This window comes from Oncorhynchus tshawytscha, linkage group LG01 (genome assembly GCF_018296145.1).
Source record: "Oncorhynchus tshawytscha isolate Ot180627B linkage group LG01, Otsh_v2.0, whole genome shotgun sequence".
NCBI lineage: Eukaryota > Metazoa > Chordata > Actinopteri > Salmoniformes > Salmonidae > Oncorhynchus > Oncorhynchus tshawytscha.
This window is the reverse complement of record NC_056429.1, coordinates 9,727,087-9,781,987: the sequence shown is the minus strand read 5'-3', so window position 1 is coordinate 9,781,987 and position 54,901 is coordinate 9,727,087. Positions and strand designations below refer to the sequence as shown.

Below are 54,901 nucleotides of genomic sequence, written 5' to 3'. Positions count from 1 at the left end.
ACCTAAGATCAGCCATCACCAGAGGCACACGGCCAACCCCAGGACAACCAATATAGATGGTGAGAATTACAGTAGATGCAATGAGAATTATTGAGCCTAATCCGACAAGAGCAGATTGCCGTACAACATCCAAGAGGATGGTACAACAGTACCGAAAAGCTTCACTGATACAATGAAAGATGGCACTACAATTGGGAGTGGCAATGGATCCCTCTTAAATCAGATGAAAACAGGCGTTGAGCATAAGAATGGTGATAATCCTCTGGTACGGCTAAGAAAGAGAAAAAAAACACTCTCAGGCTCATCGACTGTAGTCAGTGCAAGAGGGCCAACTGACAAACATGGCTGTGTAAGATGGCAGCCTGACTTTCCCACAGAAGAAACTTTGGAGGCAAAGCGTAAGAAATTGGAGCAGCTTTATTCCAGAGAAGGGCCGGCCGGAGGTGACAGAGGACAACTCTTGCAGCTCATGCAAGCAACGTTTTACTTACAGGGCAGTGCCATCAACACTAGCCCAGGCACCTAAGATAACTGAGCTGAGGAGTAAGTGTCAATACCTTTTCACACAGAAGGAACTCTACAACCACTTCAAGTTACTGACAGATGTCTCAATTATCATACAGTACTTCATCCAGAAACCAACAAATTAAGAGGTTGGGCACATCCTGTCAAGGTTTGAAAAGGGTGGAGCGACTGCAGTTGGCCCTTGTGTTGTCCTCCTGCTGACAGCCCATTTCAAAGACAGGACGGATGTACTCCTTCTACAGGCCGATGGGAGTTTTACATTCATCTGTATCTCTGCATTTCTATGTATTTCTTTGTATTGTATCTATGTATGTATTGTATCTATGTATGTATTCAAGGTATTCTATCTATGTATGTATTTCTATGTATGTATTCTATCTATGTATGTATTTCTATGTATGTATTCTATCTATGTATGTATTGTATCTATGTATGTATTCAAGGTATTCTATCTATGTATGTATTTCTATGTATGTATTCTATCTATGTATGTATTCTATCTATGTATGTATTTCTATGTATGTATTCTATCTATGTATGTATTGTATCTATGTATGTATTGTATCTATGTATGTATTCTAGGTATTCTATCTATGTATGTATTTCTATGTATGTATTCTATCTATGTATGTGTATCTATGTATTGTATCTATGTATGTATTTCTATGTATTGTATCTATGTATGAACATATTATTTGTATTGCATTTACTTGTTTTGGTAATGCAAATGTTTTAGAAGTTTACAGTAGTATTGGCATATTTTACCTGTAAATGTAATATGTTACTGTAAAGTCACATACAACCGAACTGTAGTTTTACAGCAAAAATACTGTAAAATAAAGTACAATAAGTTAACGGCAATTTGAGTTGCCAAGTAAATCCTGTTAATTTCGTAGATAAGTAATTACTGTAAAATATAAGCACAATAATATATTGTAATCAGAAAGGTGTACAGGTACTCTAAAAATACAGGAAACACTAACTGTTAAGTGTTTTTGGTTTATGTTCATTTCATTATGCTATAAATTGTTATTTTACGGTTGTTAGTGATAAAATGAACTAGAACATATTATATTTTTGTAATTCTAAGTAATTACTACTTTAGTAATACACTTTATTCAGTACTGCTGCAGTTGCTAAATAATTCCAATAGATGGCAGCATAAGACAGTTAAGATTAGTTTAGGTCAAGTACAAGAAGCCAACTAAACAAGCCCTGACAAAAGCTTGTTAAGTCAGCGGCAGCGATCACTCTGCCTTCTCCCACAAGAGAGGGGCATGTTGAGGTACATTTACTGAACGCGAGGGTTTGCATGATGTCATTTATTGGCGGGCTGGAAGATGCATCGTCTTTCTATTCCGAGGCTGTTTACTCCCAATATGACATATTAACATCAGGCTATAATGCATGTTTACTAGGGTTGTGGTTAACACATCTGACTAGTGATTATTTGACCAGGGTTCAATACCTGCTATCGTTAATGTTGTTTTGATCTCCAAAAAGCAACACAGGACTAATACGAGATATAAAGCTAACTGTAAAGTAATGAGTGACCATATAGTCTTTGGTTGCATGCTATTTTATGTCAATCATATTACTACTTGTAGCCTATAACTGATGCTTCATGGTCTTATGGTGCCATCTATTGGATATATTACATGTATCTTTCGTTAAATTTTATGAGTATTTCTGTTATCTGGCGTAGCTCTCTGTAATTACTCCGGATATTTTGGAGGCATTTCTGAACATGGCGCCAATGTAAACCGAGATTTGTGGATATAAATATGCATATTATAAAACAACAAATAAATGTATTGTGTAACATGATGTCATATGAGTGTCATCTGATGAAGATTATCAAAGGTTAGTGATTCATTTTATCTCTAATTCTGGTTTTGGATCTTTGGCTGGGAAAAATGTCTGTGTGTTTTTTGGGATTTGGTGGTGATCTAACATAAATATATGTAAATATATGTTGTGTTTTCGCTGTAAAACATTTTAAAAATCGGACACGATGGGTAGATTAACAAGATGTTTATCTTTCATTTGCTGTTTTGGACTTGTTAATGTGTGAAAGTTAAATATTTCTAAAAAATATTTTTGAATATCCCCGCTGCCTTTTCAGCGGAATGTTGGGGGGTGCGAAGTTAAGAAACAAACACTTGTCTACGAAAAGAGACACCTAGCCGAGAGCAAATGAAATGAAAACCACTTGTAAAGTTACCAAAACGAACCAACTCTAAACGGAGGCAGATTAGACACCACTACTCTTGTCGAAATCGGGCACCAACACACCCCTCACAAAAATGATACAAAAATGATACTGGTAACTAGTCAAGTAACAAGACTCACCTTTTCATCAACAAAAACCTCCTTGTTCATTCTGGATACAGAGTGTATATGTTCTGCTCCCACCTGTTCGCCGACCATGATCAGAAATTCCTCCACACCATTCTCCAGAATGCACCTGATGCAAGAGCGTTTCTTCTTCACTCGGTTGAAGCCATCACGCCGCACAAACAAACTACCCTACTCCCCCTCAACTCTAACCGATAAAGAGTGGAAACCAATAAATAAACCCTCAAGAAGAGAAAATAAAATTGGAAAATACTCTAAAAGAAAAAAGAATAGTAACCCTCCTCAGGAACCACAAAAACCTCACACGACCAACTACTTCTTCTATGATATAATAGCGGTCCGCAAATCAACGTTAAAGGTGCATGGCGCCACCTACTGTGCTGGAGTGTGTTCAATCACGGTTTACAACATTTATAAATCCTCCTACTAAACTCAGTACTTCTGAGAAAATAAAAAAGAGCCCTACTAACTTCTAATAGACCCTCCCCATCCCCTAAATCCTTTCCAAACCCCCCCAACCCCATCCAACCTCAATTACCCTACACTTCAACCTTTCCCTCTCTTCAACATCCTTACAACAATATAACAACACAAGCTCCACCGTTTCATTGACAATACCCTCCAGACACAAACCATTCACATGCAGCCAACCAGATGTAAGGACCAGTTCAATGTACAACGTCCTAAACACAATCAAGTAAACACCACCTCTTCCTTCATAATCTGACCTTTGAATCTTGGTCCACCAACCTTTCTTTGGAGGGCATATAAATGCCGTCCCTTGTGCTCAGAGCCCCATCTCTTCTGCCACACATCTATCAAACTGTCTCTGAGCTTACATTTGGCCTCACCTTCTACCTAGTGGAACATTAATATCAATGATATCTTGTTTCAAAGCTCTTTTAGCTAACTGGTGTACAATTTAATTCCCTTCCACACCTGAATGTGCTGGGACCCAACAGAATCTCACTACTACACCCATTCTCTCAATTCTCCATAATAACATTGCTACCTCCAATAGAAGGTCACTCCTATTAGATTTACCAGATGATAAACTATTCAAATACAGAGAATCTGAGCATACTATATTCCTAAAAGGCTGTACGTCCTCCACCCACTGGAGGGCAACTATTATCACCAACAGTTCAACTGAGTATACTGACAGTTCATCTGTTAGTCTTCTACATATCTGCACATCAAATTCAGGAAGGTAAACGTCTGCTCCTGTGCTCCACTATCTGGGTCCTTGGATCCATCTGTGAAAAGGGGTAAAAAAGCATAACAACTTCTACCAATGTAATTGTCAACCAGTTTCCCTTTATCACTGACTTCTGACCAATCTGTCCTTTTCTCTACCAAGGTTAGATCAACAACAGGATCTGGGAGTAACCATGGAGGAACATCCCCTATCACCACAGAAGGGCCAACCTCCAACTCCCTCAAACCACTGTCATCAGCAAGCTTTCCAACTGTCCAACCAAAACCACTGCATTGTCTACTAGTATATTCCCAACAGTCATCTAGAACAGTAGCAGTGGGATGCTCAACCTCACAGCCTTTCAACCCAATAAGCTAATGACAATTTATTACGTCGTATATCCAAAGGCATCTCACCTGCCTCCACTAGTAAGACACATACAGATGTTGATTTAAATGCACCAATACATATCCTTAAAGCCATATACTGGATTCTGTCCAGCTTCTGAAGACAAGTCTGTGCTGCTGTTCCATAAACTATACACCTGTAATCAACTGTTGTCCTGATCAGAGCTCTATAAATATCCATCAACGATTGTCTGTCAGCACCTCATTCATATCCAGAGACCCACACATCCAACTACCATGAAAGTTATGGAATGAGAGAGAGACATCGTTACAACACTGTACATAGACATAATATAATGTTTCTTCTTCTTTGGAGTTTAACGTTGGTTGGAATCCAATATGTTGCATTACCGCCCCCAACTGGATTATAATATAAATCCATGATACTTTGTGATACAAAATGGGAAATTATGACACACGTCCAACTAACCCTACAGTCATTAAAAACCCACTACCCCATTCCACTACTTTGTCCCTATCTGCTCCTGCACCATGACAACTAACCCTACAATCATTAAAAACCCACTACCCCATTCCACTACTTTGACCCTGTCTGCTCCTGCACCATGACAACTACCCCTACAGTCATTAAAACCCACTACCCCATTCCACTACTTTGACCCTGCCTGCTCCTGCACCATGACAACTAACTCTACAGTCATTAAAAACCCACTACCCCATGCCACTACTTTGACCCTGTCTGCTCCTGCACCATGACAACTAACCCTACAGTCATTAAAACCCACTACCCCATTCCACTACTTTGACCCTGTCTGCTCCTGCACCATGACAACTAACCCTACAGTCATTAAAAACCCACTACCCCATTCCACTACTTTGACCCTATCTGCTCCTGCACCATGACAACTAACCCTACAGTCATTAAAAACCCAATACCCCATTCCACTACTTTGACCCTATCTGCTCCTGCACCATGACAACTAACCCTACAGTCATTAAAAACCCACTACCCCATTCCACTACTTTGACCCTATCTGCTCCTGCACCATGACAACTAACCCTACAGTCATTAAAACCCACTACCCCATTCCACTACTTTGACCCTGTCTGCTCCTGCACCATGACAACTAACCCTACAGTCATTAAAAACCCACTACCCCATTCCACTACTTTGACCCTGTCTGCTCCTGCACCATGACAACTAACCCTACAGTCATTAAAAACCCACTACCCCATTCCACTACTTTGACCCTATCTGCTCCTGCACCATGACAACTATCCCTACAGTCATTAAAAACCCACTACCCCATTCCACTACTTTGACCCTGTCTGCTCCTGCACCATGACAACTAACCCTACACTCATTAAAAACCCACTACCCCATTCCACTACTTTGACCCTATCTGCTCCTGCACCATGACAACTAACCCTACAGTCATTAAAAACCCACTACCCCATTCCACTACTTTGACCCTATCTGCTCCTGCACCATGACAACTAACCCTACAGTCATTAAAAACCCACTACCCCATGCCACTACTTTGACCCTGTCTGCTCCTGCACCATGACAACTAACCCTACAGTCATTAAAACCCACTACCCCATTCCACTACTTTGACCCTATCTGCTCCTGCACCATGACAACTAACCCTACAGTCATTAAAAACCCACTACCCCATTCCACTACTTTGACCCTGTCTGCTCCTGCACCATGACAACTAACCCTACAGTCATTAAAAACCCACTACCCCATTCCACTACTTTGACCCTGTCTGCTCCTGCACCATGACAACTAACCCTACAGTCATTCCACTAAAACCCACTAACCCCATTCCACTACTTTGACCCTATCTGCTCCTGCACCATGACAACTAACCCTACAGTCATTAAAAACCCACTACCCCATTCCACTACTTTGACCCTATCTGATCCTGCACCATGACAACTAACCCTACAGTCATTAAAAACCCACTACCCCATTTCACATTTTGACCCTATCTGCTCCTGCACCATGACAACTAACCCCACAGTCATTAAAAACCCACTACCCCATTCCACTACTTTGACCCTGTCTGCTCCTGCACCATGACAACTAACCCTACACTCATTAAAAACCCACTACCCCATTCCACTACTTTGACCCTATCTGCTCCTGCACCATGACAACTAACCCTACAGTCATTAAAAACCCACTACCCCATTCCACTACTTTGACCCTATCTGCTCCTGCACCATGACAACTAACCCTACACTCATTAAAAACCCACTACCCCATTCCACTACTTTGACCCTATCTGCTCCTGCACCATGACAACTAACCCTACAGTCATTAAAAACCCACTACCCCATTCCACTACTTTGACCCTGTCTGCTCCTGCACCATGACAACTAACCCTACAGTCATTAAAACCCACTACCCCATCCCACTACTTTGACCGTGTCTGCTCCTGCACCATGACAACTAACCCTACAGTCATTCAAAAACCCACTACCCCATTCCACTACTTTGACCCTGTCTGCTCCTGCACCATGACAACTAACCCTACAGTCATTAAAAACCCACTACCCCATTCCACTACTTTGACCCTATCTGCTCCTGCACCATGACAACTAACACTACAGTCATTAAAAACCCACTACCCCATTCCACTACTTTGACCCTATCTGCTCCTGCACCATGACAACTAACCCTACAGTCATTAAAAACCCACTACCCCATTCCAGTACTTTGACCCTATCTGCTCCTGCACCATGACAACTAACCCTACAGTCATTAAAAACCCACTACCCCATTCCACTACTTTGACCCTATCTGCTCCTGCACCATGACAACTAACCCTACAGTCATTAAAAACCCACTACCCCATTCCACTACTTTGTCCCTATCTGCTCCTGCACCATGACAACTAACCCTACAATCATTAAAAACCCACTACCCATTCCACTACTTTGACCCTATCTGCTCCTGCACCATGACAACTAACCCTAAAAACACTCATTAAAAACCCACTACCCCATTCCACTACTTTGACCCTATCTGCTCCTGCACCATGACAACTAACCCTACAGTCATTAAAAACCCACTACCCCATTCCACTACTTTGACCCTATCTGCTCCTGCACCATGACAACTAACCCTACAGTCATTAAAAACCCACGACCCCATTCCACTACTTTGACCCTATCTGCTCCTGCACCATGACAACTAACCCTACAGTCATTAAAAACCCACTACCCCATTCAACTACTTTGTCCCTATCTGCTCCTGCACCATGACAACTAACCCTACACTCATGAAAAACCCACTACCCCATTCCACTACTTTGACCCTGTCTGCTCCTGCACCATGACAACTAACCCTACAGTCATTAAAAACCCACTACCCCATTCCACTACTTTGACCCTGTCTGCTCCTGCAATGACAACTAACCCTACAGTCATTAAAAACCCACTAACCCTACAGTCATTAACCCTACAGTCAAAACCCACTACCCCATTCCACTACTTTGACCCTGTCTGCTCCTGCACCATGACAACTAACCCTACAGTCATTAAAAACCCACTACCCCATTCCACTACTTTGACCCTGTCTGCTCCTGCACCATGACAACTAACCCTACAGTCATTAAAAACCCACTACCCCATTCCACTACTTTGACCCTATCTGCTCCTGCACCATGACAACTAACACTACAGTCATTAAAAACCCACTACCCCATTCCACTACTTTGACCCTATCTGCTCCTGCACCATGACAACTAACCCTACAGTCATTAAAAACCCACTACCCCATTCCAAGTACTTTGACCCTATCTGCTCCTGCACCATGACAACTAACCCTACACTCATTAAAAACCCACTACCCCATTCCACTACTTTGACCCTATCTGCTCCTGCACCATGACAACTAACCCTACAGTCATTAAAAACCCACTACCCCATTCCACTACTTTGTCCCTATCTGCTCCTGCACCATGACAACTAACCCTACAGTCATTAAAACCCACTACCCCATCCCACTACTTTGACCCTGTCTGCTCCTGCACCATGACAACTAACCCTACACTCATTAAAAACCCACTACCCCATTCCACTACTTTGACCCTATCTGCTCCTGCACCATGACAACTAACCCTACAGTCATTAAAAACCCACTACCCCATTCCACTACTTTGACCCTATCTGCTCCTGCACCATGACAACTAACCCTACAGTCATTAAAAACCCACTACCCCATTCCACTACTTTGACCCTATCTGCTCCTGCACCATGACAACTAACCCTACAGTCATTAAAAACCCACTACCCCATTCCACTACTTTGACCCTATCTGCTCCTGCACCATGACAACTAACCCTACAGTCATTTAAAACCCACTACCCCATTCCACTACTTTGACCCTGTCTGCTCCTGCACCATGACAACTAACCCTACAGTCATTAAAAACCCACTACCCATTCCACTACTTTGACCCTGTCTGCTCCTGCACCATGACAACTAACCCTACAGTCATTAAAAACCCACTACCCCATTCCACTACTTTGACCCTATCTGCTCCTGCACCATGACAACTAACCCTACAGTCATTAAAAACCCACTACCCCATTCCACTACTTTGACCCTGTCTGCTCCTGCACCATGACAACTAACCCTACAGTCATTAAAACCCACTACCCCATTCCACTACTTTGACCCTATCTGCTCCTGCACCATGACAACTAACCCTACAGTCATTAAAAACCCACTACCCCATTCCACTACTTTGACCCTATCTGCTCCTGCACCATGACAACTAACCCTACAGTCATTAAAAACCCACTACCCCATTCCACTACTTTGACCCTATCTGCTCCTGCACCATGACAACTAACCCTACAGTCATTAAAAACCCACTACCCCATTCCACTACTTTGACCCTATCTGCTCCTGCACCATGACAACTAACCCTACAGATTAAAAACCCACTACCCCATTCCACTACTTTGACCCTATCTGCTCCTGCACCATGACAACTAACCCTACACTCATTAAAAACCCACTAAAACCCACTACCCCATTCCACTACTTTGACCCTATCTGCTCCTGCACCATGACAACTAACCCTACAGTCATTAAAAACCCACTACCCCATTCCACTACTTTGACCCTATCTGCTCCTGCACCATGACAACTAACCCTACAGTCATTAAAAACCCACTACCCCATTCCACTACTTTGACCCTATCTGCTCCTGCACCATGACAACTAACCCTACAGTCATTAAAAACCCACTACCCCATTCCACTACTTTGACCCTATCTGCTCCTGCACCATGACAACTAACCCTACAGTCATTAAAACCCACTACCCCATCCCACTACTTTGACCCTGTCTGCTCCTGCACCATGACAACTAACTCTACAGTCATTAAAAACCCACTACCCCATGCCACTACTTTGACCCTGTCTGCTCCTGCACCATGACAACTAACCCTACAGTCATTAAAAACCCACTACCCCATTCCACTACTTTGACCCTGTCTGCTCCTGCACCATGACAACTAACCCTACAGTCATTAAAACCCACTACCCCATTCCACTACTTTGACCCTGTCTGCTCCTGCACCATGACAACTAACCCTACAGTCATTAAAAACCCACTACCCCATTCCACTACTTTGACCCTATCTGCTCCTGCACCATGACAACTAACACTACACTCATTAAAAACCCACTACCCCATTCCACTACTTTGACCCTATCTGCTCCTGCACCATGACAACTAACCCTACAGTCATTAAAAACCCACTACCCCATTCCACTACTTTGACCCTATCTGCTCCTGCACCATGACAACTAACCCTACACTCATTAAAAACCCACTACCCCATTCCACTACTTTGACCCTATCTGCTCCTGCACCATGACAACTAACCCTACAGTCATTAAAAACCCACTACCCCATTCCACTACTTTGTCATTAAAAACCCACTACCCCATTCCACTACTTTCCCTATCTATCTGCTCCTGCACCATGACAACTAACCCTACAGTCATTAAAAACCCACTACCCCATTCCACTACTTTGACCCTGTCTGCTCCTGCACCATGACAACTAACCCTACAGTCATTAAAAACCCACTACCCCATTCCACTACTTTGACCCTATCTGCTCCTGCACCATGACAACTAACCCTACAGTCATTAAAAACCCACTACCCCATTCCACTACTTTGACCCTATCTGCTCCTGCACCATGACAACTAACCCTACAGTCATTAAAAACCCACTACCCCATTCCACTACTTTGACCCTATCTGCTCCTGCACCATGACAACTAACCCTACAGTCATTAAAACCCACTACCCCATTCCACTACTTTGACCCTATCTGCTCCTGCACCATGACAACTAACCCTACAGTCATTAAAACCCACTACCCCATTCCACTACTTTGACCCTGTCTGCTCCTGCACCATGACAACTAACCCTACAGTCATTAAAAACCCACTACCCCATTCCACTACTTTGACCCTGTCTGCTCCTGCACCATGACAACTAACCCTACAGTCATTAAAAACCCACTACCCCATTCCACTACTTTGACCCTATCTGCTCCTGCACCATGACAACTACCCCTACAGTCATTAAAAACCCACTACCCCATTCCACTACTTTGACCCTGTCTGCTCCTGCACCATGACAACTAACCCTACAGTCATTAAAAACCCACTACCCCATTCCACTACTTTGACCCTATCTGCTCCTGCACCATGACAACTAACCCTACAGTCATTAAAAACCCACTACCCCATTCCACTACTTTGACCCTATCTGCTCCTGCACCATGACAACTAGCCCTACAGTCATTAAAAACCCACTACCCCATTCCACTACTTTGACCCTATCTGCTCCTGCAACATGACAACTAACCCTACAGTCATTAAAAACCCACTACCCCATTCCACTACTTTGACCCTATCTGCTCCTGCACCATGACAACTAACCCTACAGTCATTAAAAACCCACTACCCCATTCCACTACTTTGACCCTATCTGCTCCTGCACCATGACAACTAACCCTACAGTCATTAAAAACCCACTACCCCATTCCACTACATTGACCCAATCTGCTCCTGCACCATGACAACTAACCCTACAGTCATTAAAAACCCACTACCCCATTCCACTACTTTGACCCTATCTGCTCCTGCACCATGACAACTAACCCTACAGTCATTAAAAACCCACTACCCCATTCCACTACTTTGACCCTGTCTGCTCCTGCACCATGACAACTAACCCTACAGTCATTAAAAACCCACTACCCCATTCCACTACTTTGACCCTATCTGCTCCTGCACCATGACAACTATCCCTACAGTCATTAAAAACCCACTACCCCATTCCACTACTTTGACCCTGTCTGCTCCTGCACCATGACAACTAACCCTACTCATTAAAACCCACTACCCCATTCCACTACTTTGAAACCCACTACCCCATTCCACTACTTTGACCCTATCTGCTCCTGCACCATGACAACTAACCCTACAGTCATTAAAACCCACTACCCCATTCCACTACTTTGAACTAACCCTACAGTCATTAAAAACCCACTACCCCATTCCACTACTTTGACCCTATCTGCTCCTGCACCATGACAACTAACCCTACAGTCATTAAAAACCCACTACCCCATTCCACTACTTTGACCCTATCTGCTCCTGCACCATGACAACTAACCCTACAGTCATTAAAAACCCACTACCCCATTCCACTACTTTGACCCTATCTGCTCCTGCACCATGACAACTAACCCTACAGTCATTAAAAACCCACTACCCCATTCCACTACATTGACCCAATCTGCTCCTGCACCATGACAACTAACCCTACAGTCATTAAAAACCAACTACCCCATTCCACTACTTTGACCCAATCTGCTCCTGCACCATGCCAACAACCTGGGAGGATGGGACACCACCACTCAACACACCCTGGAACTCTTCTGAAGTCAAATCTCATGTGACCAAATACTTCTCTGCAGCTGCCACCAAATCAAATCAAATCAAATCAAATTTATATAGCCATATAGCCCTTCGTACATCAGCTGATATCTCAAAGTGCTGTACAGAAACCCAGCCTAAAACCCCAAACAGCAAGCAATGCAGGTGTAGAACACGGTGGCTAGGAAAAACTCCCTAGAAAGGCCAAAACCTAGGAAGATCCCTAGAGAGGAACCAGGCTATTGGGGTGGCCAGTCCTCTTCTGGCTGTGCCGGGTGGAGATTATAACAGAACATGGCCAAGATGTTCATAAATGACCAGCATGGTCGAATAATAATAAGGCAGAACAGTTGAAACTGGAGCAGCAGCACAGTCAGGTGGAAGTTGAAACTGGAGCAGCAGCATGGCCAGGTGGACTGGGGACAGCAAGGAGTCATCATGTCAGGTAGTCCTGGGGCATGGTCCTAGGGCTCAGGTCAGTTGAAACTGGAACAGCAGCATGGCCACAACATCTATTTTCTGTGATTTACGTTCCATCTCTGTGGTACAGTTGATAACCATTGTTATGAACTCTAAGAAGCCAACCTTACTTAAGCATATATCACTCGTTGGCCTATCCCTCTGTGCTGCACAGATCTACTACTCACAGGGATCCTCTCAGGATCCCTCACTCTTGACCCATCCTCCTCTACTTTCTTCACTGCCTCAGCATACGACACCTTCTGCACTACTCTGACTCTATCCACCTCAACCTGCCTCTCTCTCACCGGACACTTCTGATCCCCAGCAACATGGACACCTCTACATTTGAGTCAGTCATGGTTACTCATAGTTATGTGATGAGGTAGGCCCGAAAGCGACTTCAAAATCAGTGTCGGCCCAATGGGGAATGTCCTCTTTGTGTAACGGTCAAGATGTTGGTTTCTCCCGCATTAGACCTAGGTTCATATCCTGTCGGTTACATTAAGCAGTCTATTCTCTGAAAGGGGTCCAGACAACCTGTTCCCAGCAGTGATGTAGGTCTCCTCTCTCTCTGACTGGAAGAGAGAAGTCTCCTCTGGTCAACAATACTAGAGATAGTCCTTGAGAGACTCCACAGCCTGTTGGAGCTCCTTCAGCTCCTTCTCTCTTTCCTGGAATCTCTGCTGGACCTTCTGCTGACTCATCCCCAGCTGCCTCTGTGGAGAATCACTCTTCAATGAGCTATCAACCTTTATTTGTCCAGTAGATCAATAGTATAGTAATGTGACATAGAGAGGAATTGTGATAGAAAAATTAAATACTTATCTGATTTATTTGATATTAATAGTAAACAATTATATAATTATCTAAGAGTAAGACTGGCCTGCTAAGGCTGATTTGTATTGTGTCCACTATCTTCCTGCAGCTAGTCTGGGTTTTACTAGAGATAGTCTGGGTGTAGAGGACATGGGTTTTAATAGAGATAGTCTGGGTGTAGAGGACATGGGTTTTACTAGAGATAGTCTGGGTGTAGAGGACATGGGTTTTACTAGAGATAGTCTGGGTGTAGAGGACATGGGTTTTACTAGAGATAGTCTGGGTGTAGAGGACATGGGTTTTACTAGAGATAGTCTGGGTGTAGAGGACATGGGTTTTACTAGAGATAGTCTGGGTGTAGAGGACATGGGTTTTACTAGAGATAGTCTGGGTGTAGAGGACATGGGTTTTACTAGAGAGAGCTTGAAGCTGACAATTTTGATTTGATTTGGATCTCTTCTAGTCCCCATTTGGATTAATCTTCCAAGAGTCCTAAAACATTAAAATACTATTTATAATACAAACACACTTTCACATATAACACACTATTACAAATATACATAATACTAGCATAATGACCCAATAAATACTCAATCTAAAAAAAGATTGATTCTTCATCTACTATAATCCAACAACATTTCTATATACTATATTTAAATTGTTTTAAAATAATGTTTACATTTATATATTGAAAGGTTTCTAGTTTGCTCAGTTAATTTATTCAATTTCTGTATTGCTCTAAATCTAAATGTTCTTTTGCCTATTTCTCTTTTCTGTCTGGATAACGCGTAGATGGTGGACAATCTATTCCTAGTATTTACGGAATGTCTGTCTCTTACCAACTGAATACCGTTGTGAATAGAACTTGGCCGTTTTAAATGATGTATATTATGAAATAAAATAAGCATGTTTTTTTTCAATTACCTTGTCGACTGATGACCAACCAAGAACACTGCGCATATGACTGCAACAGAAGAACCATATCTCCGCCTTAAAACAATCCTTGCTGCTTTATTCTGTGCATTCTGCAGCCTCCTAACTTCACTTGATGATGCATTTCCCCAGACCACCGAACAGTAGTTCACCTGACTCTCAATTAATGCTTGTGTTATTTGCTGAAGAATTTTTCCTGGAAAATATTTAGCTATCCTTCTGATTGTGCATGCTGTTTTAATATTTTTTTTTTAACATAGATTAGTTATTTGAGACGACCATGAGTTGTCTAGCTGCACTCCCAATAGTTTGGTTTCTGCCACTTCTTCAATTTGTACTCCTCCCATACTTAATTGTATCCCATGCTGTTTTGGCCTTTTCCTAGTTGAACAGACCAACATACCTTTGGTTTTCTTGGTGTTTAAAGCAAGTTTGTTTTGGCAAACCCACTTCCTGATATTCTCCAAATCTCCTTGTAAAGCCTGCTGTACCTGTTGAATCAATTGTCTTGCTGCATAAATTGTAGTATCATCTGCAAACATAGTAGATTGAGTTTCAACCATGGCATAGGGAAGGTCGTTGGTATATATTAAATAAAGAAGTGGGCCAAGGCAGTTGCCCTGCGGTATTCCACAGTTTAACATATTATGGGAAGAAAATTAACCATTGATATAGGTGGATATAGGTTTCCTGTCAGTTAGATATGACTGTACCCAATTCAATGCTACCTCCTTAAAACCATAATGCATGACTTTTGTCAAAATTATTTAATGATCCTCTAAATCAAATGCTGCACTGAAATCTAAAAATAGTACCACCACAACCTGCCATTATCCATAGCATTGAGCCACTGATCAGTCATGTCAACCAATGCAGTGGTCGTGGAATGGTTTTTGCGATAAGCATGCTGATTGGCTGTAATCAGATCATTCTTTTCCATGTAGTCCCACATTTGTCTACTCACAATACCCTCCAACATCTTACTGAGTGTATAGGGAGTAGACTAATTGGTCGACTATTAGCAGGAGTAATGGGTTCTTTGCTGTCTTTCGGAATAGGACAGTTTCGCATGCTTCCATACATTTGCAAACATCCCCTTTTCCAGTGACCAATTAAATATGTATCTCAGTGGAACTGCAATCTGGGGAGCAGCACAGTGAAGCAAAAAATTGATAGAAGCAAAGAATTGTCCATAAGACCATAACCTGTAGATTTACCACCAGGTAATGATTTCAATAGGTTTAACACCTCCTCCACTGACACCGTTTGTAGACAATTGATTGATGTCCTGGTGATAAAAACCAAACAGCCACATTCCAGTCTATGATTAGTGATGCTTTTGAGATAAATGTCTCCGGTCTGACTGGGCCTGTATTCTATAGATAAGATTGTGTGTGTGACTCGAGATAGACAGAACCTGAAAGTACCGAATTTCCATAACACTATCAAACTGTATTTGTCCTGTAGATCAATAGTATAGTCATGTGACATAGGGCCCATAGAGAGAAAGGTCTACAATCTTGATGGTCCCTTTACAATATAATGTTGATTTGCTGCTATTTGAATGATTATAGTTTTACCAGTCGGTGTAAATGTATCAAGGAGTTGAGACTGAACTTTGGACTCATTAAAGGCCATTCAGAATGATAATAGTGTTTGACTTTAGACAATGGTGATACATTTGGAGAATCTGGGTTAACATAATCAAGGTTGTGTTCATATTTGTTTTGCGTGGCTCTATTTCAATTGAATGATCTCATATTCAAACAGCCATAGTTCCTACTGTATCGTTAATTATTTGTTTATCAGACAGTCACCAACATGTTGTTCTGGACTGGGGTAAAGTCATTTTCTCTGATTAATCCCCTTTCCGATTGTTTGGTGCATCCAGGAAAAAAAGTTTGTCTGGAGAAGACAAGGTGAGCGCTACCATCAGTCCTGTGTCATGCCAACAGTAAAGCATCCTGAGACCATTCATGTGTGGGGTTGCTTCTCAGCCAAGGGAGTGGACTCACTCACAACTTTGCCTAAGAACACAGCCATGAATCAAGAATGGTACCAACACATCCTCCGAGAGCAATTTCTCCCACCATCCAGGAACGGTTTGGTGATGAACAATGCCTTTTCCAGCATGATAGAGCACCTTGCCATAAGGCAAAAGTGATAACTAAGTAGCTCGGGAAACAAAACATTGATATTTTGGGTACATGCCCAGGAAACTCCCCAGACCTTAATCCCATTGAGAACTTGTGGTCAATCCTCAAGAGGCAGGTGGACAAACAAAATCCCACAAATTCTGACAAACTCCAAGTATTGATTATGCAAAAATGGGCTGCCATCAGTCAGGATGTGGCCCAGAAGTTAATTGACAGCATGCCAGGGCAGATTGCAGAGGTCTTGAAAAAGAAGGGTCAACACTGCAAATATTTTTTCTGCATCAACTTCATGTAATCGTCAATAAAAGCCTTTAACAATTATGCAATGCTTGTGATAATACTTCAAATCAAAGTTTATTTGTCACGTGCGCCAAATACAACAGGTGTAGTAGACCTTACAGTGAAATGCTGACTTCCAGGCTCTAACCAATAGTGCAAAAAAAGGTATTATGTGAACAATAGGTAAGTAAAGAAATCAAACAACAGTAAAAAGACAGGTTATATACAGTAGCGAGGCTATAAAAGTAGCGAGGCTACATACAGACACCGGTTAGTCAGGCTGATTGAGGTAGTATGTACATGTAGATATGGTTAAAGTGACGATGCATATATGATGAACAGAGAGTAGCCGTAGCGTAAAAGAGGGGTTGGCGGGTGGCGGGACACAATGCAGATAGCCCGGGTAGCCAATGTGCGGGAGCACTGGTTGGTCGGTCCAATTCAGTATTCCATTGTAACATCTGACAAAAATATCTAAAGACACTGGGCAGCAAACTTTGTGGAAATTAATATTTGTGTCATTCTCAAAACTTTTGACCATTGATGTGTCCCAGAGCCTTACAGTATATAGATGTGTCCCAGAGCCATACAGTATATAGATGTGTCCCAGAGCCATATAAAGGTATGTATCTGTTATACTGGTTAGGCAGCTTTAGTTGTAGAGCACAGCAGAGTCGTATCTTTGAGTCTAAACCACCATTTCTAATTTAGCTTGGTCTTGATCAGGAGTGGGTAAAATACAGTTTAAATGTGGCCTGTAGGACAGATCAGATTAAATGTGGCCTGTAGGACAGATCAGATTAAATGTGGCCTGTAGTACGGATCAGATTAAATGTGGCCTGTAGGACAGATCAGATTAAATGTGGCCTGTAGGACAGATCAGATTAAATGTGGCCGGTAGGACAGATCAGATTAAATGTGGCCTCGCTCCTAATCTCTCTCTTTAATCTCTCTTTCTCTCTCGAATCTATATGTGGCCTCTCTCTCTAATCTCTCTCCCTAATCTCTCTCTCTAATCTCTCTCTCTCTAATCTCTCTTTCTCTCTCTAATCTATCTCTCTCTCTCTAATCTCTCTCTAATCTCTCTTTAATCTCTCTCCTAATCTCTCTCTCTAATCTCTCTCCTAATCTCTCTCTCTCTCTAATCTTTCTCTCCTAATCTCTCTCTCTAATCTCTCTCTCTCCTAATCTCTCTCTCTCTAATCTCTCTCTCCTAATCTCTCTCTCTCTCTAATCTCTCTCTCCTAATCTCTCTCTCTATCTCCCCCTCTCTCTCTATCTCCCCCTCTCTCTCTCTCTATCCCCCCCTCTCTCTTACTCCTTCTAATCCCTCCCCTCTCAATTCAATTCAATTCAATTCAAGGGGCTTTATTGGAATCGGAAACATACGTTAACATTGCCAAAGCAAGTGAGGTAGATAATATACAAAAGTGAAATAAACAATAAAAATGAGCAGTAAACATTACACTCACCGAAGTTCCAAAAGAATAAAGACATTACAAATGTAATATTATATGTATATATACAGTGTTGTAACGATGTACAAATGGTTAAAGTACAAAAGGGAAAACAAATAAGCATAAATATGGGTTGTATTTACAATGGTGTTTGTTCTTCACTGGTTGACCTTTTCTTGTGGCAACAGGTCACAAATCTTGCTGCTGTGATGGCACACTGTGGTATTTCACCCAGTAGATATGGGAGTTTATCAAAATTTGTTTTCAAATTCTTTGTGGATCTGTGTAATCTGAGGGAAATATGTGTCTCTAAAACAGTCATACATTTGACAGGAGGTTAGGAAGTGCAGCTCAGTTTCCACCTCAATTTGTGGGCAGTGTGCACATAGCCTGTCTTCTCTTGAGAGCCAGGTCTGCCTACAGCGGCCTTTCTCAATAGCAAGGTTATGCTCACTGAGTTTGTGTATAGTGAATTAAGAACAAATTCTTATTTTCAATGACAGCCTAGGAACAGTGGGTTAACTGCCTGTTCAGGAGCAGAATGGCAGATTTGTACCTTGTCAGCTCGGGGGTTTGAACTTGCAACCTTCCGGTTACTAGTCCAATGCTCTAACCCCTAGGCTACCCTGCTGACCCCACCCCTCTGGCAGAACCAGGAAGTCCCTCCCCCTCCCACAAACTCTCTTCTGAGGAAACAAAACTGACCTGAGTCTCTGTCTCATCTGTCTGTGTGAGAGTGAACAACCATCCAAATGGCTCAACAAGGAGTTCTGCTGGACCAGGACCAGTTCTGTTGTTCTGTCTGTCTGGAGCTACTGAAGGAGCCGGTCACTACTGCCTGTGGACACAGTTACTGTAGAATCTGTATTGAGGACTGCTGGGATAACAATGTTCTGAGAGGGGTCTATAGCTGTCCTCAGTGCAGAGAGACCTTCACTCCAAGGCCTACTCTAAGGAAAAATAACATGTTGGCTGAGGTGGTGGAGGAACTGAAGAAGACAGGACTCCAGGCTGCTCCCTCTCCTGATCTGTGTTATGCTGGACCTGGAGATGTGGCGTGTGATGTCTGCACTGGGACCAGAAAACAGAAAGCCCTCATGTCCTGTCTGGCGTGTCTGGCCTCTTACTGTGAGACTCACCTCCATCCTCACTATGAATCTCCTACTTTCATGAAGCACAAGCTGGTCAAAGCCACCGCACAACTACAGGAGAAGATCTGCTCTCATCATGACAAACTGCTGGAGGTTTTCTGTCGTACCGATCAGCAGTGTATCTGTTATCAGTGTGTGATGGATGAACATAAAGGCCATGATACAGTGTCAGCTGCAGCAGAGAGGACTGAGAAACAGGTAAGACCAGAACAATTTGTTTGATGACTGTCTGATAAACAAATAATTAAAGATACAGTAGGAACTAAGACTGTTTGAATATGAGATCATTCAAATGAAATTGATCCACGGAAGAACAAATATGAACACAACCTTGAGTATATTGCCATGTTAACCCAGACTCTCCAAATGTATCACCATTGTCTAAAGTCAAACACTGTTATCATTCTGAATGGCCTTTAATGAGTCTAAAGTTCAGTCTCAACTCCTTGATACATTTACACCGACTGTTAAAACTATAATCATTCAAATAGCAACAAATCAACATTATAATGTAAAGGGTCCATCAAGATTGTAGACCTTTCTCTCTATGGGCCCTATGTCACATGACTATACTATTGATCTACAGAACAAATACAACTTGATAGTGTTGTGGAAAGTCAGTACTGAGAGAGACTCGGTCATTTCTTCAAACTACCATCTTTATTTAATATCGCTGAATTATTGTCTTGACTGTCGGACCGAGTGCTTGAATCATTCAGGGAATACCGGGTCTTTATATACCAAACCTAAAACTGCATCAACCATGGCTGCCCCCCATGCAGATTGGGCACTATAACCCAACCTGTGTCCATACTGATGTTTATCTGCATGGGGGGGTTATTCTACTCCTTCAGGATAAGTTTCCCAGATGAAAGGATTCTATTGTTTCAGGTTCTCTCTATCTCGAGTCATTCACACAATCTTATCTATAGAATACAGGCTCAGTCAGACCGGAGACATTTGTCTCACATGCATTTAATCACCAAGACATTAATCAATTGTCAGCTTCAAGCGATCTCTATTAAAACCCATGTCCCCTACACCCAGACTATATCTAGTAAAACCTAGACTAGCTGCAGGAAGATAGAGTGGACACAATTAAACTCAGCCTTAGCTTAGATAATTATATAATTGTTTACTATTAATATCAAATAAATCAGATAAGTATGTAAGTTTTCTATCACAATTCCTCTCTATGGGCCCTATGTCACATTACTATACTATTGATCTACTGGACTACTACAGCTTCATAGCTCATTGAAGAGTGATTCTCCACAGAGGCAGCTGAGGATGAGTCAGCAGAAGGTCCAGCAGAGATTCCAGGAGAGAGAGAAGGAGCTGAAGGAGCTCCAACAGGCTGTGGAGTCTCTCAAGGTGAGTATTGTTGACCAGAGGAGACACACCAGTTCACTTCTCTCTTCCAGTCAGAGTGAGAGGAGAGGGGCCCCTCTCCAATGCCACTGACACCACTGTTGGGAGCAGGCTGTCTGGACCCCTTTCAGACAATAGACTGCTTAATGTAACCAATGGGATGTGAACCTAGGTCTACTGCGGGAGAGACCAACATCTTGACCTTTACACCTAGAAGACAGTCCCCATTGGGCCGACACTGATTTTGAAGTCGCAAGCGGGCCTACCTCATCACATAACCATGACTGACTTGTGTCCCCTATACATTAACATGGAGCTCTCTTTCTCTCTCTCTCTCTCTCTCTCTCTCTCTCTCTCTCTCTCTCTCTCTCTCTCTCTCTCTCTCTCTCTCTCTCTCTCTCTCTCTCTCTCTCTCTCTCTCTCTCTCTCTCTCTCTCTCTCTCTCTCTCTCTCTCTCTCTCTCTCTCTCTCTCTGTCAAATGGGTTATATTGGCATGGGAAACAGATGTTTACATTGGTCAGGATATGTTTCTTGCTTTGGTCTTGGGAACAGGACACCATTGAAAGGAGTGATTTCTGGGGTAGCGTTAAGTGTGGAGGTGGAGCAATTGAAGTTGAAGACTCCTGGTGTTTGTGATGACCACCGTTTGGTACGACGCAGACCCGGTGGTGAGCGTGGTGAAACAGAGGAGTCACTGTCAGTCCTTTTAAGTTTTGAGTCTTTACCTGACATGTTAGGATATATCAGTTATCCTGTTAGAGTCTTTGTGTTGAATCCACTGAGCTGTTTCAGGTGCAACGTTTATGGTCATGTTGCAGCAGTTTGTAGGAGGGAGATTCCAAGATGTGGGAAGTGTGCAGGAGGTCATGGGAAAGAGGATTGTGTAGTGTCAGTGGATAAAGTTGTGTGTCAACTGTAGGGGTGTCCATGTTGCTGGGGATCAGAAGTGCCCGGTGAGAGAGAGGCAGGTTGAGGTGGATAGAGTCAGAGTTGTGCAGAAGGTGTCGTATGCTGAGGCAGTGAAGAAAGTAGAGGAGGATGGGTCAAGGGTGAGGGATCCTGAGAGGATCCCTGTGAGTAGTAGATCTGTGCAGCACAGAGGGATAGGACAACGAGTGATATATGCTTCAGTAAGGTTGGCTTCTTAGCGTTCATAGCAATGGTTATCAACTGTACCACAGAGATGGAACGTAAATCACAGAAAATAGATGTTGTGGTGGCAGCTGCAGAGAAGTATTTGGTCATACTAGATTTGATTTCAGAAGAGTTACAGGGTGTGTTGAGTGGTGGTGTCCCATCCTCCCAGGTCATTGGCATGGTGCAGGAGCAGATTGGGTCAAAGTAGTTGAATGGGGCAGTGGGTTTTTAATAAATTTTTACTGAGTGTAGGGTTAGTTGGAAGAGTGGTTTTTTATTGTTATTTTTTATTCAATTGAATGTTCCTTTTCCCATGTTGTATCACGAAGTTAAGTAGATTGATATGATAGTTTATATTATAGTTTGATATTACAGAGGTAATGCAACATGTGGGTTTCCAACCGCCGGTAAACTCCAAAGAAGAAGAAACATTATATTATGTCTATGTACAGTGTTGTAATGATGTCTCTCTCTCTCTGTCTCATTCCATCACTTCCGTGGTAGTGGGTTGTGTGGGTCTCTGATCATGAATGGTGTGCTGACAGGCAATTGTTGATCTCCAAACAGTACCTGACAATAAACACACACAAAAGTCTAGACAGGTATAACCTCCTGGTTTTTGGCATTGCATCATCAACAGCCATTTGGCAAAGTGGCTCCTCTCCCAAATGTCATACAGAGGGAGGGTGCTGATCATCAACAACTTGGCAGAATCCTCCCTCCCGAGCAAGTTAGTGAATTATTTTCTGGTCGGGGGTGGGGGAGAGTTGGCACAGCATTCGGGACTGACGTCTCTTAGGCTGCTGGAGAAAGTCATGGAGGAGGTCCAGGAGGCTCTGCTTGACCCTGTGAGGAGGGGGCTGGAGCAGCCTGAGGAGGGGCCACCACCGTTTACACCACTGCAAGTGAGAGCAGAGACTGGGGACTGGCAGGAGAGTCCAAAGGACACTCTGAGCCTGGGGAGTTTTCAGAGGTAAAGTAAGGTGTTGTACACCCTCATTGTCAAGGTTAGACACATCAGGAGCTTAGCGAGAGTGAAGGGGCATCAGTGGCAGGGGATTGTGGGGGCTGAAAGCATGGCAGGGTATAGGTGGAGGGTGCTCTATCAGCTCCCAGTGCTGGAAAGGTCAGGGGTCATCCAGTGGAAGGTATTACATGGAGCCCTTGACTCCAATAGCTGGTTGGCTCGGGTTGACATGGGAGTTGGGGAGGGGTGTCTTCTGCAATGACAGACTGTTCATCATGTTTTTCTGTGTTGCCAGGGTAATCTCATTACTGTTGACGCCTTAGGGTTGAAATGGAGTTTTACAAAACGATCAACGGTGTGGAGATGTTTCAGGAGGTATGGGAGCTCAGGGGGCTGTCTGTACGGCTGGAGAGGAGGGGTTGGATGTACGGTTGGAATGTGGTGCTGGATGGTGTATTGTACTGTGGTATCGGGTACTGTATAATGCGATTGTGTGGAGGTTGTGGTGGCACGCAATGTGTTTTTAGGGGGTGTGTGTCAGTGTAATGAGGATGGCTCATTAAATTAAGACAAGTCCATCTCTCTCTCAACAGCGCTCTGCAGTGAAGGGCAGTGATAAGATATTTGCTGAGATGAGCCGCTCCGTTGAGAGAAGGAGCTCTGAGGTGAAGGAGCTGATCAGAGCCCAAGTGAAGTCTCAAGTGAGACAAGCTGAAGGACTCCTGGAGCAACTGAAGCAGGAGATAGCTGAGCTGAGGAAGAGAAGCACTGAGCTGGAGCAGCTCTCACACACAGAGGATCACATCACTTTCCTCCAGGTAACTCAACAGTCTTGTTACATGTGATATTAAATTAACTTAATGTGAAACTATTCGTCTCAATCATTTGGTTCTGTTCTCTCTCTGTCTCTCTGTCGCTCCCTCTCTCTGTCTGTCTCCCTCTCTCTGTCTCTCTGTCTGTCTCTCTGTCTGTCTCCCTCTCTCTGTCGCTCTCTCTGTCCCTCGCTCTCTGTCACCCTCTCGCTCTCTGTCCCCCTCTGTCCCCCGTCCCTCTTTGTCTCTGTCCCCCACTCTCTCTGTCCCTCTCTCGCTCTCTCTGTGTCCCTCTGTCTCTGTCCCCCCCTCTCTCTCTCTCTCTCCAGAGTTATCAGTCTCTCTCCAGTATCAGTGTATCTTCAGACTTACCCAGCATCGTTGTCCGTCCTCTTCAGTACTTTGGAGACGTGAGTAAGACTGTGTCTGAACTGAGAGAGAAACTAGAAGACTTCCTTAAAGGAGAATGGAACAAGATCTCCACTACAGGTGTGTTGAAAATAATAAGAACATCAACTTTAGACCATTGAAAGTTCCCTACTAGTCATATACATGTGGAATATGGTATGATGATAACATTCCCTCTCTCTGTCAATGTGTTTGTGTGTCTGTAGTGAATATAGTGGAGGTTGTACTGCCTCCAGAGCCCAAGACCAGAGAACAGTTGTTACAATGTGAGTCTCTTTATTGTGAAGTAACTAACAGTCTCTTTTTACTGACACTCCTAACAATCTCTCTAGAAATATATAGCAATAGTAGATCTAATCAAAGACTAGGTATCTATTTGACTCCTCATATTTCTCTGATTTGATCTCTGCTGTGCTCTAATCAAAGACAGGGTAGATACAGTATCTGACTTAACTTATTGTTCTAACTCCCCTCATTGGTCTCTGCTCTTCTCCCAGATTCCTGTCAGCTCACACTGGACCCAAACACAGCAGGCACACGTCTCTCTCTGTCTGAAGGGAACAGAAATGTGTCCCAAACACGCCAAGACCAACCATATCCTGGCCATCCAGACAGATTCACAAACAACTACCAGGTTCTGTGTAGAGAGGGTCTGTCTGGACGCTGTTACTGGGAGGTGGAGTGGAGTGGGGTGTATGTTATTACAACAGTCTCATATAAAGACATCAGCAGAACAGAGAGAGGTAATGCATTCGGAATCAATGACAAGTCCTGGAGTTTACAGTGCTCTAGTGATGGTTATTATTTCAGACACAATAATGTTGAGACTAAAGCATCAGGCCCTCAGTCCTCCAGAGTAGGAGTGTACCTGGATCACAAGGCAGGTACTCTGTCCTTCTACAATGTCTCTGACACAATGACCCTCCTCTACAGAGTCCAGACCACATTCACTCAGCCCCTCTATCCTGGGTTTTGGCTCTCTGGTACTGCTGAGCTGGTTGAACTGTAGTAGGGTCCACACTAGTCATGCTAGTCATGAACTGTAGTAGGGTCCACATAGATACTAGTCATGCTGGTGTAGTCTATAGCTGAGCTGGTTGAACTAGGGTCCACATAGATACCAGTCATGCTGGTGTAGGTGAGCCTGTAGTAGGGTCCATAGATACTAGTCATGCTGGTGTAGTCTATAGCTGAGCTGGTTGAACTGATACTAGTCAGGGTCCAGCTGGTTAAATAGATACATAGATACCAGTCATGCTGGTGTAGTCTATAGCTGAGCTGGTTAAACTGTAGTAGGGTCCATATAGATACTAGTCATGCTGGTGTAGTCTATAGCTGAGCTGGTTAAACTGTAGTAGGGTCCACATAGATACTAGTCATGCTGGTGGTGATGGTCCACAGATGTGATGATTCATTCTGCTCTGTTTTTCTTTACAAAATATTTTTTTGACTGTTTTGATCTTCAGATTTCATGCATTAAAATAATTTGTTTTCATATTTAATAAAATGCAATGTTTTAATGTTGTACATTTCCATGAATCATGATGTGTGGTGTTGATATATTATATTGGTATATTGGTTGGCATTCAGAACCATTGATATGTTTTCTCAATTGGTTCTCTGTCTCGATGTAATTCTCCTCAGTGGCATTGAACAGGTAGAATCACTAACTATATGGACTGGTTTCCTGGACATGAACAGATAGTAACTCAACTATATGGACTGGTTTCCCAGACACAGATTAATCCTAGTCCTGGACTAAAAAGTATGTTCAATGTAGATGTCCAGGAAACCGGCCTTAAATTTGTCATCTTTCATCCTCCCATACTGCTCAGTCAAGCAACATTAATCCTGTCCAGCAGGTGGAGGTATTGACCAAACAATAAAACCAGCAGATATCTTGACTTGCCACTCAGTATATCAGTAATGTTCAGAATAGTACTTTAATGTCATTGGAGATTGATGGTCTTTTTGATCCACTATCCAGAGTCAGAAACAGATTAAGTTAGGTCTGCTACTGTTCAGTGATTAAATATGATTTATGAAATAAAATATACAACACAAACTTCATATTGTAATAGTTTTCCTTTGTTATTTATTCCAAGGTGTGTCTTTAACTTGTAAATGGATTGTGTGGAGGTGAGCTAGTGGTGTGGCTGATAGAATAGAATGAAATGGGAGGGGAAATGGGCAGACATATCAGACAGACGAGGGAGAGAAAGATTTTCATACATGAGTTAGTGTCTCTGTTCCAAATAGCTCCCTATTCCCTGCGTAGTGCACTAGGCTTCTTTAGACCAGATCTAAAGTAGTATTCTAGATGTTAGATGGTTTCTCCCTGTCATTACAACATGACAATATGGTAATGACTTTAGTGGTTTCCTCCTCTTTGTTTTTATTGTTAGTTTGTTATGTGTGTTGTCAGGTTGTTCCTCTGTGTTCCTCATTGAAAATCCATTAACAATGAATCACTAACTAATGATATTCCAGTTGTGTTTAGACAACTTCATGTCTGACGTCCCCCAGTTCTGTTCAGATCCATTGAACTGGATCACATTCTAAATGGTGACTTGTATTGATCGTCTATACTGGACCTAACTGTGGTTAACCAGACTGGAGGGGTTCTGATCACATATACCCTCATCTCCACAACTTTACCTGATGTTCTCTCTCTGTGTGTGTCTCTCTCTCTCTCTCTCTCTCTCTCTCTCTCTCTCTCTCTCTCTCTCTCTCTCTCTCTCTCTATAGAAAGCAGACACCCTCAATATGGTTTAATTCCTGTAGAACTTGTCCACTCCCCTTCATGGACTATAAAGGAAATGACTGGTATATGTAAACTCCCTCTACCCCATGCCAACACCAACCCAATGCTTTAACATTTGTGAGGAGTAGTGAAGGAATGCTACACTTCAGGAGGAAGGAGAGATTATTGGGATTTCCCCATGGAGTGATGATAGAGGGATGTGAAAGAGGAGAGAGGTAATGGTTGGACTCCCCCATGGAGTGATGATAGAGGGATGTGAAAGAGGAGAGAGGTAAATGGTTGTACTCCCCCATGGAGTGATGATAGGGGGATGTGAAAGAGGAGAGAGGTAATGGTTGTACTCCCCCAGGGAGTGATGATAGAGGGATGTGAATGAGAGGTAATGGTTGTACTGGACTTATTGATTCCCTCATTAATGACATTCTTTTTCAACATAATTTCACAAGACAAAATAATTAATGTTAGATAATGCTCACTTCCATAACAGTCATTGAAGTGTTGGATGAGACAGGACCCTGCCTTCACCGGGGGATATTTGTTGGACAGATCACAACAGGTGACGAGGGCCTCATCCTCCAGCTGCACAACGAAAGCCAGGGAATACAAACTTAATCAAGCACCGCTTATTAAGTATTCAACATTATGATAAACAGTATTTAAACTCAGGTCTGTTTTCACATACAGTTTAGTTTATTTGTTATTCCCCAGAATCAACCTTACACAGTTCAAATGTTTCAGTGTAAATCTTGTTTGCATGAATCTAATACAGTATTATCATTCAGACAGCACATGAAACCTCAATTGATCTTTTAATTGTGGCCCAAATGTTCCCGTTCATTCAGGCAATTTACTGCCTTTAAGTCTCACTTCTACAGAGACCACAAGACATATCAAAGATCTGTGAAAAGTGCTCCATTTCAATCAGCAGACAAAATGTTTATTTGCCCAATAGATTTTTGACTGAAGGATGGTTTGCTAGAGGGCAGAGAAATGAGTTATCCTTTTATGGGATGTGAAAAAACATATGCTGTTAAATGTACATTTGCGTCTCATTTATCCAGAACACAAAAACAGCTCCATCAAACATGCTTATGAGACAGTGTTGGAAACACAAAGTGAAAATGTTCCTGAGGCCCCTGGTGTTTCTACAGACAACTACTTTTCCCAGGACTTGGAGGCAGGCGGCCCCTTATATAATTGACAGCTTAGGATAGAAAACACTCTAAAGTTTCCAAAACTGTAAAGATATTGTCTGTGAGTATAACAGAACTGATATTGCAGGCGAAAGCCTGAGAAAAATCCAATCCGGAAGTGCCTCATGTTTTGAAAGCTTTGCGTTCCAATGCGTCCCTATTGAGCAGTGAAGGGGCTATCAACCAGATTACTCTTTCTCCGTATTCCCCAATGTGTCTACAGCATTGTGACGTAGTTTTACGCATTTATGTTGAAGAATACCCATAAGCGGCTACATTGTGCAACTGGTCACCTGATGGCTCCCAGAGTGATTCTCGCGTAAAATACAGAGGTAGCCATTACTCCAATCGGTCCTACTGAAAAACCAATTGTCCCGGTGGATATATTATCGAATAGATATTTGAAAAACACCTTGAGGATTGATTATAAACAACGTTTGCCATGTTTCTATCGATATTATGGAGCTAATTTGGAATATTTCTCGGCATTTTCGTGACTGCAATTTCCGGGCGATTTCTCAGCCAAACGTGAAGAACAAACGGAGCAATTTCGCCTACAAAAATAATATTTTTGGAAAAAAGGAACATTGGCTATCTAACTGGGAGTCTCGTGAGTGAAAACATCCGAAGCTCATCAAAGGTAAACAATTTAATTTAATTGCTTTTCTGATTTCCGTGACCAAGTTACCTGCTGCTAGCTGGACAAAATGCTATGCTAGGCTATCGATAAACTTACACAAATGCTTGTCTAGCTTTGGCTGTAAAGCATATTTTGAAAATCTGAGATGACAGGGTGCTTAACAAAAGGCTAAGCTGTGTCTCAATATATTTCACTTGTGATTTTCATGAATAGGAATATTTTTAGGAATATTTATGTCCGTTGCGTTATGCAAATTAGTGTCAGTCGATGATTACGCTCCCTCATGCGGGATGGGGAGTCACTAGAGGTTTTAAGAGATGTGAAGGAGTAGAGGATGGTGTTTAGCAGATGGATGAGTTGGTAAGAGATGTGAAGGAGTAGAGGATGGTCTTTAGCAGATGGATGAGTTGGTAAGAGATGTGAAGGAGTAGAGGACGGTGTTTTAGCAGATGGATGAGTTGGTAAGAGATGTGAAGGAGTAGAGGATGGTGTTTTAGCAGATGGATGAATTGGTAAGAGATGTGAAGGAGTAGAGGATGGTGTTTAGCAGATGGATGAATTGGTAAGAGATGTGAAGGAGTAGAGGATGGTGTTTTAGCAGATGGATGAGTTGGTAAGAGATGTGAAGGAGTAGAGGATGGTGTTATAGCAGATGGATGAGTTGGTAAGAGATGTGAAGGAGTAGAGGACGGTGTTTTAGCAGATGGATGAGTTGGTAAGAGATGTGAAGGAGTAGAGGATGGTGTTTAGCAGATGGATGAATTGGTAAGAGATGTGAAGGAGTAGAGGATGGTGTTTTAGCAGATGGATGAGTTGGTAAGAGATGTGAAGGAGTAGAGGATGGTGTTATAGCAGATGAGTTGTGAGAGGTGCTTGATGTGCCATAGCTGGAGATCATCTGGGATCTCACAGTATCAGGGGCTTTGTGGAACATTTCAGCCGGAGTACATATTTTTGTCGATATTGTTCACGTTGACAGAGTAACATTTGAGTCTAGGACAAGCAAGGAGTGACACAGCTGGTGCCATCAAGGATACATTAACATTTGAGCCATCATGCACTTCCCCTTCACAGTCATCCTCCACATCCAGCCCTTCCCCTTCACAGCCATCCTCTACATCCAGCCCTTCCCCTTCACAGCCATCCTCTACATCCAGCCCTTCCCCTTCACAGTCATCCTCCACATCCAGCCCTTCCCCTTCACAGCCATCCTCTACATCCAGCCCTTCCCCTTCACAGTCATCCTCCACATCCAGCCCTTCCCCTTCACAGCCATCCTCTACATCCAGCCCTTCCCCTTCACAGCCATCCTCCACATCCAGCCCTTCCCCTTCACAGCCATCCTCCACATCCAGCCCTTCCCCTTCACTGTCATCCAACACAACCCTGTCATCAACCAGTACTGTAGACCTGGACATCTGACCGGAGAACTTCACTGTTCCTTGGGGCAAAATATCCATGAACCTGAGATCAGCCATCACCAGAGGCACACGGCCAACCCCAGGACAACCAATATAGATGGTGAGAATTACAGTAGATGCAATGAGAATTATTGAGCCTAATCCGACAAGAGCAGATTGCCGTACAACATCCAAGAGGATGGTACAACAGTACCCGAAAAGCTTCACTGATACAATGAAAGATGGCACTACAATTGGGAGTGGCAATGGATCCCTCTTAAATCAGATGAAAACAGGCGTTGAGCATAAGAATGGTGATAATCCTCTGGTACGGCTAAGAAAGAGAAAAAAAAAAACACTCTCAGGCTCATCGACTGTAGTCAGTGCAAGAGGGCCAACTGACAAACATGGCTGTGTAAGATGGCAGCCTGACTTTCCCACAGAAGAAACTTTGGAGGCAAAGCGTAAGAAATTGGAGCAGCTTTATTCCAGAGAAGGGCCGGCCGGAGGTGACAGAGGACAACTCTTGCAGCTCATGCAAGCAACGTTTTACTTACAGGGCAGTGCCATCAACACTAGCCCAGGCACCTAAGATAACTGAGCTGAGGAGTAAGTGTCAATACCTTTTCACACAGAAGGAACTCTACAACCACTTCAAGTTACTGACAGATGTCTCAATTATCATACAGTACTTCATCCAGAAACCAACAAATTAAGAGGTTGGGCACATCCTGTCAAGGTTTGAAAAGGGTGGAGCGACTGCAGTTGGCCCTTGTGTTGTCCTCCTGCTGACAGCCCATTTCAAAGACAGGACGGATGTACTCCTTCTACAGGCCGATGGGAGTTTTACATTCATCTGTATCTCTGCATTTCTATGTATTTCTTTGTATTGTATCTATGTATGTATTGTATCTATGTATGTATTCAAGGTATTCTATCTATGTATGTATTTCTATGTATGTATTCTATCTATGTATGTATTTCTATGTATGTATTCTATCTATGTATGTATTGTATCTATGTATGTATTCAAGGTATTCTATCTATGTATGTATTTCTATGTATGTATTCTATCTATGTATGTATTCTATCTATGTATGTATTTCTATGTATGTATTCTATCTATGTATGTATTGTATCTATGTATGTATTGTATCTATGTATGTATTCTAGGTATTCTATCTATGTATGTATTTCTATGTATGTATTCTATCTATGTATGTGTATCTATGTATTGTATCTATGTATGTATTTCTATGTATTGTATCTATGTATGAACATATTATTTGTATTGCATTTACTTGTTTTGGTAATGCAAATGTTTTAGAAGTTTACAGTAGTATTGGCATATTTTACCTGTAAATGTAATATGTTACTGTAAAGTCACATACAACCGAACTGTAGTTTTACAGCAAAAATACTGTAAAATAAAGTACAATAAGTTAACGGCAATTTGAGTTGCCAAGTAAATCCTGTTAATTTCGTAGATAAGTAATTACTGTAAAATATAAGCACAATAATATATTGTAATCAGAAAGGTGTACAGGTACTCTAAAAATACAGGAAACACTAACTGTTAAGTGTTTTTGGTTTATGTTCATTTCATTATGCTATAAATTGTTATTTTACGGTTGTTAGTGATAAAATGAACTAGAACATATTATATTTTTGTAATTCTAAGTAATTACTACTTTAGTAATACACTTTATTCAGTACTGCTGCAGTTGCTAAATAATTCCAATAGATGGCAGCATAAGACAGTTAAGATTAGTTTAGGTCAAGTACAAGAAGCCAACTAAACAAGCCCTGACAAAAGCTTGTTAAGTCAGCGGCAGCGATCACTCTGCCTTCTCCCACAAGAGAGGGGCATGTTGAGGTACATTTACTGAACGCGAGGGTTTGCATGATGTCATTTATTGGCGGGCTGGAAGATGCATCGTCTTTCTATTCCGAGGCTGTTTACTCCCAATATGACATATTAACATCAGGCTATAATGCATGTTTACTAGGGTTGTGGTTAACACATCTGACTAGTGATTATTTGACCAGGGTTCAATACCTGCTATCGTTAATGTTGTTTTGATCTCCAAAAAGCAACACAGGACTAATACGAGATATAAAGCTAACTGTAAAGTAATGAGTGACCATATAGTCTTTGGTTGCATGCTATTTTATGTCAATCATATTACTACTTGTAGCCTATAACTGATGCTTCATGGTCTTATGGTGCCATCTATTGGATATATTTAACAATTAAAAGTTATTAATTCACGTAAAGACATCAGTGAGGCAGCTGAGAAATAAGGTGTATTTTTCTTATTCATTCCAGAGATCAGTCTCAAACCTGCCCAACGCCAATTGCAGCCATTTAGAAACAACATATCATCAAAAAGGTTTTTTATTAATAAAACAAATGTCTCCTGGCTGTTTAAATGGGCCACGTCTTGAAAAAGAGAACAGGGACATGCGTTTTGTTTCGGTTTTGCATCTTTTTATAAAAATGTAAAAAAGGATAACCATGATGAAAAAAATTTAACGTTTGATGGCAATGCGCCAACCATCACTATCACTGTGTCACTACAACGTGTACCCAGGTGGACAGTGAGCTTCCTCAACAAGTAGCTGTTACCTAGTTAATAATACGTTACCTGAGGTGAACCTACAAGGTTAACGAGGGCTGGTCTCATTGATAACAACAGTGAAGCTGACATTGTGACACAGAACAATGGACTGGGAATAGAACTTTCAGAAGGTGAGTTGGTGTCACAGTGTTCAATACAACTAATAGGAGCTGGCAGGGTGAAACATCACCTAAAATAAGACCTGTTTATTCAATACAACTAATAGGAGCTGGCAGGGTGAAACATCACCTAAAATAAGACCTGTTTATTCAGTACAACTAATAGGAGCTGGCAGGGTGAAACTTCACCTAAAATAAGACCTGTTGATTCAATACAACTAATATTAGCTGGCAAGGTGAAACATCTCCTAAAATAAGGCCTGTTTTTCAATACAACTAATAGGAGCTGGCAGGGTGAAACATGACCTAAAATAAGGCCTGTTTTTCGCGATTACGACAAACAGCTGAGACATATGGTAATATTATATAACTGGGCTGCTTGGCGGATGCAATGAACTAGTTTTATCAGTAAATGTTAAAAATGTAGTGTCCATCCTAGTCATTGCCCCCGCTGCTGGCTGGTAGCGCTTGCCTGCCCTCGATCCCCACACTATCTTTGTTAAAATGAACCTTTTAGGGATATGGGGCAGCATTTTCACTTTGGATGAATTGCGTGCCCATAGTGAACTGCCTCCTACTCTGTCACAGATGCTAATATATGCATATTATTATTACTATTGGATAGAAGACACTCTGAAGTTTCTAAAACTGCTTGAATTATGTCTGTGAGTATAACAGAACTCATAGGACAGGCAAACTTCCAAACAGGAAGTGGAAATTCTGGGGCTGGTTGATTATCAACTCATTGCCTATTCACATCCAAATAAGATATGGATCTGTTCACACTTCCTACACCTTCCACTAGATGTCAACAGTCAGTAGAACGTGGAATGAAGCCTCTAGTGTGATGTGGGACCAGATGGCAGCTATTTGAGTCACTGGTCTAGCAGAATGCCAGTTCCTGGTTACACAGAGCAGTCATTATATCGCCTGCGTTCCATTACTCTGTAGACAAAAACAAATGCTCCGTTTGGAATGTTATTGGATATATATGATAATAACATCCTGAAGATTGATTCTCTACTTAGTTTGACCAGTTTATTCAACCTGGAATATAACTTTTTGAAGTTTTTGTCCGAGTTCGCCTGGACCAGCGCAAAAGTAGCTAATTGGACACTAGTAATGGACATTATGGAACAAAACAACGATTTATTGCGGAATTCGGATTCCTTGCACTGCATTCTGATCAAAGATCATCAAAGGTAAGGGAATATTTATGATGTAATTTCGTATTTCTGTTGACTCCAACATGGCAGAGAAATATATTTACGTCTGAGCGCTGTCTCAGATTATTGCATGGTATGCTTTTTTCGTAACGTTTAAAAAAATTCTGACTCAGCGGTTGCATTAAGAACCAGTGTATCTTTAATTATATGTAAAACATGTATCTTTCGTTAAATTTTATGAGTATTTCTGTTATCTGGCGTAGCTCTCTGTAATTACTCCGGATATTTTGGAGGCATTTCTGAACATGGCGCCAATGTAAACCGAGATTTGTGGATATAAATATGCATATTATAAAACAACAAATAAATGTATTGTGTAACATGATGTCATATGAGTGTCATCTGATGAAGATTATCAAAGGTTAGTGATTCATTTTATCTCTAATTCTGGTTTTGGATCTTTGGCTGGGAAAAATGTCTGTGTTTTTGGGATTTGGTGGTGATCTAACATAAATATATGTAAATATATGTTGTGTTTTCGCTGTAAAACATTTTAAAAATCGGACACGATGGGTAGATTAACAAGATGTTTATCTTTCATTTGCTGTTTTGGACTTGTTAATGTGTGAAAGTTAAATATTTCTAAAAAATATTTTTGAATATCCCGCGCTGCCTTTTCAGCGGAATGTTGGGGGGGGTGCGAAGTTAAGAAACAAACACTTGTCTACGAAAAGAGACACCTAGCCGAGAGCAAATGAAATGAAAACCACTTGTAAAGTTACCAAAACGAACCAACTCTAAACGGAGGCAGATTAGACACCACTACTCTTGTCGAAATCGGGCACCAACACACCCCTCACAAAAATGATACAAAAATGATACTGGTAACTAGTCAAGTAACAAGACTCACCTTTTTCATCAACAAAAACCTCCTTGTTCATTCTGGATACAGAGTGTATATGTTCTGCTCCCACCTGTTCGCCGACCATGATCAGAAATTCCTCCACACCATTCTCCAGAATGCACCTGATGCAAGAGCGTTTCTTCTTCACTCGGTTGAAGCCATCACGCCGCACAAACAAACAACCCTACTCCCCCCTCAACTCTAACCGATAAAGAGTGGAAACCAATAAATAAACCCTCAAGAAGAGAAAATAAAATTGGAAAATACTCTAAAAGAAAAAAGAATAGTAACCCTCCTCAGGAACCACAAAAACCTCACACGACCAACTACTTCTTCTATGATATAATAGCGGTCCGCAAATCAACGTTAAAGGTGCATGGCGCCACCTACTGTGCTGGAGTGTGTTCAATCACGGTTTACAACATTTATAAATCCTCCTACTAAACTCAGTACTTCTGAGAAAATAAAAAAAGAGCCCTACTAACTTCTAATAGACCCTCCCCCATCCCCTAAATCCTTTCCAAACCCCCCCAACCCCATCCAACCTCAATTACCCTACACTTCAACCTTTCCCTCTCTTCAACATCCTTACAACAATATAACAACACAAGCTCCACCGTTTCATTGACAATACCCTCCAGACACAAACCATTCACATGCAGCCAACCAGATGTAAGGACCAGTTCAATGTACAACGTCCTAAACACAATCAAGTAAACACCACCTCTTCCTTCATAATCTGACCTTTGAATCTTGGTCCACCAACCTTTCTTTGGAGGGCATATAAATGCCGTCCCTTGTGCTCAGAGCCCCATCTCTTCTGCCACACATCTATCAAACTGTCTCTGAGCTTACATTTGGCCTCACCTTCTACCTAGTGGAACATTAATATCAATGATATCTTGTTTCAAAGCTCTTTTAGCTAACTGGTGTACAATTTAATTCCCTTCCACACCTGAATGTGCTGGGACCCAACAGAATCTCACTACTACACCCATTCTCTCAATTCTCCATAATAACATTGCTACCTCCAATAGAAGGTCACTCCTATTAGATTTACCAGATGATAAACTATTCAAATACAGAGAATCTGAGCATACTATATTCCTAAAAGGCTGTACGTCCTCCACCCACTGGAGGGCAACTATTATCACCAACAGTTCAACTGAGTATACTGACAGTTCATCTGTTAGTCTTCTACATATCTGCACATCAAATTCAGGAAGGTAAACGTCTGCTCCTGTGCTCCACTATCTGGGTCCTTGGATCCATCTGTGAAAAGTGGTAAAAAAGCATAACTTCTACCAATGTAATTGTCAACCAGTTTCCCTTTATCACTGACTTCTGACCAATCTGTCCTTTTCTCTACCAAGGTTAGATCAACAACAGGATCTGGGAGTAACCATGGAGGAACATCCCCTATCACCACAGAAGGGCCAACCTCCAACTCCCTCAAACCACTGTCATCAGCAAGCTTTCCAACTGTCCAACCAAAACCACTGCCTTGTCTACTAGTATATTCCCAACAGTCATCTAGAACAGTAGCAGTGGGATGCTCAACCTCACAGCCTTTCAACCCAATAAGCTAATGACAATTTATTACGTCGTATATCCAAAGGCATCTCACCTGCCTCCACTAGTAAGACACATACAGATGTTGATTTAAATGCACCAATACATATCCTTAAAGCCATATACTGGATTCTGTCCAGCTTCTGAAGACAAGTCTGTGCTGCTGTTCCATAAACTATACACCTGTAATCAACTGTTGTCCTGATCAGAGCTCTATAAATATCCATCAACGATTGTCTGTCAGCACCTCATTCATATCCAGAGACCCACACATCCAACTACCATGAAAGTTATGGAATGAGAGAGAGACATCGTTACAACACTGTACATAGACATAATATAATGTTTCTTCTTCTTTGGAGTTTAACGTTGGTTGGAATCCAATATGTTGCATTACCGCCCCCAACTGGATTATAATATAAATCCATGATACTTTGTGATACAAAATGGGAAATTATGACACACGTCCAACTAACCCTACAGTCATTAAAACCCACTACCCCATTCCACTACTTTGTCCCTATCTGCTCCTGCACCATGACAACTAACCCTACAATCATTAAAAACCCACTACCCCATTCCACTACTTTGACCCTGTCTGCTCCTGCACCATGACAACTACCCCTACAGTCATTAAAACCCACTACCCCATTCCACTACTTTGACCCTGTCTGCTCCTGCACCATGACAACTAACTCTACAGTCATTAAAAACCCACTACCCCATGCCACTACTTTGACCCTGTCTGCTCCTGCACCATGACAACTAACCCTACAGTCATTAAAACCCACTACCCCATTCCACTACTTTGACCCTGTCTGCTCCTGCACCATGACAACTAACCCTACAGTCATTAAAAACCCACTACCCCATTCCACTACTTTGACCCTGTCTGCTCCTGCACCATGACAACTAACTCTACAGTCATTAAAACCCACTACCCCATGCCACTACTTTGACCCTGTCTGCTCCTGCACCATGACAACTAACCCTACAGTCATTAAAACCCACTACCCCATTCCACTACTTTGACCCTATCTGCTCCTGCACCATGACAACTAACCCTACAGTCATTAAAAACCCACTACCCCATTCCACTACTTTGACCCTATCTGCTCCTGCACCATGACAACTACCCCTACAGTCATTAAAAACCCACTACCCCATTCCACTACTTTGACCCTGTCTGCTCCTGCACCATGACAACTAACTCTACAGTCATTAAAAACCCACTACCCCATGCCACTACTTTGACCCTGTCTGCTCCTGCACCATGACAACTAACCCTACAGTCATTAAAACCCACTACCCCATTCCACTACTTTGACCCTATCTGCTCCTGCACCATGACAACTAACCCTACAGTCATTAAAAACCCACTACCCCATTCCACTACTTTGACCCTATCTGATCCTGCACCATGACAACTAACCCTACAGTCATTAAAAACCCACTACCCCATTTCACATTTTGACCCTATCTGCTCCTGCACCATGACAACTAACCCCACAGTCATTAAAAACCCACTACCCCATTCCACTACTTTGACCCTGTCTGCTCCTGCACCATGACAACTAACCCTACACTCATTAAAACCCACTACCCCATTCCACTACTTTGACCCTATCTGCTCCTGCACCATGACAACTAACCCTACAGTCATTAAAAACCCACTACCCCATTCCACTACTTTGTCCCTATCTGCTCCTGCACCATGACAACTAACCCTACACTCATTAAAAACCCACTACCCCATTCCACTACTTTGACCCTATCTGCTCCTGCACCATGACAACTAACCCTACACTCATGAAAAACCCACTACCCCATTCCACTACTTTGACCCTGTCTGCTCCTGCACCATGACAACTAACCCTACAGTCATTAAAAACCCACTACCCCATTCCACTACTTTGACCCTGTCTGCTCCTGCACCATGACAACTAACCCTACAGTCATTAAAAACCCACTACCCCATTCCACTACTTTGACCCTGTCTGCTCCTGCACCATGACAACTAACCCTACAGTCATTAAAAACCCACTACCCCATTCCACTACTTTGACCCTGTCTGCTCCTGCACCATGACAACTAACCCTACAGTCATTAAAAACCCACTACCCCATTCCACTACTTTGACCCTATCTGCTCCTGCACCATGACAACTAACACTACACTCATTAAAAACCCACTACCCCATTCCACTACTTTGACCCTATCTGCTCCTGCACCATGACAACTAACCCTACAGTCATTAAAAACCCACTACCCCATTCAAGTACTTTGACCCTATCTGCTCCTGCACCATGACAACTAACCCTACACTCATTAAAAACCCACTACCCCATTCCACTACTTTGACCCTATCTGCTCCTGCACCATGACAACTAACCCTACAGTCATTAAAAACCCACTACCCCATTCCACTACTTTGTCCCTATCTGCTCCTGCACCATGACAACTAACCCTACAATCATTAAAAACCCACTACCCCATTCCACTACTTTGACCCTATCTGCTCCTGCACCATGACAACTAACCCTACACTCATTAAAAACCCACTACCCCATTCCACTACTTTGACCCTATCTGCTCCTGCACAATGACAACTAGCCCTACAGTCATTAAAAACCCACTACCCCATTCCACTACTTTGACCCTATCTGCTCCTGCACCATGACAACTAACCCTACAGTCATTAAAAACCCACTACCCCATTCCACTACTTTGACCCTATCTGCTCCTGCACCATGACAACTAACCCTACACTCATTAAAAACCCACTACCCCATTCCACTACTTTGACCCTATCTGCTCCTGCACCATGACAACTAACCCTACACTCATGAAAAACCCACTACCCCATTCCACTACTTTGACCCTGTCTGCTCCTGCACCATGACAACTAACCCTACAGTCATTAAAAACCCACTACCCCATTCCACTACTTTGACCCTGTCTGCTCCTGCACCATGACAACTAACCCTACAGTCATTAAAACCCACTACCCCATTCCACTACTTTGACCCTGTCTGCTCCTGCACCATGACAACTAACCCTACAGTCATTAAAAACCCACTACCCCATTCCACTACTTTGACCCCTGCTCCTGCACCATGACAACTAACACTACACTCATTAAAAACCCACTACCCCATTCCACTACTTTGACCCTATCTGCTCCTGCACCATGACAACTAACCCTACAGTCATTAAAAACCCACTACCCCATTCCACTACTTTGACCCTATCTGCTCCTGCACCATGACAACAAACCCTACACTCATTAAAAACCCACTACCCCATTCCACTACTTTGACCCTATCTGCTCCTGCACCATGACAACTAACCCTACAGTCATTAAAACCCACTACCCCATCCCACTACTTTGACCCTGTCTGCTCCTGCACCATGACAACTAACCCTACACTCATTAAAAACCCACTACCCCATTCCACTACTTTGACCCTATCTGCTCCTGCACCATGACAACTAACCCTACACTCATTAAAAACCCACTACCCCATTCCACTACTTTGACCCTATCTGCTCCTGCACCATGACAACTAACCCTACAGTCATTAAAAACCCACTACCCCATTCCACTACTTTGACCCTATCTGCTCCTGCACCATGACAACTAACCCTACAGTCATTAAAACCCACTACCCCATCCCACTACTTTGACCCTATCTGCTCCTGCACCATGACAACTAACCCTACAGTCATTAAAAACCCACTACCCCATTCCACTACTTTGACCCTATCTGCTCCTGCACCATGACAACTAACCCTACAGTCATTAAAACCCACTACCCCATCCCACTACTTTGACCCTGTCTGCTCCTGCACCATGACAACTAACTCTACAGTCATTAAAAACCCACTACCCCATGCCACTACTTTGACCCTGTCTGCTCCTGCACCATGACAACTAACCCTACAGTCATTAAAACCCACTACCCCATTCCACTACTTTGACCCTATCTGCTCCTGCACCATGACAACTAACCCTACAGTCATTAAAACCCACTACCCCATTCCACTACTTTGACCCTGTCTGCTCCTGCACCATGACAACTAACCCTACAGTCATTAAAAACCCACTACCCCATTCCACTACTTTGACCCTATCTGCTCCTGCACCATGACAACTAACCCTACAGTCATTAAAACCCACTACCCCATTCCACTACTTTGACCCTGTCTGCTCCTGCACCATGACAACTAACCCTACAGTCATTAAAAACCCACTACCCCATTCCACTACTTTGACCCTATCTGCTCCTGCACCATGACAACTAACCCTACAGTCATTAAAACCCACTACCCCATTCCACTACTTTGACCCTATCTGCTCCTGCACCATGACAACTAGCCCTACAGTCATTAAAAACCCCTACCCCATTCCACTACTTTGACCCTATCTGCTCCTGCAACATGACAACTAACCCTACAGTCATTAAAAACCCACTACCCCATTCCACTACTTTGACCCTATCTGCTCCTGCACCATGACAACTAACCCTACAGTCATTAAAAACCCACTACCCCATTCCACTACATTGACCCTGTCTGCTCCTGCACCATGACAACTAACCCTACAGTCATTAAAAACCCACTACCCCATTCCACTACATTGACCCAATCTGCTCCTGCACCATGACAACTAACCCTACAGTCATTAAAAACCCACTACCCCATTCCACTACTTTGACCCTATCTGCTCCTGCACCATGACAACTAACCCTACAGTCATTAAAAACCCACTACCCCATTCCACTACTTTGACCCTGTCTGCTCCTGCACCATGACAACTAACCCTACAGTCATTAAAACCCACTACCCCATTCCACTACTTTGACCCTATCTGCTCCTGCACCATGACAACTATCCCTACAGTCATTAAACCCACTACCCCATTCCACTACTTTGACCCTGTCTGCTCCTGCACCATGACAACTAACCCTACAGTCATTAAAAACCCACTACCCCATTCCACTACTTTGACCCTATCTGCTCCTGCACCATGACAACTAACCCTACAGTCATTAAAAACCCACTACCCCATTCCACTACTTTGACCCTATCTGCTCCTGCACCATGACAACTAACCCTACAGTCATTAAAAACCCACTACCCCATTCCACTACTTTGACCCTATCTGCTCCTGCAACATGACAACTAACCCTACAGTCAATAAAAACCCACTACCCCATTCCACTACTTTGACCCTATCTGCTCCTGCACCATGACAACTAACCCTACAGTCATTAAAAACCCACTACCCCATTCCACTACATTGACCCAATCTGCTCCTGCACCATGACAACTAACCCTACAGTCATTAAAAACCAACTACCCCATTCCACTACTTTGACCCAATCTGCTCCTGCACCATGCCAACAACCTGGGAGGATGGGACACCACCACTCAACACACCCTGGAACTCTTCTGAAGTCAAATCTCATGTGACCAAATACTTCTCTGCAGCTGCCACCACAACATCTATTTTCTGTGATTTACGTTCCATCTCTGTGGTACAGTTGATAACCATTGCTATGAACTCTAAGAAGCCAACCTTACTTAAGCATATATCACTCGTTGGCCTATCCCTCTGTGCTGCACAGATCTACTACTCACAGGGATCCTCTCAGGATCCCTCACTCTTGACCCATCCTCCTCTACTTTCTTCACTGCCTCAGCATACGACACCTTCTGCACTACTCTGACTCTATCCACCTCAACCTGCCTCTCTCTCACCGGACACTTCTGATCCCCAGCAACATGGACACCTCTACATTTGAGTCAGTCATGGTTACTCATAGTTATGTGATGAGGTAGGCCCGAAAGCGACTTCAAAATCAGTGTCGGCCCAATGGGGAATGTCCTCTTTGTGTAACGGTCAAGATGTTGGTTTCTCCCGCATTAGACCTAGGTTCATATCCTGTCGGTTACATTAAGCAGTCTATTCTCTGAAAGGGGTCCAGACAACCTGTTCCCAGCAGTGATGTAGGTCTCCTCTCTCTCTGACTGGAAGAGAGAAGTCTCCTCTGGTCAACAATACTCACCTTGAGAGACTCCACAGCCTGTTGGAGCTCCTTCAGCTCCTTCTCTCTTTCCTGGAATCTCTGCTGGACCTTCTGCTGACTCATCCCCAGCTGCCTCTGTGGAGAATCACTCTTCAATGAGCTATCAACCTTTATTTGTCCAGTAGATCAATAGTATAGTAATGTGACATAGAGAGGAATTGTGATAGAAAAATTAAATACTTATCTGATTTATTTGATATTAATAGTAAACAATTATATAATTATCTAAGAGTAAGACTGGCCTGCTAAGGCTGAGTTTTATTGTGTCCACTATCTTCCTGCAGCTAGTCTGGGTTTTACTAGAGATAGTCTGGGTGTAGAGGACATGGGTTTTAATAGAGATAGTCTGGGTGTAGAGGACATGGGTTTTAATAGAGATAGTCTGGGTGTAGAGGACATGGGTTTTACTAGAGATAGTCTGGGTGTAGAGGACATGGGTTTTACTAGAGATAGTCTGAGTGTAGAGGACATGGGTTTTACTAGAGAGAGCTTGAAGCTGACAATTTTGATTTGATTTGGATCTCTTCTAGTCCCCATTTGGATTAATCTTCCAAGAGTCCTAAAACATTAAAATACTATTTATAATACAAACACACTTTCACATGTAACACACTATTACAAATATACATAATACTAGCATAATGACCCAATAAATACTCAATCTAAAAAAAGATTGATTCTTCATCTACTATAATCCAACAACATTTCTATATACTATATTTAAATTGTTTTAAAATAATGTTTACATTTATATATTGAAAGGTTTCTAGTTTGCTCAGTTAATTTATTCAATTTCTGTATTGCTCTAAATCTTCAAATGTTTTGCCTATTTCTCTTTTCTGTCTGGATAACGCGTAGATGGTGGACAATCTATTCCTAGTATTTACGGAATGTCTGTCTCTTACCAACTGAATACCGTTGTGAATAGAACTTGGCCGTTTTAAATGATGTATATTATGAAATAAAATAAGCATGTTTTTTTTCAATTACCTTGTCGACTGATGACCAACCAAGAACACTGCGCATATGACTGCAACAGAAGAACCATATCTCTGCCTTAAAACAATCCTTGCTGCTTTATTCTGTGCATTCTGCAGCCTCCTAACTTCACTTGATGATGCATTTCCCCAGACCACCGAACAGTAGTTCACCTGACTCTCAATTAATGCTTGTGTTATTTGCTGAAGAATTTTTCCTGGAAAATATTTAGCTATCCTTCTGATTGTGCATGCTGTTTTAATATTTTTTTTTTAACATAGATTAGTTATTTGAGACGACCATGAGTTGTCTAGCTGCACTCCCAATAGTTTGGTTTCTGACACTTCTTCAATTTGTACTCCTCCCATACTTAATTGTATCCCATGCTGTTTTGGCCTTTTCCTAGTTGAACAGACCAACATACCTTTGGTTTTCTTGGTGTTTAAAGCAAGTTTGTTTTGGCAAACCCACTTCCTGATATTCTCCAAATCTCCTTGTAAAGCCTGCTGTACCTGTTGAATCAATTGTCTTGCTACATAAATTGTAGTATCATCTGCAAATATAGTAGATTGAGTTTCAACCATGGCATAGGGAAGGTCGTTGGTATATATTAAATAAAGAAGTGGGCCAAGGCAGTTGCCCTGCGGTATTCCACAGTTTAACATATTATGGGAAGAAAATTAACCATTGATATAGGTGGATATAGGTTTCCTGTCAGTTAGATATGACTGTACCCAATTCAATGCTACCTCCTTAAAACCATAATGCATGACTTTTGTCAAAATTATTTAATGATCCTCTAAATCAAATGCTGCACTGAAATCTAAAAATAGTACCACCACAACCTGCCATTATCCATAGCATTGAGCCACTGATCAGTCATGTCAACCAATGCAGTGGTCGTGGAATGGTTTTTGCGATAAGCATGCTGATTGGCTGTAATCAGATCATTCTTTTCCATGTACTCCCACATTTGTCTACTCACAATACCCTCCAACATCTTACTGAGTGTATAGGGAGTAGACTAATTGGTCGACTATTAGCAGGAGTAATGGGTTCTTTGCTGTCTTTCGGAATAGGACAGTTTCGCATGCTTCCATACATTTGCAAACATCCCCTTTTCCAGTGACCAATTAAATATGTATCTCAGTGGAACTGCAATCTGGGAGCAGCACAGTGAAGCAAAAAATTGATAGAAGCAAAGAATTGTCCATAAGACCATAACCTGTAGATTTACCACCAGGTAATGACTTCAATAGGTTTAACACCTCCTCCACTGACACCGTTTGTAGACAATTGATTGATGTCCTGGTGATAAAAACCAAACAGCCACATTCCAGTCTATGATTAGTGATGCTTTTGAGATAAATGTCTCCGGTCTGACTGGGCCTGTATTCTATAGATAAGATTGTGTGTGTGACTCGAGATAGACAGAACCTGAAAGTACCGAATTTCCATAACACTATCAAACTGTATTTGTCCTGTAGATCAATAGTATAGTCATGTGACATAGGGCCCATAGAGAGAAAGGTCTACAATCTTGATGGTCCCTTTACAATATAATGTTGATTTGCTGCTATTTGAATGATTATAGTTTTACCAGTCGGTGTAAATGTATCAAGGAGTTGAGACTGAACTTTAGACTCATTAAAGGCCATTCAGAATGATAATAGTGTTTGACTTTAGACAATGGTGATACATTTGGAGAATCTGGGTTAACATAATCAAGGTTGTGTTCATATTTGTTTTGCGTGGCTCTATTTCAATTGAATGATCTCATATTCAAACAGCCATAGTTCCTACTGTATCGTTAATTATTTGTTTATCAGACAGTCACCAACATGTTGTTCTGGACTGGGGTAAAGTCATTTTCTCTGATTAATCCCCTTTCCGATTGTTTGGTGCATCCAGGAAAAAAGTTTGTTGGAGAAGACAAGGTGAGCGCTACCATCAGTCCTGTGTCATGCCAACAGTAAAGCATCCTGAGACCATTCATGTGTGGGGTTGCTTCTCAGCCAAGGGAGTGGACTCACTCACAACTTTGCCTAAGAACACAGCCATGAATCAAGAATGGTACCAACACATCCTCCGAGAGCAATTTCTCCCACCATCCAGGAACGGTTTGGTGATGAACAATGCCTTTTCCAGCATGATAGAGCACCTTGCCATAAGGCAAAAGTGATAACTAAGTAGCTCGGGAAACAAAACATTGATATTTTGGGTACATGCCCAGGAAACTCCCCAGACCTTAATCCCATTGAGAACTTGTGGTCAATCCTCAAGAGGCAGGTGGACAAACAAAATCCCACAAATTCTGACAAACTCCAAGTATTGATTATGCAAAAATGGGCTGCCATCAGTCAGGATGTGGCCCAGAAGTTAATTGACAGCATGCCAGGGCAGATTGCAGAGGTCTTGAAAAAGAAGGGTCAACACTGCAAATATTTTTTCTGCATCAACTTCATGTAATCGTCAATAAAAGCCTTTAACAATTATGCAATGCTTGTGATAATACTTCAAATCAAAGTTTATTTGTCACGTGCGCCAAATACAACAGGTGTAGTAGACCTTACAGTGAAATGCTGACTTCCAGGCTCTAACCAATAGTGCAAAAAAGGTATTATGTGAACAATAGGTAAGTAAAGAAATCAAACAACAGTAAAAAGACAGGTTATATACAGTAGCGAGGCTATAAAAGTAGCGAGGCTACATACAGACACCGGTTAGTCAGGCTGATTGAGGTAGTATGTACATGTAGATATGGTTAAAGTGACGATGCATATATGATGAACAGAGAGTAGCCGTAGCGTAAAAGAGGGGTTGGCGGGTGGCGGGACACAATGCAGATAGCCCGGGTAGCCAATGTGCGGGAGCACTGGTTGGTCGGTCCAATTCAGTATTCCATTGTAACATCTGACAAAAATATCTAAAGACACTGGGCAGCAAACTTTGTGGAAATTAATATTTGTGTCATTCTCAAAACTTTTGACCATTGATGTGTCCCAGAGCCTTACAGTATATAGATGTGTCCCAGAGCCATACAGTATATAGATGTGTCCCAGAGCCATATAAAGGTATGTATCTGTTATACTGGTTAGGCAGCTTTAGTTGTAGAGCACAGCAGAGTCGTATCTTTGAGTCTAAACCACCATTTCTAATTTAGCTTGGTCTTGATCAGGAGTGGGTAAAATACAGTTTAAATGTGGCCTGTAGGACAGATCAGATTAAATGTGGCCTGTAGGACAGATCAGATTAAATGTGGCCGGTAGGACAGATCAGATTAAATGTGGCCTGGTGGTACGGATCTGATTAAATGTGGCCTGTAGTACGGATCAGATTACTGTGGCCTGTAGGACAGATCAGATGAAATGTGGCCTCGCTCCTAATCTCTCTCTTTAATCTCTCTTTCTCTCTCGAATCTATATCTCTCTCTCTCTCTAATCTCTCTCTCCTAATCTCTCTCTCTAATCTCTCTTTCTCTCTCTAATCTCTCTTTCTCTCTCTAATCTATCTCTCTCTCTCTAATCTCTCTCTAATCTCTCTTTAATCTCTCTCCTAATCTCTCTCTCTAATCTCTCTCCTAATCTCTCTCTCTCTCTAATCTTTCTCTCCTAATCTCTCTCTCTAATCTCTCTCTCCTAATCTCTCTCTCTCTAATCTCTCTCTCCTAATCTCTCTCTCTCTCTAATTTCTCTCTCTAATCTCTCTCTATCTCCCCCTCTCTCTCTATCTCCCCCCCTCTCTCTCTCTATCCCCCCCCTCTCTCTTACTCCTTCTAATCCCTCCCCTCTCAATTCAATTCAATTCAATTCAAGGGGCTTTATTGGAATCGGAAACATACGTTAACATTGCCAAAGCAAGTGAGGTAGATAATATACAAAAGTGAAATAAACAATAAAAATGAGCAGTAAACATTACACTCACCGAAGTTCCAAAAGAATAAAGACATTACAAATGTAATATTATATGTATATATACAGTGTTGTAACAATGTACAAATGGTTAAAGTACAAAAGGGAAAACAAATAAGCATAAATATGGGTTGTATTTACAATGGTGTTTGTTCTTCACTGGTTGACCTTTTCTTGTGGCAACAGGTCACAAATCTTGCTGCTGTGATGGCACACTGTGGTATTTCACCCAGTAGATATGGGAGTTTATCAAAATTTGTTTTCAAATTCTTTGTGGATCTGTGTAATCTGAGGGAAATATGTGTCTCTAAAACAGTCATACATTTGACAGGAGGTTAGGAAGTGCAGCTCAGTTTCCACCTCAATTTGTGGGCAGTGTGCACATAGCCTGTCTTCTCTTGAGAGCCAGGTCTGCCTACAGCGGCCTTTCTCAATAGCAAGGTTATGCTCACTGAGTTTGTGTATAGTGAATTAAGAACAAATTCTTATTTTCAATGACAGCCTAGGAACAGTGGGTTAACTGCCTGTTCAGGAGCAGAATGGCAGATTTGTACCTTGTCAGCTCGGGGGTTTGAACTTGCAACCTTCCGGTTACTAGTCCAATGCTCTAACCCCTAGGCTACCCTGCTGACCCCACCCCTCTGGCAGAACCAGGAAGTCCCTCCCCCTCCCACAAACTCTCTTCTGAGGAAACAAAACTGACCTGAGTCTCTGTCTCATCTGTCTGTGTGAGAGTGAACAACCATCCAAATGGCTCAACAAGGAGTTCTGCTGGACCAGGACCAGTTCTGTTGTTCTGTCTGTCTGGAGCTACTGAAGGAGCCGGTCACTACTGCCTGTGGACACAGTTACTGTAGAATCTGTATTGAGGACTGCTGGGATAACAATGTTCTGAGAGGGGTCTATAGCTGTCCTCAGTGCAGAGAGACCTTCACTCCAAGGCCTACTCTAAGGAAAAATAACATGTTGGCTGAGGTGGTGGAGGAACTGAAGAAGACAGGACTCCAGGCTGCTCCCTCTCCTGATCTGTGTTATGCTGGACCTGGAGATGTGGCGTGTGATGTCTGCACTGGGACCAGAAAACAGAAAGCCCTCATGTCCTGTCTGGCGTGTCTGGCCTCTTACTGTGAGACTCACCTCCATCCTCACTATGAATCTCCTACTTTCATGAAGCACAAGCTGGTCAAAGCCACCGCACAACTACAGGAGAAGATCTGCTCTCATCATGACAAACTGCTGGAGGTTTTCTGTCGTACCGATCAGCAGTGTATCTGTTATCAGTGTGTGATGGATGAACATAAAGGCCATGATACAGTGTCAGCTGCAGCAGAGAGGACTGAGAAACAGGTAAGACCAGAACAATTTGTTTGATGACTGTCTGATAAACAAATAATTAAAGATACAGTAGGAACTAAGACTGTTTGAATATGAGATCATTCAAATGAAATTGATCCACGGAAGAACAAATATGAACACAACCTTGAGTATATTGCCATGTTAACCCAGACTCTCCAAATGTATCACCATTGTCTAAAGTCAAACACTGTTATCATTCTGAATGGCCTTTAATGAGTCTAAAGTTCAGTCTCAACTCCTTGATACATTTACACCGACTGTTAAAACTATAATCATTCAAATAGCAACAAATCAACATTATAATGTAAAGGGTCCATCAAGATTGTAGACCTTTCTCTCTATGGGCCCTATGTCACATGACTATACTATTGATCTACAGAACAAATACAACTTGATAGTGTTGTGGAAAGTCAGTACTGAGAGAGACTCGGTCATTTCTTCAAACTACCATCTTTATTTAATATCGCTGAATTATTGTCTTGACTGTCGGACCGAGTGCTTGAATCATTCAGGGAATACCGGGTCTTTATATACCAAACCTAAAACTGCATCAACCATGGCTGCCCCCCATGCAGATTGGGCACTATAACCCAACCTGTGTCCATACTGATGTTTATCTGCATGGGGGGGTTATTCTACTCCTTCAGGATAAGTTTCCCAGATGAAAGGATTCTATTGTTTCAGGTTCTCTCTATCTCGAGTCATTCACACAATCTTATCTATAGAATACAGGCTCAGTCAGACCGGAGACATTTGTCTCACATGCATTTAATCACCAAGACATTAATCAATTGTCAGCTTCAAGCGATCTCTATTAAAACCCATGTCCCCTACACCCAGACTATATCTAGTAAAACCTAGACTAGCTGCAGGAAGATAGAGTGGACACAATTAAACTCAGCCTTAGCTTAGATAATTATATAATTGTTTACTATTAATATCAAATAAATCAGATAAGTATGTAAGTTTTCTATCACAATTCCTCTCTATGGGCCCTATGTCACATTACTATACTATTGATCTACTGGACTACTACAGCTTCATAGCTCATTGAAGAGTGATTCTCCACAGAGGCAGCTGGGGATGAGTCAGCAGAAGGTCCAGCAGAGATTCCAGGAGAGAGAGAAGGAGCTGAAGGAGCTCCAACAGGCTGTGGAGTCTCTCAAGGTGAGTATTGTTGACCAGAGGAGACACACCAGTTCACTTCTCTCTTCCAGTCAGAGTGAGAGGAGAGGGGCCCCTCTCCAATGCCACTGACACCACTGTTGGGAGCAGGCTGTCTGGACCCCTTTCAGACAATAGACTGCTTAATGTAACCAATGGGATGTGAACCTAGGTCTACTGCGGGAGAGACCAACATCTTGACCTTTACACCTAGAAGACAGTCCCCATTGGGCCGACACTGATTTTGAAGTCGCAAGCGGGCCTACCTCATCACATAACCATGACTGACTTGTGTCCCCTATACATTAACATGGAGCTCTCTTCTCTCTCTCTCTCTCTCTCTCTCTCTCTCTCTCTCTCTCTCTCTCTCTCTCTCTCTCTCTCTCTCTCTCTCTCTCTCTCTCTCTCTCTCTCTCTCTCTCTCTCTCTCTCTCTCTCTCTGTCACTCTCTCTCTCTCTGTCAAATGGGTTATATTGGCATGGGAAACAGATGTTTACATTGGTCAGGATATGTTTCTTGCTTTGGTCTTGGGAACAGGACACCATTGAAAGGAGTGATTTCTGGGGTAGCGTTAAGTGTGGAGGTGGAGCAATTGAAGTTGAAGACTCCTGGTGTTTGTGATGACCACCGTTTGGTACGACGCAGACCCGGTGGTGAGCGTGGTGAAACAGAGGAGTCACTGTCAGTCCTTTTAAGTTTTGAGTCTTTACCTGACATGTTAGGATATATCAGTTATCCTGTTAGAGTCTTTGTGTTGAATCACTGAGCTGTTTCAGGTGCAACGTTTATGGTCATGTTGCAGCAGTTTGTAGGAGGGAGATTCCAAGATGTGGGAAGTGTGCAGGAGGTCATGGGAAAGAGGATTGTGTAGTGTCAGTGGATAAAGTTGTGTGTCAACTGTAGGGGTGTCCATGTTGCTGGGGATCAGAAGTGCCCAGTGAGAGAGAGGCAGGTTGAGGTGGATAGAGTCAGAGTTGTGCAGAAGGTGTCGTATGCTGAGGCAGTGAAGAAAGTAGAGGAGGATGGGTCAAGGGTGAGGGATCCTGAGAGGATCCCTGTGAGTAGTAGATCTGTGCAGCACAGAGGGATAGGACAACGAGTGATATATGCTTAAGTAAGGTTGGCTTCTTAGAGTTCATAGCAATGGTTATCAACTGTACCACAAAATGGAACGTAAATCACAGAAAATAGATGTTGTGGTGGCAGCTGCAGAGAAGTATTTGGTCATACTAGATTTGATTTCAGAAGAGTTACAGGGTGTGTTGAGTGGTGGTGTCCCATCCTCCCAGGTCATTGGCATGGTGCAGGAGCAGATTGGGTCAAAGTAGTTGAATGGGGTAGTGGGTTTTTAATACATTTTTACTGAGTGTAGGGTTAGTTGGAAGAGTGGTTTTTTATTGTTATTTTTTATTCAATTGAATGTTCCTTTTCCCATGTTGTATCACGAAGTTAAGTAGATTGATATGATAGTTTATATTATAGTTTGATATTACAGAGGTAATGCAACATGTGGGTTTCCAACCGCCGGTAAACTCCAAAGAAGGAGAAACGTTATATTATGTCTATGTACAGTGTTGTAATGATGTCTCTCTCTCTCTCTCTCATTCCATCACTTCCGTGGTAGTGGGTTGTGTGGGTCTCTGATCATGAATGGTGTGCTGACAGGCAATTGTTGATCTCCAAACAGTACCTGACAATAAACACACACAAAAGTCTAGACAGGTATAACCTCCTGGTTTTTGGCATTGCATCATCAACAGCCATTTGGCAAAGTGGCTCCTCTCCCAAATGTCATACAGAGGAGGGTGCTGATCATCAACAACTTGGCAGAATCCTCCCTCCCGAGCAAGTTAGTGAATTATTTTCTGGTCGGGGGTGGGGAGAGTTGGCACAGCATTCGGGACTGACGTCTCTTAGGCTGCTGGAGAAAGTCATGGAGGAGGTCCAGGAGGCTCTGCTTGACCCTGTGAGGAGGGGGCTGGAGCAGCCTGAGGAGGGGCCACCACCGTTTACACCACTGCAAGTGAGAGCAGAGACTGGGGACTGGCAGGAGAGTCCAAAGGACACTCTGAGCCTGGGGAGTTTTCAGAGGTAAAGTAAGGTGTTGTACACCCTCATTGTCAAGGTTAGACACATCAGGAGCTTAGCGAGAGTGAAGGGGCATCAGTGGCAGGGGATTGTGGGGGCTGAAAGCATGGCAGGGTATAGGTGGAGGGTGCTCTATCAGCTCCCAGTGCTGGAAAGGTCAGGGGTCATCCAGTGGAAGGTATTACATGGAGCCCTTGACTCCAATAGCTGGTTGGCTCGGGTTGACATGGGAGTTGGGGAGGGGTGTCTTCTGCAATGACAGACTGTTCATCATGTTTTTTCTGTGTTGCCAGGGTAATCTCATTACTGTTGACGCCTTAGGGTTGAAATGGAGTTTTACAAAACGATCAACGGTGTGGAGATGTTTCAGGAGGTATGGGAGCTCAGGGGGGCTGTCTGTACGGCTGGAGAGGAGGGGTTGGATGTACGGTTGGAATGTGGTGCTGGATGGTGTATTGTACTGTGGTATCGGGTACTGTATAATGCGATTGTGTGGAGGTTGTGGTTGCACGCAATGTGTTTTTAGGGGGTGTGTGTCAGTGTAATGAGGATGGCTCATTAAATTAAGACAAGTCCATCTCTCTCTCAACAGCGCTCTGCAGTGAAGGGCAGTGATAAGATATTTGCTGAGATGAGCCGCTCCATTGAGAGAAGGAGCTCTGAGGTGAAGGAGCTGATCAGAGCCCAAGTGAAGTCTCAAGTGAGACAAGCTGAAGGACTCCTGGAGCAACTGAAGCAGGAGATAGCTGAGCTGAGGAAGAGAAGCACTGAGCTGGAGCAGCTCTCACACACAGAGGATCACATCACTTTCCTCCAGGTAACTCAACAGTCTTGTTACATGTGATATGAAATTAACTTAATGTGAAACTATTCGTCTCAATCATTTGGTTCTGTTCTCTCTCTGTCTCTCTGTCGCTCCCTCTCTCTGTCTGTCTCCCTCTCTCTGTCTCTCTGTCTGTCTCCCTCTCTCTGTCGCTCTCTCTGTCCCTCGCTCTCTGTCACCCTCTCGCTCTCTGTCCCCCTCTGTCCCCCGTCCCTCTTTGTCTCTGTCCCCCACTCTCTCTGTCCCTCTCTCGCTCTCTCTGTGTCCCTCTGTCTCTGTCCCCCTCTCTCTCTCTCTCTCCAGAGTTATCAGTCTCTCTCCAGTATCAGTGTATCTTCAGACTTACCCAGCATCGTTGTCCGTCCTCTTCAGTACTTTGGAGACGTGAGTAAGACTGTGTCTGAACTGAGAGAGAAACTAGAAGACTTCCTTAAAGGAGAATGGAACAAGATCTCCACTACAGGTGTGTTGAAAATAATAAGAACATCAACTTTAGACCATTGAAAGTTCCCTACTAGTCATATACATGTGGAATATGGTATGATGATAACATTCCCTCTCTCTGTCAATGTGTTTGTGTGTCTGTAGTGAATATAGTGGAGGTTGTACTGCCTCCAGAGCCCAAGACCAGAGAACAGTTGTTACAATGTGAGTCTCTTTATTGTGAAGTAACTAACAGTCTCTTTTTACTGACACTCCTAACAATCTCTCTAGAAATATATAGCAATAGTAGATCTAATCAAAGACTAGGTATCTATTTGACTCCTCATATTTCTCTGATTTGATCTCTGCTGTGCTCTAATCAAAGACAGGGTAGATACAGTATCTGACTTAACTTATTGTTCTAACTCCCCTCATTGGTCTCTGCTCTTCTCCCAGATTCCTGTCAGCTCACACTGGACCCAAACACAGCAGGCACACGTCTCTCTCTGTCTGAAGGGAACAGAAATGTGTCCCAAACACGCCAAGACCAACCATATCCTGGCCATCCAGACAGATTCACAAACAACTACCAGGTTCTGTGTAGAGAGGGTCTGTCTGGACGCTGTTACTGGGAGGTGGAGTGGAGTGGGGTGTATGTTATTACAACAGTCTCATATAAAGACATCAGCAGAACAGAGAGAGTTAATGCATTCGGAATCAATGACAAGTCCTGGAGTTTACAGTGCTCTAGTGATGGTTATTATTTCAGACACAATAATGTTGAGACTAAAGCATCAGGCCCTCAGTCCTCCAGAGTAGGAGTGTACCTGGATCACAAGGCAGGTACTCTGTCCTTCTACAGTGTCTCTGACACAATGACCCTCCTCTACAGAGTCCAGACCACATTCACTCAGCCCCTCTATCCTGGGTTTTGGCTCTCTGGTACTGCTGAGCTGGTTGAACTGTAGTAGGGTCCACATAGGTACTAGTCATGCTGGTGTAGTCTATAGCTGAGCTGGTTGAACTGTAGTAGGGTCCACATAGATACTAGTCATGCTGGTGTAGTCTATAGCTGAGCTGGTTGAACTAGTAGGGTCCACATAGATACCAGTCATGCTAGGGTCCACATAGATACCAGTCATGCTGGTGTAGTCTATAGCTGAGCTGGTTAAACTGTAGTAGGGTCCATATAGATACTAGTCATGCTGGTGTAGTCTATAGCTGAGCTGGTTAAACTGTAGTAGGGTCCACATAGATACTAGTCATGCTGGTGGTGATGGTCCACAGATGTGATGATTCAT

The 54,901-nt window shown here is 42.7% G+C and overlaps 2 protein-coding genes across 3 annotated transcripts; both read left to right on the top strand.

Moving 5' to 3' along the window:
• The first annotated feature begins 19,227 nt into the window (after positions 1 to 19,227).
• On the top strand, positions 19,228 to 26,378 carry LOC121847301 (E3 ubiquitin/ISG15 ligase TRIM25-like). Of its 2 annotated transcripts, XM_042327936.1 has the most exons (7): positions 19,228 to 19,887; positions 20,968 to 21,063; positions 24,307 to 24,466; positions 24,592 to 24,651; positions 24,883 to 25,382; positions 25,729 to 25,760; positions 26,259 to 26,378. In XM_042327936.1, exons 1-6 carry the CDS (start codon positions 19,291 to 19,293, stop codon positions 25,738 to 25,740), a joined length of 1,425 nt encoding a protein of 474 aa, XP_042183870.1. In that variant the 5' UTR covers positions 19,228 to 19,290; the 3' UTR covers positions 25,741 to 25,760; positions 26,259 to 26,378. The 2 variants fall into 2 exon arrangements, with proteins under 2 accessions (XP_042183870.1, XP_042183851.1); XM_042327917.1 differs by lacking the exons at positions 25,729 to 25,760; positions 26,259 to 26,378 and adding an exon at positions 23,759 to 23,983 and having other exon boundaries at positions 20,968 to 21,072; positions 24,883 to 25,400.
• A 22,091-nt stretch (positions 26,379 to 48,469) lies between these two features.
• On the top strand, positions 48,470 to 54,682 carry LOC112235799 (tripartite motif-containing protein 16-like). The gene is made up of 6 exons (XM_042327603.1): positions 48,470 to 49,092; positions 50,173 to 50,268; positions 52,947 to 53,171; positions 53,481 to 53,640; positions 53,766 to 53,825; positions 54,057 to 54,682. Exons 1-6 carry the CDS (start codon positions 48,496 to 48,498, stop codon positions 54,566 to 54,568), a joined length of 1,650 nt encoding a protein of 549 aa, XP_042183537.1. The 5' UTR covers positions 48,470 to 48,495; the 3' UTR covers positions 54,569 to 54,682.
• The last annotated feature ends 219 nt before the right edge of the window (positions 54,683 to 54,901 follow it).

Bases quoted from the DNA above. Each gene is read 5' to 3' on its own strand.
- LOC121847301 (XM_042327917.1), top strand. From the start codon at position 19,291: ATGGCTCAACAAGGAGTTCTGCTGGACCAGGACCAGTTCTGTTGTTCT. The intron at 21,073-23,758 runs GTTGACCAGAGG...CTCTCTCAACAG, and splicing joins AGTCTCTCAAGGTGAGTATT to CGCTCTGCAGTGAAGGGCAG. The intron at 24,467-24,591 runs GTGTGTTGAAAA...GTGTGTCTGTAG, and splicing joins GAACAAGATCTCCACTACAG to TGAATATAGTGGAGGTTGTA.
- LOC112235799 (XM_042327603.1), top strand. From the start codon at position 48,496: ATGGCTCAACAAGGAGTTCTGCTGGACCAGGACCAGTTCTGTTGTTCT. The intron at 50,269-52,946 runs GTGAGTATTGTT...CTCTCTCAACAG, and splicing joins AGGCTGTGGAGTCTCTCAAG to CGCTCTGCAGTGAAGGGCAG. The intron at 53,826-54,056 runs GTGAGTCTCTTT...CTCTTCTCCCAG, and splicing joins CAGAGAACAGTTGTTACAAT to ATTCCTGTCAGCTCACACTG.